At 48.1% G+C, this 72,089-nt stretch overlaps 1 protein-coding gene and 1 long non-coding RNA gene across 2 annotated transcripts; one reads left to right on the plus strand and one right to left on the minus strand.

Annotated features, from left to right (window-relative positions):
* The first annotated feature begins 29,396 nt into the window (after positions 1-29,396).
* On the plus strand, positions 29,397-30,306 carry LOC123067762 (NADPH-dependent aldehyde reductase-like protein, chloroplastic). The gene has a single exon (XM_044490420.1). It carries the CDS (start codon positions 29,397-29,399, stop codon positions 30,201-30,203), a length of 807 nt encoding a protein of 268 aa, XP_044346355.1. The 3' UTR covers positions 30,204-30,306.
* Positions 30,307-30,814: 508 nt separating this feature from the next.
* LOC123072024 (uncharacterized) lies at positions 30,815-33,922 on the minus strand. Its single transcript, XR_006434798.1, has 3 exons — positions 33,428-33,922; positions 32,620-32,744; positions 30,815-31,309 (listed from the first exon to the last, which is right to left on the minus strand). It is a non-coding gene; the product is annotated as an uncharacterized lncRNA (long non-coding RNA).
* Between the last annotated feature and the right edge of the window lie 38,167 nt (positions 33,923-72,089).

Raw genomic sequence — 72,089 nt, forward strand, 5'->3', positions numbered from 1 at the left:
TGTGTCTTCTTGACTTGGAGGGCACACCATGGCTTCATAGGTCTCCTGCCACTATACGGCTCCACCAGTCCAGCCCATACTTAATGGGCCGATGCCTCGAGGATCCCTTAGTCCACGACTCCCTCAGTAGCCCCCGAACTTTCCTCCAACGCCAAGACTTATGTCCGTCTTCTGCTCTGCTAATAGTATTCGGCTTCCAAGGTGAGTTCTTTGATTCGCTTCATTCATGTTTGGAGCCGAGGGGTGTCCAGAATCTAAAACAACAGTTTTATTACCAATGAAGGATAAAACCCATTCAAGTGTAAACAGTGCCTTCGTCTTCAACTTTTTCTCTTTCAATGAAGAGTTGCGTCGGACCATAACGTCGAGCGGTTAGTGTTTCTCGAAGCACGACTCGATTCTAACTCCGCATCTGTCATGTCTCATAAAGGTGGAGATCGGGCCCCACCTTTCGAGGGATATGATCAATGATTTCGATTCCCCTCCTGCACGTAGCGTTGCGGGCTTATCGGGAAGTGGAGAAGCCAACGATGTGGATAAAGGAATCCCAGACCCATCAACAACCTATAAATGGGGATCTACTAAAGCCAACATCCACACCTTCTTCCACCTCCCGCTCCCGCAGATCCTCAGAGCTCTAGCACCCCTTTTCCTTCGCTCCTTAGCGCATCCCACCCCGTCCCCTCCAGCCATGGTTGGCTCTGGTGCCAATGGAAAGTGGGACGCCTCCATTGTCACCGAAAATGACATCGTGAAGCTGAAATAGGTCGGCTATCTGACAGCCGATATTGCCCATCAGGCCCCTAAGGAGGGTCAGATCATCCCTACACCCAATCCGAATGAGAGGGTCGTTTTTCTCCCCCATTTCCTTCGGGGGCTTGGGCTTCCTTTACACCCCTTAGTAAGGGGGTTGATGTTCTTCTATGGGCTAGATTTCCATGACCTAGCCCCCAATTCCCTCCTCCATATTTTGACCTTCATAATCATCTACGAGGCCCTCCTCCGAGTTCACCCACACTTCGGCCTATGGCTGAAGGTATTCAATGTCAAGCCCAAGGTGGTTGGAGGGGTCATGCATACTGTGGCAGGGCCATGATTAGCAAACTAATGCGAGTCCAATGGCCAGAGGGCAAGTTCCTTGACACCATCAAGCTTTGACAAAAAGAGTGGTTCTATATAACCGAGCCAAGGGATGCCGCCTGGGGAGCAGCTCCCGCATTCAGATCCGGGGCCCCTACCAGACTGGTCTCGTGGACCACCAAGAGTCCGGACTAGGGGTTCGTCGCTCATGTGAAGGCGCTGCAAAAATGCATCATCAGCGTGATGGAGACCGGCACGAAGCTTATCGATGTGGTCCAGATCATGCTCAACCGCAAGGTCCTCCCTTGCCAGGCAAGGGCCAAGCCCCCATGTGGGAGCTTGAGTCCAAAGAACCGGCTACCATGCAGCACCTCTTTGGCACGACCCATGATAAAAAAAGGGCCTTGTTATTCAAACCTAAAGAGGAGTGGTTGACCGAGCGGAAAGACATCAGCCTCGACGCCGCGAATCCTCTGAGGGAGGTGAGAGGCGTTCATCCTTAACACGTATTCAGATATTTATACTTCATATGATTCAGTCTGAACCTCTATGCAGATTTTGTAGGGCTAGGTCACCAAGGCCAAGACGATCAGCGCCCCAGCGCTGCTACCCGAAGAGCCCCGATCGGAGCAACTAGAGAAGATGTTGGTTGTGGTGCCTTACTAGGAGCCCCACAAGAAGGGCAAGAAAAAAGAGGTACCATAAGCCAGGGAGGGCCACCGTCGTAAGGCTCGTCCGGATAATCGCTCCGGAGACGCTGCATCCCTGTCCTCACAGGATGGGGACGAGGAGGAAAGCGCCTCCTCACACTCTAGGAAGAGGGAGACGTCCGAGGACGTCGAGGAGGTTCAACCCACACAAGCCCTGAAGAGGTGGTGTCGGCCTAAGCTGGTACTGTCTAACAGCTCGGACGAGGAGTCCGAGGCATCTTAAGAGGTCCCAAAGAAGGGACCCAGATTGGCACCCAGGGTCAAGCCCCTGGCCGGCAGCTATGGAGCTGGTATTTTTAGCTATCCTTTTTTTGGTAATTTATTTTAGTCGAAGGCTAACCCCCCTCCCCCGCTGTGCAGTCCCCCACCCGAACGCCCCACCAAGCGGACTTTGGAGGGACGTCTCCACCCGCCGATCAAGCAGATAGTGGGATTATGGCGCACTCCACACCTCCTCTGGTCCCCGAAGAGGTCAAGGACGTGCGGTCCCAAAGGACTCGTCCTCCTTCGGACATAGAGGGGGAGGCCAACGCTGTAATGGCCGAGGTTAACACCTTGGTCACCAAACACCAGGAGGGAGCATCCCTCGTAGCTTACACGGGAAAGGCGTCCGGACCATCCGGACCCCAACCGTCGACCTCTCCCGAGCCCCCAAGGCCTTAGACGACACAGGCTCGTCTCAACAGGGAAGGGTTCGGGGAGCCAACGTTAGCACCGAACACCTCTACACTGGCGATGGCTGGCTGGCCAGACGTGCTGGAGGAGCTGGTGGACAACTCCACCATCATTGAAGGTCACCGCACTCTTATGAGTGCGGTTATGCAGGGCTTTCGGTCCGTCCAATCTGGACTGAATGACACTGTCCAAGGCCTTCTAACAGGCTTTGAGGTAAGGCAAGTAGTGTTCTTTCCTCATAATGCGGTTGTAATTGTTTGTTTGGGTAGGCCGTATACATAGTAGCCCCCGAGACTATGCAAGGACTTGAAGAAAGCTGCGGAGGATCAAATTCGATAGGCTGATTAATGATGTCGACATTTCTTTTGCTGATGCAGGCATCTTCCGTGGTCGCGGCTGCTAATGCCGCGGCGTGAGAAGCTCAACCTTTCTAATAAAGAGCTTGACCTTGTCAACAAACGACTTGACGAGGCGCAAGGTGAGCCCTGTGAGGAGGTGTGTATTTTCTTGATGCCAAATATTGACAAGCCAGACTGTGTGCTAATTCTTTTTTGTGATAATTCTGCAGCTGCTGCCACTGAGGTCAAGGGCTTGAGGGAGGCCCTGAAGAGAGCTGAGGTCGAGGCGGCCGCAAAGAAGACGGCTGCTGAGAAGGCGGAGGCCGAGCTTGAGAAGGCCAAGCTTGTTGCTGAGCATCACGAGGCTCGAGTGACCGAGGTCCAAGTGGAGCTTCAGGATACCGCCAAGAAGTTAGAGGCCATTGAGAAGGGACGGGAGGAGCAATCTTCCTGGCTATCCAAGGCGGAGAAGGAGCTCCAAGAGGCGAGGGATGACGCACAGGGTGTCTGGGAGGAGCTCTGCCAAGCCGCGCAAATTGTAAATGATAAGATATACTTACTGCAGAGTGTGTTCGGAGGCAATAGGTTCGCCCTGCTGACGCAGGTTTGGCACTCCGCAAGCGTCTTCGCTGAACTTCCGAAGAATGTGGCGGCCGTAGCGAGGAACTATGCCACCCTTGAGGAGGACTCCATGCAGCGACTCTTCTGGTCACAGTTTTTGGATTCCGAGTGTCCTCGCCTCCTTAGCGATCAAATGAAGCACCTCATGGAGATGCATTGGCTGTCCGAGCTGGCCGTGAAGGACCTCTGTGTCAGTCTGTGGCCTGCCGAGCCTCTTCTGGACACCTACTCCGGCCTTGTGCAGAAGCTGCGGGAGGCGCCGCTCCGGATTGACACCGTAAAGCGGTCAGTGTGCCTTGAGGGGGCGAGGCTTGCATTCATGAAGACCATGGTGCATTGGCCGCAGATCAATCCGATGGACATGGCCACTGGTCCTCCACCCAAGGGGAAGGAGCATCGCCGCCCTGAGCAGTACTTTGCACAGGTGATGAATGGCGCGTGGGCGATAGAGGTCGAGTGTTTGAAAGATGTAATATTTGAGTGATTGTGTTAAGTTTGTACCAGGTGGACCTTGTGCATTATAATGCACCCGCCGGCTTGTTTTATATTAGCATAATTTTAATTTTTACTCTTATTCGGCTGTATGTCAAATCTGAAAGCTATCGGTCATCTGCTTCAGCCCCTTGGTGAATGTCGCGAGGGGTGTTTTTGTCTCCGCACTATTACCCTTAGCCAATGTCTTGGTACCTGGAGGAAGTAGTGCGTGAGAAAACTAGGCAATCAGACTACTCAGTTTTACTAGTTTCACTTAGCCATAGGAGCTCGACGATGGGGACTAATGACTAGCCCCAGTGTATTGTGATGTGCTTGGGGCGGAACGCTTCCCCTTTTCCGATCACGTGGTTTGTGTTAAGATGAACCCTTCATGGGACCTGGTAAAATCGCCAACAATTTTTGGAGTCAAACCTCGTCCTCGGATCACTTATCAGTTCACGCTTACCATGACAGACATTTTTCAGCTTTTCTCCTCCTGACGTACTTGACCGGGTGAGCCAGAAGTACAATCACATGGGTTTCTCCCTTTGCCCTCTTAGCCGAACATGCGGAACATAAGGGGCAAGCACAGGAGCTGGGCAACCCAACTATTGACCTAAGACATGGTTCAAAACTTGATGCATATAGTGCAATATCCGGGATGCTGGACACTCAGCGGTAAGCGGTGCCGGACTTGGTGTGTCGAGCTGAATGAGAAATCAAGCTCTAGGTTATATAACCGAACGTGTTTTCATGCCGAGCTGTTCGAAGAGCGAGGGGAGAATCGGAAAGGAAATAGACAAGTCGCGAGATGCGGATATCCGAACACCATAAAGCGTGTTTTTATTATTTCGCATAGGCTCGAGACGTCTAACCGTACAATTCAAACTGCGAAGGCAGTACTTGTAAGAGAAAAAGAAAAGGAAATTTTAAAGAGTAAAGGTTGACGCAGGGCCTTGATGCGTGAGTTGAAGCCTTCACCGTGCCCTGCTGCACGTCTACACCTTTGCTTCTGATAGGTGGGGGTTGGGACCTTCGATGAGACCTTGATGGGCAGGACCCTCCGGTGAAGCTTTATGCTTGGGGGTATCCGAATTAGTCCCCGGGTCATCCGAAGATGAGTTAATTCCGAAGCTCGGCTTAACCGAACATGCACTTCGGATTTATTAATGTATGCCTCACGGCTGCCCATGGTATTTTGAGTGCAAAGTTGTGCTGAGGAGGAACGTGGAGCATGAAGAATGTGGGCATGCCATGGGGCGTGTATCCCTATTTGCGGTGAACGCATGTGGGCTCCCATAATGGGGAGTGATGACCCACAAGTATATGGGGTCAATTGTAGGCTTTTCGATAAGTAGGAGTGTCGAACCCGACGAGGAGCAGAAGAAAATGAAAAGTGGTTTTAAGCAAGATAATGTATGCAAGTGCTAAAATTGTAAGTAGCGGAGTAGTTTGATAGCAAGATAATTTGTAATGAGCAAGTAATGATAGTAGTAGCAAAAGTGCAGCAAGGTAGCCCAATCCTTTTGAGGCAAAGGACAGGCCAAAACGGTCTCTTATGATAAGCCAAGTGTTCTTGAGGGTACACGGGAATTTCAACTAGTCACTTTCATCAGGTTGGCTATATTCGTGTTCGGTACTTTGATAATTTGATATGTGGGTGGGCCGGTGCTTAGTTGTTGTTCTTACTTGAACAAACCTCCTACTTATGATTAACCCTCTCGCAAGCATCACTACGAGAAAAGTATTAAGATTAAATTCTAACCATAGCATTAAACTTTTGGATCCAATCGGTCCCTTATGGAATAGCGCATAAACTGGGTTTAAGCTTCTGTCACTCTCGCAACCCACCATCTAATAACTACTCCACAATGCATTCCCTTAGGCCCAAATATGGTGAAGTGTCATGTAGTCGAGGTTCACATGACACCGCTAAGAGAAGGACAACATACATATCATCCAAAATATAGAACACATATCAAGTTCACATGATTACTTGTAACATGATTTCTCCCGTCATCTCAAGAACGAAAGTAACTACCCACAAATGATAAACATGCTCAAGATTAGATGGGTATTAAATAGCATAATGGATCTGAACATATAATCTTCCACCAAATAAACCATATAATAATCAACTACAAGATGTAATCAACACTACTAGTCACCCACAAGCACTAATCTATAGTTTTGATACGAAGATTGAACACAAGAGGTGAACTAGGGTTTGAGAGGAGTTGGTGTTGTGAAGATGTTGATGAAGATATCCCTCCCCAAGATAGGAGAGTTGTTGGTGATGATGATGACGATGATTTCCCTCTCCGGGATGGAAGTTCCCCTGGCGGAATCGCTCCGCAGAGGGCAAAAGTGCTCCTGCCCAAGTTCTGCCTCGACGCCACGGCTCTTCGTCCCGAATGTCTCCCGCTCACTTTTTCCAGGTCAAAATGACTTATATACAAGAAGATGGGCACCAAAGGTGGGCCGAGAAGGGCAACACCTACCAGGGCGCGCTTGGGCCTCCTGGTGCGCCCAGGTGGGTTGTGCCCACCTGGTAGCCCCCTATGGTACTTATTTGCTCCAATATTTATTAAATATTCCATAAAAATTCCTCGGGAAGTTTCAGCTCATTTGGAGCTGTGAAGAATAGGTAGCTTGACGTAGCTTTTTTAGGTCCAGATTTCCAACTGTCGGAATTCTCCCCCTTGGTGCATACCTTGCATATTATGAGAGAAAAGGCATTAGAATTACTCCGAGAAACATTATTATACAATAAAACAACATAAATAACAGTGGGAAAACATGATGCAAAATGGACGTATCAGGGAGCGGGTCGAACCCGTTTACTACTGTCGCCGACCTTTACGGCGGGTCGGCAACCGAGCCCATATGGGCCAGTGTGGTGTTCGCCGCTAGGCCCGCAGTGTGATCTTTGGTACGAATCGAGCGTTTTGTGTTGCCGTTGATGGTTATGACGCTTGAGGGACCGGGCATCTTCAACATGAGGTACGCGTAATGCGGGACGACATTGGATTTGGTGAACGTTGTTCAGCCGAGGAGGGCATGATAGCCGCTGCGAAAAGGTGTAATGTCGAAGATTAGGTCCTCGCTTCAGAAGTTATCTAGAGATCCGGACACTACTTCAAGCGTCACGGTGCCTGTGCAGTAGACCTCCACTCCCGGAATGACCCCCTTAAAGGTGGTGTTACTGGGTTTGATCCTTGATGGATCGATCCCCATTTTCCTTACTGTATCTTTGTATATTAGATTGAGGTTGTTACCTCCGTCCATCAGGACTCTAGTGAGCTGGAATCCATTTTTATAGGGTCGAGCACTAAGGCTGTAGACCCTCCATGACATATGCTGGTCGGATGGTCCCTGCGATTGAACATGATCGTACAGGCTGACCATGGACTGAACTTCGGCGTACTAGCTTGATGGAATATATGTCCCATAGTGCTTGCTTCCTCTCCTTATTCGGTATGTGGGTTGCGCACATCATTGTTTACCGTCTTGACCTCGGAAGGGAAGGGTTTCTGGCCTCCACTATTTGGCATGCATGGCTCATCACCGTCCTTGCTTTGTGGGCTTTTGCTCGAGTCTTCGGTTGTGAGTTTGCTGGGATATTTAATCACCCAATAGTTTCAGTTGGTGTGGTTGGCGGGCTTCTCTGACGAGGCGTGGATCTAACCATGCCTGTCCAGAATTGTGTCCAGTCTGGAAGGGCCATCGCTGTTGCCTTTAGGGGCTTTCTTTCGGGGTACGGACTTCAGTTTTTGGAATCCGACATTTACTGTCGTATCCTCGACCTCGCCGTCAATGTGGCGATGTTTATTCTTGTTGCGTCGGGGCTTTCCATTTCTGTCTCAAACCTCGGAGGTACTGGATCTGTTTGGGTTGGTGCTTTTGCGAGAAAGCCAACTGTCTTCGCCTGCACAAAAGTGGGTCATTAGGGAAGTAAGGGCTGCCATAGTTCTTGGTTTGTCCTGGCCGAGCTGCCGTACCAGCCATTCATCCTAGACACTATGCTTGAAGGCAGCCAAGGCTTCGACATCCGAACAATCGATGATCTAGTTTTTCTTGGTCAGGAATCGGTTCCAAAATTGTCGGGCGGATTCTCCAGGTTGTTGTGTGATGTGATTTAGGTCGTCAGCATCCGGAGGCCGAACATAGGTGCCCTAAAAGTTTACTCGAAAAGCGTCCTCGAGCTCTTCCCAGCAGCGTATAGTGTCTTCGGGAAGGCTGTTCAACCAGTGTGAGCTGGACCTTTAAGCTTTAACAACAAATATATGATGGTGTGGAGGTCATCTCCTCGTGCCATGTGAATGTGGAGGAGGAAATCCTCTATCCATACGGCTGGATCTCTGGTTCCATCATAGGATTCAATATTCACGGGATTGAAGCCTTCTAGTAATTGGTGTTGCATTCCCTCTTTGAGAAGCACAGGGGGTGTGCGGCGCGCCGAACTCGTGCTACATCGCGTTGGAGGTCTTCGGCCCCCCGAATCTACTGCTGCTTCCGGATTCTATCATTTCGGTTTAGCCGATCGTAGTATCCTTCCTGGTAAGCCGGTGGGTCTTCTCTGGGTCCGTAAATGGACCTAGTGCGGCCTCCTATGGTGTGACGCCCCCAATTCAATCATACACTAATCACACATGCAAACATGTACGATCAAGATCAGGGACTCACGGGAAGATAACACAACACAAGTCTAAAAGTAAAATAAGTCATACCAGCATCATATTACAAGCTAGGGGCCTCTAGGGCTGGAATACAAGTGCTCGAACATAAACGAGTTAGCGGAAGCAACAATATATGAGTACAGATATAAGTTAAACAAGTTGCCATAAGATGGCTAGCACAAAGTGGGATACAGATCGAAAGAGGCACATGCCTCCTGCGTGGGATCCTTCTAAACTACTCCTGGTCATCGGCAACCTGAACGTAGTAGTAGGAACCCTCGGTGTGGTAGGGGTCGTCGTCGACAGTGGCGTCTGGCTCCTGGGCTCCAACATCTGGTTGCGACATCCAAGAAGAGGAGGAAAGGGGGAAAAGAGGGAGCAAAGCAACCGTGAGTACTCATCGAAAGTACTCGCAAGAAAGGATCTACACTACAAATGCATGGTATCTGTGTAAAGGGGCAATATCGATGAACTGAACTGCATAATGCTAGAATAAGAAGGGAATAGCTAGTCCTATCAAAGACTATGCTTCTGGCAGCCTCCATCTTGCAGCATGCAGAAGAGAGTAGATGGTAAGTTCACCAAGTATCATCGCATAGCATAATCCTACCCGGCGATCCTCCCCTCGTCGCCCTGTGGGAAAGCAATCACCCGGTTGTCTCTGGAACTTGTCTGGGTGTGTTTTATTTAATATGTAGTTCTAGTTGTCATAAGGTCGAGGTATAACTCTGGGTCATCCTTTTACCAAGGGACAAGACTATTTGAATAGATAAACTTCCCTGTAGGGGTGCACCACATTTCCCAACACGCTCGATCCCTCTGGCCGAACACACTTTCCTCGGTCATGCCCAACCTCAGAAGATCAACACATCACAGCCCTACCTAGGCACAACAGAGAGGTCAGGACGCCGGTCTAAATCCTAAGCGCGCAGGGGTCTGGGCCCATCACCCATTGCACACCTGCATGTTACGTGTGCGGCCGGAAGCAGACCTAGCCTCCCTAATACAACAGCAGACGTTCCAGTCCAATTCGGTGCGCGCCCCTCAGTTGCTGATGTCAAGAAGGCTTCGGCTGATACCACGATGTTGGGTCCCCATAACTGTTCCAGCGTAGTTGGTTAGTGCATATAGGCCAGTGACCAGACTCAAATCAAATACTAATATCTCGTTAAATGTGTTACTATGAAGTAACCGTGGATGCCGACCAGGGACCAGGCCCACCTCTCACCTAGGTGGTCTCAACCTGCCCTGTCGCTCCGCCACAAAGATCCACACAAAGGGCCGTCGGGACAAATCACCTTTCATCGGGACAAATGTCCTTTCAGCCCCCAATCTGTGAATCACTTGAGTGTACTCTACGAGCCGACCCGGCTTTAGTCACCACCTGAATATTATGTATGTATGTATATATGTATAGTATATACCCGTGATCACCTCCTAAGTGATCACGGCCCGATAGTTTAGCATGGCAGATGGACAAGAATGTAGGGCCACTGATGATAAACTAGCATCCTATACTAAACATTTAGGATTGTAGGTAAGGTATCAACAATTGTAGCAACAATGACAGGCTATGCAACGGAATAGGATTAACCGAAAGCAGTAACATGCTACACTACTCTAATGCAAGCAGTAGAGAGAAGGAATAGGCGATCATAGGTGATCAAGGGGGGGGCTTGCCTGGTTGCTCTGGCAACAAGGAGGGGTCGTCAACACCGTAGCCGACCATGGCAACAGAGCCGTCAGTCTCGGTGTCTAACGAGAGAAGAGGGGAAAGTAACAATAAATATAATGCAACCATATGCATGACGATGCATGACATGACAATGAGCAGTGCTAGGTGTGCCCTAACGTGGTAGTAGGCGATACAGGCGAAGGGGGGAAATATCCTGGAAAGTATCCCTGGTGTTTGACATTTTCATATAGATGAACCGGAGGTGAATTGTTGCACGCTCTCTATTCTAGGGACGTGTGGTTGAAAAATAGACCGGGTATTTAGATTCGTCTCATCGTTCTAAGAACCTCTCATGTACAAAGTATTTTCATCCGAGTTACTGTTTATTTTATATTAATTTTCTAAGTTTTAATCAATTTCCAAATTACTATTATTAAATTAATACGAAAATTAGTACTATTGCATCAACATGACATCAGCAGTCAACAGGGGTGTTGACTGGGTCAACTGACGTGTGGGGTCCGCATGTCATTGACTAAGACCAACTAATCAGGTATAATTAGACTAACTAAATGATTAGGTTTATGAATTACAATTAATTAGGATAACTAATTTACTTAATTAATTAATTAATTAAATTATTATTGTTCTGTTTATTATTTTTTATATTATTGTTTATATTATTTTTATTTATTTTTTAAGGCGTAATGGGCGCTCGACCCCATTTGTCATTGGGCCAGGGGGCGGGGCCCGACTGTCAAAGACCCCTGTGGCCATAGCGGGCACGAGCAAGCGGGAGAAGCGGGCAGTAGTGTGGGCATAGCCCGGCTGGCCCCAGGCGACGGCCGGGGCGGTGAGAGGGCAGCGGGCGCGGCCACAGGGAGGAGCAGCGGTGCTTGTGGAAGCGGGGCGCGAGCGGGCGGGCGGGCGCGGCTCGAGCAGCGAGTGGGGCGCAGGTGCCGGTGCGGGGAAGGCAGTAGCTGCTGCTGTGGGGCTGGCGTGAGGCTACGACACGACAGAGGAGCCGAAGGGGGCGGCAGGAGGAGAAGCAGGGGAGGCAAAGCGGGCACTATGACGACAGGTGAGCGGCCGCAGCGGGCAGTGGCGAGGCGCGCGGTTGGCGCGGGCGCAAATGTGTGTGGAGGCGGGCGCAGTAGGCGTGGCGGGGCGCGGCCAAGGCGTGCGCGGGGCAGTCAGGGCGCGAGGTGTGGGCGGAGGCCGCGGCCGATGCGCGGGCATGGCCATGGACGTCGCGGTGGAGCATGAGCGGGCGTGGGTAGGGGTCGCGGTGTGTGGGCGACGCGCGGGATGGTGCGTGCGTGTGCAGGACAGCGTGGGCGCGCAGTGACTGCACGGGGCAGAGGGAGTGCGAGGAGAGGGGGAAGCTCACGGGGGCAGTTGGGTAAATGACAGTGGGGCGTGGGGAGGATGACGGGACAAGGCAACGACAAAGAGGATGGCGAGGCAGAGGCGCGTCGAGCTCTGGGTGGTAGGGATCCGCGACAGGGGCGAGGTGGCGGTGACGGCATGGCTCCGATGAGGCCCGCGGGGCTCCACGCGGTGACGGCGGGTCGATCCCCCCGATCCAATTAGGGAGGTAGAGGAGGGGAGAGGTGGATCGATGGAGTGGGGCGAGTGGGGGTGTCGGTTCGGGTTTGGGGTGCGGGGGGGGGGGGGGGGGAGGGGATAATTGAGTGAGCGGGCGGAGGGGTTGGGGGCGGCCTGGGCCGGTTGGGCTGGGCCTGGTTAGCAGTTGGGCCGACTGGCCCAGTGGGGGGGTCTCTTTCTTTTTGATTGTTTGTTTTTGTTTAGTCTTTTCCCTTTTTCTTATTTTTCTTTTCTTCTTTAATTCATTTTAAATATTTATGCATTATGAAAAAGCGTGATTTCTTCACCATAATTACCTATGCAATAATTGGCACACTCCGAACATTTTAGTTCTAACGTTTGAAATTTTTTGATGTTTGTCAAAAATTCAAATTGGAATTAGAATCATTTTGAACTAACGTGAGATTAACAACAGTAACAGAGGAGACGTGGCATCATTACAAGAGTTTATTGTTGCTTAATTATCCGGGCGTTACAAATCTCCTCCACTACAAGAAATCTCGTCCCGAGATTTCGGAGGTAGAAGGAAATAGTGCGGGGTATTCATCACGCAAGCGATCCTCGCATTCCCAAGTGGCTTCATCTTCAGAGTGATGTGACCACTAGACCTTGAGGAACTTGATCGCCTTCTGACATGTGCGGCGTTCAGCTTGATCGAGAATGTGGACCAAATGTTCTTTATAGGAGAGGTCTTGTTGCAACTCAAGCACTTCATGATCCACTGCTCGGATTGGGTCCTTGAAGCAGTGGCGGAGTTGTGACACGTGGAATACATCATGAACTTGAGAAAGGTTCGGCAAAAGCTGCAGTTGGTATGCAACTTCTCCACGCCTTTCCAGAATAGTGAAAGGACCAATATAGCGAGGAGCTAGCTTGCCCTTCATCCCTAAGTGGTGAGCACCCTTCATTGCTGTGACTCGAAGATAAGCCTTCTCGCCAGGTTGGTAGACCATGTCTTTATGATGACGACCATACTGACTTTTCTGACGTGACCGAGCAGTCTTGAGATTCTTGCGAATAATGTGGACTTGTTCTTCGGCATGTTGGATAATATCCAGACCCAAGAGTGGACGTTCCCTAGTTTTTTACAAGTTCAGATGGGTTCGGCACTTTCGTCCATATAACACCTCGAAGGGGGCTATCTTCAGACTAGCTTGATAGCTATTATTATAAGAGAACTCAAAATACGGGAGAAATTCCTCCCATTTCTTGCCGAAGGAGATAACACAAGCTCTAAGCATGTCTTCGAGAACTTGGTTGATGCATTCAACTTGCTCTTGTGACTGAGGATGAAATGCAGTACTGAATGATAGATGAGTTCCCATTGCTTCTTGGAAACTTGCCCAGAATCTTGAAGTGAATAAGCTACCACGGCCTAAACTGATTACTAGTGGATTACTGTGATGTGAAACAATTCTGGACATGTAGAGGGTTGCCAGCTGACTAGTAGTGATAGTTTCTTTGACGCCAGAAAGTGTGCAACTTTAGAAAGCAAGTCAATGACGACAAGAATATCATCATTACCTTTCTGCGATTTTGGAAAACAAGTGACGAAGTCCATCTCGACATGGTCCCACTTCCACTCAGGAATAGAGATAGGTTGTAGAGTTCCAGAAGGCCTTTGATGTTCTGCTTTGGTATGACGGCAAACGTCACACTCAGCAACATAACAAGCAATGTATTGCTTCATATTAGACCACCAGAATCTTTGACGAATGTCTTGGTACATCTTGGTGCTACCAGGATGAATATACAGAGGTGTATCATGAACTTCTTTCATAACCTTCTAAGTCATATCCAGGTTATCTTTTGAAGGGACAACTAGGTGGCCTTTAAGGAACAAAGGGCCAGTATCATCAATAGTGAAGAATGAGGGCCTTCCTTCTTCGAGGTAGCGCTTAATCTTGCAGGCTTGAGAGTCATACTTCTACAGTGTCTTGATGCTTTCCAGGAGATTTGGTTTAGCAACCAGGGTATTGAGAGAACCCTGGGAAACAACATGGAGTTTCATTTTGCGGCACTCAGGAGGAGGGGGAGCGAGTGCACCAGGAGAACAATACGGAGGTTCAGCTTTCTGAACTATTCAACAAGCGAGGGCTGAACTTTGTGAACCTGGAGGTGGTTGCAATATGACTTGCGGCTCCAGGCATCAGCCATTACAATAGCCTTGCCTGGGGTATACTAAATACCCAAGTTAAAATCTGCTACAATCTACATCCATCTCTGCTGACGAAGGTTCAGGTCTGGCTGAGTAAACATATACTTCAGACTTTGGTGGTGAGTGAAGATCTCGCAACGATTACCGAGAAGGTAATGTCACCACTGTTTTAGTGCATGTATAATAGCAGCAAGCTCGAGGTCGTGAACTGTAGATTTCTCTTCGTGAGGGCGCAATTGATGAGAGGCATGAGCAGTCACTCTGCGCTCTTGCATTAGGACAGCGCCTAAGCCTTGACGTGAAGCATCGCAATAAATGACGAAGTCCTTCGTATCTGGAGGAGCAAGCACTAGGGCAGAGGTCAGCTTGTCTTTGAGTGCCTGGAAACTTTCCTGACACTTTTATGTCCATTGGAACTTGACGCCCTTATGCATTAGGCTAGTTAGAGGTCTAGCGATCTTGGAGAAGTTCACGACGAATCAACGGCAATAGCTGGCGAGTCTCAGAAAACTTCTAACTTGCTTGACATTCTTCGGAGGAGTCCAATCGAGAATAGCCTGAATTTGCTTGGGGTTGACAGAAATACCATCCTTGAAGATGTAATGCCTAAGATAGGTTACTTTAGGAAGCCAGAATTCACACTTGGAGAACTTGGCATAGAGTTGATGCTCTCGAAGGTTTTCTAGAACAAGACGAAGATATTTAGCATGTTCTTTTTTATTCTTGGATTATAAAAGGATATCATCCTGATAAACCATGACGAATTTGTCGAGGTATTCCATGAATATGTAGTTCATCAGACGGGAGAAAGTTGCTGGAGCATTGGTCAAGCCAAAAGACATGACGGTGTACTAGTAAGAACCATATCGAGTCACGAAGGCGGTCTTAGGGATATCCTCTTCACGAACACGGATCTGGTGCTAACCCAACCTCAAGTCGAGTTTGGAGAACACTGATGAACGAGCCATTTGATCATACAGATCATTGATCAGAGGAATAGGATATTTGTTCTGAATGGTAGCTTGGTTAATAGGACAGTAGTCTTGGAGCAATCGGTTTGTCCCATCCTTCTTCTTGACACAGAGAAGGTTCTCCCCAAGGAGAGCAACTTGGGCGAATGAAACCACTTCGAAGAGATTTGTCGATTTCCTCCTTAAGATCAATGAGTTCATGCGGCGGCATCTTGTAGGGTCATTTCACTATAGGAGTGCTACTTGGTTTTAAGTCAATGATGAATTCGACAACTCTAGCAAGGGGAATCCCTGGAAGTTCTTCAGGAAAGATGTCAAGGAATTTGCGCACGAAGGGAATGTTTTCAATGACCTCGAGTGGTGTAACATTTAATGCATTCAACGCATAAAGCCTTGCCTCGGCATGTTGAAGATGGATGGTCTTAGTGGTGCTAACTATAGAAGCAGTATGCGCTCTCAACCAAACCATTCCTAGAATGAGATCAATGCTACAGGACTTCAGTACGATGGGAGAGACAAGGAATTCCAGTCCTTCGATTTCTACGGGGAGATCGTTGCAAATCATGGAGGTTCGACATTGGCTCGTAGGGGCACTACTAGGAAAAGGGCTATAGATGGAAATGGCACTAATGGCGCACCAGACATGTGGTGCGCCATTAGTATATACTAATGGCGCACCACCTTCTGATGCGCCATTAGTGTTGAAACTACTAATGGCGCACCCTGCCTACGGTGCGCCATTATTACCAATTTTTTTTTTGAACTAGTGCGCCTGTCCAAACATACTAATGGCGCACCGTGTGTGTGGTGCGCCATTACTAGTTAAACTAGTAATGGCGCACCATGCCACGGTGCGCCATTAGTAACCTTGGCCACCACTTCCACCGAATGCACCCCCCCCCCCTGTGGATCGCCTTTTCAGTTTAAAAAAAAATAAAAGAAAATGATAAAAATGTCAAAAAAATAAAAGAAAATAAGTTTCCCATGTGATATGTGGCCTAGTTGTTGGGAAAATTTGCAAATATGAATTTTGACTTCATTTGCAAAATCTCGCGAGAATTTGTAAAAATGGGCATAACTTTTGCATACTAACTCGGATGAAAAAGTTTTTTATATGAAAAATCATCTACTCGAAAAGTTACATCCAAATTTAATCGGGGGAACCCCGTTAAACATTTTCAAAATCCTCAAAAACCTAACAGAAAAAAAGATACGGGGCTTTTAAGATCTAGAGAGGCAAAAAAAATCAAAAAAATTCAAACTTACTAATGGCGCACCTGCCCATGGTGCGCCATTAGTATCTTCCCTCCTTCAAAATTCAGAATAAGTCAAAAAAATAAAAAAATTACTAATGGCGCACCTGACCATGGTGCGCCATTAGTATCTTCCCGCCTTCAAGATTCAAAATAAATCAAAAAAATAAAAAAATTACTAATGGCGCACCTGACAATGGTGCGCCATTAGTATCTTCCCGCCTTCAAAATTCAAAATAAATCAAAAAAATAAAAAAAATTACTAATGGCGCACCTGCCCGCGGTGCGCCATTAGTATGTCGTATATATGGCTGGTCCTCTCCTCCTCTCTTCATTTCATATTCCCTTCTCTCCTCCTCTGCGGCGACCTCCTCCTACCTCCTTCCTCCTCCCTCCTCCCTCCTCCCCTCCCCTCCCCTCCCCTCCCCTCATGGTTTCTTCTCCCTCCTCTTCGGCGACCTCCTCCTCCCTCCTCCCCTCCCCTCCCCTCCCCTCCCCTCATGGTTTCTTCTCCCTCCTCTCCGGTGAGCTCCTCCTCCCTCCTCTCCCTCCTCCCTCCTCTCCGGTGAGGCAAAAAATCCCCTCCTCTCCGGTGAGCTCCTCATCCCTCCTCTCCGGTGAGCTCCTCCTCCCTCCTCTCCGGTGAGCTCCTCCTCCCTCCTCTCCGGTGAGCTCCTCCTCCCTCCTCTCCGGTGAGCTCCTCCTCCTCCTCTCCGGCGAACTCCTCTCCGGCAAAAGACCATGGCAACAAGATCCAAAAACAACAGGAACAAAATTTGAGAATATTGTCGTGCCAAAAAACAAGCAAAAAAACGAGCAAAAAAATGGGCAAAAAATCACGATCCAGATCTAGATTCTAAATGACGCATCACTAATGGCGCATCACAGGAAAGTGCGCCATTAGTATGCCGCGGTTACTAATGGCGCATTCAGTTGTGGTGCGCCATTAGTATCCAAAGCACCTGGCCCCTGGGAGACATACTAATGGCGCACCGTGGCCTATACTAATGGCGCACCAGTGGTGCGCCATTAGTATACCAGATACTAATGGCGCACCACTGGTGCGCCATTAGTAAAAATTACTAATGGCGTGCTGTTAGTGGCGCACCACAGATGCGCCATTAATGGCCATAATAGGTGCGCCATTAGTAGAGGTTTTTCTAGTAGTGGGGTGTGTACTAATAGCGAAGTATTCATGTCCTCACATTTAATGTCGTGCAAGCATGCAAAATATTCTGACATGAATGAATGCGATGCACCTGTATCAAATAAAAAGGATACTGGTACTGAATTTACGAGGAGTGTACCCATCACAGTAGCAGGCTGGTCTTCAGCTTCATTCAGATCAATGTGGTTCGCACGAATACGACCATAAGGCCTGTCATTGTTGTTGCGAGGTTGATTGTTTCCACGACGAGGTGCTAGAAGGGCCAGTTGATTCTGGTTCTGGTTGCATTCCCTAGGATGGTGACCTGGACGGCCACATCTGAAGCACAAACCATCATTGGGATTGGGTGTAGGAGCTCGTGGTGGTGCAAATGGAAGTCTTGGCTGCCTAGGTGGTGGACTAGGTGCGACATACGACTGCCTTGGAGCAGGGACAGCTGGTTGGTACATGCTGCTAGGAATCCAGATCTTATGCTTCTGCGAGGGCGGGCCTGAAGATTAGCCCGTGTCACAGTTGCGCCTGTGAGAGCTCTGGTGTTCCTGCAGACCAGTTTCGACATTGATGGCCTTGTTCACTAAGGTGGCAAAATCGGCAAAGTCATGCACTAGCAATGCGAGCTTGATGTCAGCTTGTAGTCCATCACAGAATTTCTCCTATCTGCGAGCATCAGTTGCAATCTCCTCTTCAGCATAGCGGGATAAGTCAAGAAACTCCCGCTGGTAAGCTTCTACAGTTTTGTTGCACTGGATGAGGTTGTGGAACTCACGCTTCTTCCGGTCCATGACTCCCTGAGGAATGAATCGGGCACAGAAAGCAGCTTGGAAGTCCGTCCAGGTGATGATTGTTACAGCTAGTAGAGTACGCCTGTGGCTGTCCCACCATTGAGCAGCAGGTCCCTTCAGGAAGAAGGAAGCAAAGGTGACATAACTAGCAGGGGATACATCAGCAGACTCCATCTGATACGTGATGTCACGGCGCCAGTCATCAGCATCCAAAGGCTAGGTTGAGCTGCGGTAGATGGTTGGGTTGAGGCGCATGAAATCCTGCAGAGTTACTGGGGTTGGCTGCTGGTTCATATTGGGGCGAGGAAACTGAGCCAACATATTATCCATGAACTGGCGGTTCAGCTCGAACTTTTGGATCATACCAGCCATGTACTCAGGTGGTGGTGGGGCGTCGCCACCACGACCACGACCACCTGGTCTAGCCATCTGCTACTATATAACAGGGGTAGTTCATCATTGAGAAATTTGAAAAGACAAGAATCATTCATGATGAAATATGCATAATGAAAGGAGCATGATATATACTACATAGTAGTCGTCATAACTTACAAAAGGGGTCGTGGTTAGAGATCGGTACACAGTGTTCAGTACACATAGTTCAGTACATAGACGAAAGACATCACAAGCGGCATGCAGGCCCACGACGATTGCATCTAGTACTAATAAGCAAGACTACATCAGTCCTAGGAGGAACTGTGGAGGAAGGAGTAGCCTGACAGCTGGTAGTGACGCGACGAAAAGTCCTCCACGTCAGTAGCCTGGGGTCCGCGGATACTTTGGCGCAGAACCCGACGCTCAGGTGGAAGAAGAGCACCAAATGCAGGAGTGTAGCCTTTCACATCTGGCCAACCGACACCATGAGCATCACGGTCCTGGCTGGGTAGATCGCAGAACGCGACATCTCTCCAGATCAGACAAAGGGGTGCGATAGTGTCAGGGCACTGTAAAGGTGCTGACGCGTGGTGTACAACTCGTGGTGAAGAGCTCGATTAGCTCTATCCAGCCCATCAGCATGCAGAACCAGGTTTTGATGGTGGAAGAGCTCTCTAGGAGACAGTGGTGTAGGCATCAGTGTAGTATCCCTCCGCACCAACGTCGGATGCGATAGCAATGTGCCTGAAAGGGGAAGTGTGCAATGCCCGATACTCTTCACAAAGACATGTCAAAGCAGCATAAGCAGCATCGTGGACTGCCATATCAATGGTCACTCCAACACCATGAGCGGTGTGCAGCACAATAGTGGAGTCATACTTCCGAGAATAGAGGTGGACGATGGCACGGTACTGCTCCTGGTTAAAGTCCTGGTACTGCTCATACACGGTGTACTCAGGGTGCCAGCGATAACCCAGATAGGTCATCATCTCATCTAGCACAACAGGTGATCCTGAGACACCAATGGTCGTCGTGTGGCGCACAACCTGCCTCGTGGATTCCATCTGAAAACAAAGATGTTTCGATGGAGTCAAATGACAGTGTGGGTATTAATCAAAATACTATTCTAAGGAATAAGTATGGCTTATCCATCTTTGGGGTGAATGTGGTCACTGGATCCTAATGTTAGAGTTGGTATATTCGTTTACCGAGTAGAAGAGAGTTCAGAGTCCCAAAGTAAAGATCGAGAAGTAAAAGATCCTAATACTACCCAATGGTAACGTGGGCCCCTAAGACACACAACCATGTTAGTAAAAGTTTTGTAGTGACTAGACTCGACTTCGGCCAAGGAGTGTGGAAGGGGGATTCCTACAGGCAGTCGACTCTGATACCAACTTGTGACGCCCCTGATTCAATCAAACACTAATCATGCATGCAAACGTGTACGATCAAGATTAGGGACTCATAGGAAGATATCACAACACAAGTCTAAAAGTAAAATAAGTCATACAAGCATCATATTACAAGCCAGGGGCATGGAGGGCTCGAATACAAGTGCTCGAACATAAGTGAGTCAGCAGAAGCAACAATATCTGAGTACAGACATAAGTTAAACAATTTGCCATAAGATGGCTAGCACAAACTGGGATACAGATCGAAAGAGGCGCATGCCTCCTGCCTGGGATCCTCCGAAACTACTCATGGTCGTCGGCGACCTGAACGTAGTAGAAGGCACCCTCGGTGTAGTAGGGGTCGTCGTGGACAGTGGCATCTGGCTCCTTGGCTCCAACATCTGGTGACATCCGAGAAGAAGAGGAAAGGGGTAAAAGAGGGAGCAAAGTAACCGTGAGTACTCATCCAAAGTACTCGCAAGCAAGGATCTACACTACAAATGCATGGGTATCTGTGTAAAGGGGCAATATCAGTGGACTGAACTACAGAATGCCAGAATAAGAGGGGTATAGCTAGTCCTATCGAAGTCTATGCTTCTGGCATCCTCCATCTTGCAGCATGCAGAAGAGAGTAGATGGTAAGTTAGCCAAGTATCATCACATAGCATAATCCTACCCGGTGACCCTCCTGTCGCCGCCCTGTGGGAAAGCGATCACCAGGTTGTCTCTGGAACTTGTCTGGGTGTGTTTTATTAAGTATGCAGTTCTAGTTGTCATAAGGTCGAGTTATAACTCTGGGCCGTCCTTTAACCGAGGGACACGGCTATTTGAATAGATAAACTTCCCTGCAGGGGTGCACCACATTTCCCAACACGCTCGATCCCTCTGGCTGGACACACTTTCCTCGGTCATGCCCAGCCTCGGAAGATCAACACGTCGCAGCCTACCTAGGCACAACAGAGAGGTTAGCATGCCGGTCTAAATCCCAAGCGCGCAGGGGTCTGGGCCCATCGCCCATTGCACACCTGCACATTGCGTGGGCGGCCAGAAGCATACATAGCCTCCCTAATACAAGAGGAGGCGTTCTAGTCCAATGCGGCACGCGCCGCTCAGTTGTTGACGTCAAGAAGGCTTCAACTGATACCACGACATCGAGTGCTCATAACTGTTCCCGCGTAGTTGGTTAGTGCATATAGGCTAGTGGCCAAACTCAGATCAAATACCAAGATCTCGTTAAACGTGTTATTATGAAGTAACCGCGGACGTCGACCAGGGACCAGTCCCACTTTCACCTAGGTGGTCTCAACCTGCCCTGTCGCTTCGCCACAAAGATCCACACAGAGGGCCGTCGGAACAAATGTCCTTTCATCCCCCATTCCGTGAATCACTCGCGGGTACTCTACCAGCCGACCCGACTTTAGTCCCCACCTGAATATTATGTATGTATGTATAGTATATACCTTTGATCACCTCCTGAGTGATCACGACCCGATAGTATAGCATGGCAGACGGACAAGAATGTAGGGCTACTGATGATAAACTAGCATCCTATAATAAACATTTAGGATTGCAGGTAAGGTATCAACAATTGTAGAAAAAATGACAGGCTATGCAACAGAATAGGATTAACCGAAAGCAGTAACATGCTACACTACTCTATTGCAAGTAGTTGAGAGAATGAATAGGCGATATCGGGTGATCAGGGGGGGCTTGCCTGGTTGCTCTGGAAAGATGGAGGGGTCATCAACACCATAGCCGACCGGGGTAGCAACGTCGTTAGTCTCGGTGTCTAACGAGAGAAGAGGGGGAAGAAACAATAAATATAATGCAAACATATGCATGACATGACAATGAGCAGTGCTAGATGTGCCCTAACGCGGAAGTAGGTGATACTAGCGAAGGGGGGAAACATCCAGGAAAGAGATCCCGGTGTTTGACATTTTCAGACAGATGCACCGGAGGTGGACTTTTGCACATTCTCTATGCTAGGGACATGTAGCTGACAAACAGACAGCATATTCGGATTCGTCTCGTCGTTTTGAGCAACTTTCATGTACAAAATATTTTCATCCGAGTTACGGTTTATTTTACATTACTTTTCTAAGTTTAATAAATTTCTAAATTACTATTATTAAATTAATACGAAAATTAGTACTATTCATCAGCATGACGTCAACATGACATCACCAGTCAACATGGGTCTTGACTGGGTCAACTGACGTGTGGGGTCAGCATGTCATTGAATAAGACTAACTAATCAGGTATAATTGGACTAACTAAATGATTAGGTTTATGAATTACAATTAATTAGGTTAATTAATTAATTAATTTAATTATTAGTTATTCTATGTATTATTATTATTATTTATTTTTCAATATATTTTTTAAAGCGTTCTGGGCGCTGGGCCCCATTTGTCATTGGGCTGGGGGTGGGGCGGGGCCCGGCTGTCAAAGGCCATTATGGCCATAACGGCCACGGGCAAATAGGCGAAGCGGGCAGCGGTGCGGGCGTAGCCCGGCCCTCCCCAGGCGACAGCAGGGTGGCGAGAGGGTCACCAGCGCGGCCACGGGGGGGGGGGGAGCAGCGGTGCCAGTGGAAGCGGGGCACAAGCGGACGACCGGGCACCTCTCGAGCAGGGAGCGGGGCGTAGCTGCCGGCGCGTAGGCGGGCGAGGAAGGCAGCAGCAGCTGCTGTGGGGCCGGCGCGAGGCTGTGTCGTGGCAGATGAGCGGCAGGGGGCGGCAGGAGGAGAAGCAGGCGAGGCAAAGCGGGCACGACGACGGCAAGTGCGCGGCCGCAGTAGGCAGTGGCGAGGCGCGTGGTATGCGCGGGCGCAAAGGTGCACGGAGGCAGGTGCGGTAGGCGGGGCGGGGCACAGCCAAGGCGTGCGCGGGGCAGTCAGGGCGCGAGGTGCGGGCGGTGGCCACGACCGATGCACGGGCGTGGCTGTGGACGTCGCGGTGGAGCGCGAGCAGGCGTGGGGAGGGGTCGCGGTGCACGGGCGGTGCGCGGGGTGGTGCGCGCGCGTGCGGGACAGCGCGGGCGCATGGTGATTGTGCGGGGTGGAGGGAGTGCGAGGAGAGGGGGAAGCTCACGGGGGCCATAGGGTAAAGGGCAGCGGGGCTTGGGGAGGACGACGGGGACGAGGCGAGGATGTAGAGGACGGCGAAGCGGAGGCGTGTCGAGCTCCAGGTGACGGGGGTGAGGTGGCGGCAACAGCGTGGCTCCGACGAGGCCCGCGGGGCTCCGGGCGGTGGTGGGTCGATCCCCCCGATCCAATCGGGGGGGCAGCGGAGGGGAGAGGTGGATCGAGGAAGTGGAGGAGTGGGGCGAGTGGGGGTGTCGGTTAGGGTTTGGGGTGCGGGGGGGGGGGGCTGGGCCAGTTGGGCCGGCCTGGCTAGCAGCGGGGCCAACTAGCCCAATGGGGGGTTCTCTTTCTTTTTTTGTTTGTTTTTCTTTAGTCTTTTCCCTTTTTCTTATTTTTCTCTTTTTTATTTCATTTTAAAGTATTTATGCATTTTCAAAAAGCGTGATTTCTTCACCATAATTACCTATGCAATAACTGGCACACTTCGAACATTTTAATTCTAACGTTTGAATTTTTTTGATGTTTGTCAAAAATTCAAATTTAAATTTGAATCGTTTTGAACTAACGCGAGATAAGCAATAGTAACATAGGTGACGTGGCATCATTAGAAGAGGTTTACTGTAGCTTAATTATCTGGGCGTTACATCGGGCGTCTAGGTCATGGCAAAGGTCGTACTCATAGGTGGGCCGCTGTTGATCCTTGCCATAACGGCGAGGTGGGGTGGCTGGGTGTTCGGCCGCGTCAGTTTTTCTATCCCGCCCTCTAGGGGGGAGGTCCGACTGTTTGGTGCTTATGTATAACGGGTGTGTGGGCTCTACGCCCTTGTCGTCGAACTGCAGCACGAGTCTTCGCTTGGGATAACTTTTGGTTGGCTATTCACGATCGTACCCTTCTTCAACCGCTAGGACTTTAGTCCATCGATCATTGAGGGTGTCATGTTCGGCCTTGATTTTGCGTTTCTGTTTCTTTAAGCTTCGGGCGGTGGCTAAAAGCCTCCGCCTGAATCGTTCCTACTCTTGAGGCTCTTCGGGGACGATGAAATCGTCATCCCCGAGACTGGCCTCCTCTTCGGAGAGTGGGAGGCAATTGCTATCCTGGGAGTCATTGTGGTTTTCTAGATTGGATGGGTCCTCCTGCCCCGCGAGGTCATCCCGATGATGTTCGTTGGTTGCGTCACCCGCGAGGTCGTCCGTGTTATTTACGGTGCCGTTTTCTGCGGAGTCCACGTTGCTCGCATGGCTTCGACATGGCTTTGATCGACGTCGCTGTTTTTGGCGTTTGGGCGGCTCAACTCTGGGCTTGCCTCGGTCCTGATCGGGAGTGCCGTCGCCGTCCTTTGGGGTATCCACCATGTAAATGTTGTAGGTGGATGTGGCTGACCAGCGGCCCGCGATGGGGAGGGGGGACCTCAGCATTAGTTGTGGCTATGTCCTCCTCGTCCATGTATTTGGCATTCTCCGAATTATAGCCTAGCAAATCGGTTGAATCATCGATAGTGGCTACCAAATGGGTGGTGGGTGGTATGAAAAATTCCCTATTGTACGCCTCAAAGGGTCGATGATTGAAGGCGGAGGGCAGGTCCTCATGGATGGTCATTTACTAAATATGATCTAGCACCTCGTTTACCATTGCGAGGGTCGCCGAGCTCGAGGGCTCTGGGCCGAACTCTGTTGTAATGGCGTGGGAGCGGTCAATGCCCTGGACGGTCCTTGATTTCCGCTGGTCGTGCTGAGCCCGGGGTGTGGAGCCGGATCATTGAAGGTGTCCGGGCCTTCACTGGAGGTCAGGGACAGGATTTGGTCTTTGCTTGTGGCTCCCCCGTCGTGGTTCGAGATCGAGCTGCTTTGGGCTGGGGATGACCCCTGGCCTTTGGCTGCCACTTTGTCGTAAGGGCTCATGGTTGGGCGAGCGTTGTGAAAGGAAGGTCCGACCGAGATTGACTCTTGGCCTCTGCCTCCTGATTCTACCTCGAAGGTCAAGGATAGGTCTTCCGTAGTCATGACGTGTCCGGACGAAGGAGGAGTCTGGCCCCTGCTCGAAGCGGAGCTCTCCTGGCTTGAAGCTGTCGAGGCTGATCTGACTATCGGATCAGAAAGGAACTCCAAAGTGGGCGTGGCGAGGGTACGGGAGGGGAAAGTGAATATGGTGAAAACCAGATCGCCCCGTGCTTTCGCAACATTTTCCAGACCACCGAATCGAATTCGGTGTCTGGGGACGAAGGCGTAGACCTGACCCAGACGACCAGTCGGGTCTATGTGCAGCACGATGCTGCCAAACGCTACGAGTTTTCCGTGGACAAAGAGGTCCCTTGATCCGATGCCTTCTCCTATGATCAGGCGAGCCATCGATCCTTTGGGCAACCCTACAACGGAACTCTCAATGAAAGCACCAAAGTCGGTGTCAAAACCGGCAGACTTCGGGGTAGGGGGTCCCGAGCTATGTATCTAGGATCGATAGGAACAAGGGACAATGAACACAGTGTTTACCCAGGTTCAAACCCTCTCGAAGAGGTAATACCCTATGTCCTGCTTGGTTGTACTGGATGTATAATATGGTTTACAGAGTAGATCTAACTCGAGATCCGTATGAGCTAAACACTAAGGCAATGAGGTGATTAATGTAGCTCCAGCCCTAAAGACTAAAAACCCACGGTTTATATAGACACCTGTAGGGTTAGGGTTACCGAAGATAAATTACAGTAAGAGTTTAAAGAGATCATGCGCCTTGTTGACTTGGAACGCACAACACGGCTTGATAGATCTCCTGTCACTATACGGCTCCACCAGTCCGGCCCATACTCGATGGGCCGACGCCTTGAGGACCCCTTAGTCCACAACTCCCTCAGCGGGTGAAGGTAAATGAGAGTTTGAATCCTACCTCATGCACCTATTTTTTGAATGTTAAAAAAGGAAAAGAAAATTAAATGGGCCGGGCCCAGGACAAAGTAAAAACAAGTAACAAGAAACATTGAAAGCAAAAATGGAGTAAAAACTAATGAAAAACTCGGACAAACAATAAAAGAGAAAAAGAGTCCAAGAGGCATAGAAAATAAGAAGAAAAGGAAGTATTACTAAACATATCAGATGAGCCGGCTGAGTTTTTTATTCTTTTGAACAGGAGAAGTGTCCCGAAGGACCCAGGTGTTGCATTAGATTATCTAAGAATACATCTTACAACTTGCCCATAGACCCATAAGGAAACAAAAATTACAACATGGTCCATGAACTACACGGAAAACCCCAACTAGAACATCTCAATTGCAATGTGGTCCATCTTCCACCAGGAAGCTTCAGTCCCGAACCGATCAGCATGCTGCCGGGGACGAAACCACTTGGGGTGCAAACATCGCCGCAGCGGCACCACAAGAAATCGCCGACGTTAGGTGTTGCGGACCTCAAACCAAAGCCATATTGCCTCCTTAATGGTTCCACGACCAGGAGGAACACAAGGAGCCGACGACCAAGAGATGATGCCGAAGCTCCAGGTGACCGCCATTCGGCCAGAAGATTCAACAGTGGTGAGATCGAAATCGGCAGCCGGCCGCTACGGCCCCTTCCTCTCAAGGAAGAAGAAAGCGATGACTGGTGCAATAGCCAGAAGCCCTTCTCCGACGAGATGCAACATCGGAATGACAAGCTTTGCTGGATCCCCTTGGCTATTGCCCAACTACCATCCCTATGGCCTAGAAAACACGGAAAGAAACCAGCCTCAGCTGGCCCACCACCTCGAGCTTATTTGCCAAGCTTACGCAGATTCGCCTCCTGCAGCCACTGTCAGCCATGGACGCTAGCTGAGTGACGAAGGGGGGCTCGTCTGAACGACACCCGAATGCGCCGGAAGGAAGCTCGAATCCAACATAAAGCCAAACAACCCAAACAGGGAAACTAGACTACGTCTACACCTATTTACTAGATGAACCCGCACTCTGCATCTACCTCTACATCGCCCGGCTACACCGCCGCCGACGAGGGTGGAGCGAGCCGGGGCGACATGTGTGACTCTCAACAAAGGTAGGAGCCGACAGAGTTGGTTGCTATGTTCGAAGGAAATAGAGATGTTTCGAGTTCGAGCTCACCACCCACGACAATTTTTGAAGGTTGAAAAAAAATAAAATGGGCCGAGCCCATGATGGCGGGGGGGGGGGGGGGGTGCACGCGCCAGTTTGTGTGTGTTTACGTACAGCTCGTACGTGCCACATATGGAGGTGTGTATACCTTCTGATTAAATGATCATATTGTCTTTGTATAGTTTGTGAGGGGGTGTATCGAAGCAAGACTCCTAGGCAAAAATTGAATACCACTACGTACGTTTAGGGATGGCAACGGGGCCCCATACCCGCCAAACCCGTGGGGATTTCATCTATTAGGAGGTGGGGATGGGCGAAAAACATCCCCACGGGGATATTTACCAAAATAATTTATTCTCCATAGGGTATAACAGGGATGGGGACGATATCCTATTCCCCAGACCCAATACCCATCGGGGACCCGGTTAGTAACCGTGACACTGCGGTCAATGTTAAAATATTCACAAATAAACTCGCGAAAAAAAAGCTCTGCAAAAAAACCTTAAACCTATCTCACACCCTCAGCTCAGCTGCCACTCACGGTGGACGCGGTCCGGGCCGGTCCGGTCCCTGACCGAGCCTCCCTTTGGACCGGCAGAAACTGGCCCGGATCGGACCGGACCGAGCGTACATGCGGTCCTGTTTCCTAGGACCGGACCGGCTGCGCCTCAGCTCGGTGCGGACCGAAGGGACCGACTGGACCGAGTACATTTTGTGCAAGGGAGTGCGCTGGGAGCCTTTTTAGAACTCTCTTGATAACAAATTTGAATGTATAGATCATTAGGTTGCAAAAGAGGTTCAAATGGACCAAAAATAAGCAAGTTTGGAAGAAAAACAACACAGGAAGGTGTCGAACTGAAGAAGACTGAGCAAATACCAACTGAAGAAAGTTCAGAGAGACTGAACAATTACCAACTGAAGCAAATTCAGAGAGAAGGAACAAAGACAAACTATCGGCGAGGACATGCAGGACTTCAGGTGCACGTGCAGCAGCTCCGTCCCCGCATCCTCCAGCTTCGTGCTCGACGGCGGCTAACAGGCGAGGAGGTGGTTGAAGACGGGCAGGTGGAGACGGCGACGGTCGACGACGGCGAGCAGGTGCAGCCGTGTAGACGTGACGCTCCCTCCTTGGCTCCTCCACTCCTCCTTCCATCGCGTACAGGTGTAGACGAGGAGGTGGTGGTCGACAATGGCAACGGCGGCGGCGCTCCCTCCCTTCTGCAGCCAGGAGGAAAGGGGATCGGGGAATTGGGGGAGAGGAGGCCTTTGCCCTAGTGCGTCGTCGTATCGGCGCTAGCGACTAATGCTGGGCCTTGAGCCATCGGTCCGCTCGGTCGGCCCGGTTAAAGACCGGACCGGACCGAAGTTTTTTCGGTCTGATTTTCGCGGCCCGGACCGAACAATTTCTGTAGCGGGCCTGGACCGTACGGTCCGGTCCGTAACGGGCCACGAGCGGGCCTAAAAGCTTGCTCGTGTCGTCCACCCTGAGCTGCCACCATGCCCAAGAAGTCAATACGACCTAGGTAGGCATTAGCAGGACAAGGACAACACCATGTATTTATGTTGATCATAGGGTGTTATATTATGTATATGAGTATTTGTTTATGGGGATGGGGACCCTAATGGGCCCCGTTCCCCAGTGGGCATGGGTATGAGGAAATTTTATCCCCAGTCATCTAAACGGGGATGGGGATGGGATGATAGGGAATAGATGGGATGAGGATGTTGTAGGTATCCCCATAGGGGATTGTCCCCATTGCCATCCCTACGTACGTTGAATAGACGATGTTGGTGGGATGGTATTTTGATGTTGGTGGGATGGTATTTTTGAAATTTCATTATAATCATTCATGCACAAATAACAATGATTCATCCCCCGCAAAAAAAAACAATGATTCAAAGAAAAGTCCCACTCAGGTGATATTTTACTTTACATAATATTTAGAGTGATTATTAAACTATCTTTTTTTTATCGCAAAAAAAAACTATCTTTTTTTGGGGTTAAAACTATATTTCTATAATTCCATATTTTCAGTAACTACGGCCGCGTTCAATAATGTATAGACGATTACATAGCATTTTGCGAGGGCCAACTTGCTAGTTTTATTTTCTGTTGAAGAAACACAAGTTGTAGTTTTTTTAGAGCGCTCTCTGCCCTATATATGTGCTTGCCCCTTGATACAATCATACGCATCGTCTTTATATCACGCTCATAAGCATTCCCTGTTCTTCTGCTTGTTTGGATCACGCTCGGTCATTGCGCTAGCTACAGGTTTCGCAGGAATGGCCGAGACCAACGGTAACGGCTCCCCGAGTAGTGTGACTACGCCACTGATGCTCCACGGGCGCGTGGCGATCGTGACAGGCGGCGCTGGCTGCATCGGCTCGGTCGTGTCGAAGCACCTCGCATCCCTAGGCGCGCGCGTGGCGATCGGCTACGTCGGGGACCCGAAGCCGGCGAAGGAGCTCGTGGGCGGCATCAACGCCGCGCACGGCGGCGGTCGGGCCATCGCAGTGAAGGCCGACGTGTCGGACGCAGCGCAGGTCAGGGCGCTGTTCGACGCGGCGGCGGCGGCGTTCGGCGGGAAGCTCCATGTCTTGGTGACAATGGCAGCGGTGCTAGACTGCTCGAACCCGATGCTGGCGGATATGAGCGAGGCGTCCTACGACGCCACGTTCGGCATCAACGCGCGGGGCACTTTCCTGTGCTGCCGGGAGGCGGCGAACCGGCTGGCGCGCGACGGGCGTGGCCGCATCGTCACGTTCTCGTCGTCGGCGGTCGGGTCACTGCGGCCCGGGTTCACGGCGTACGCTGCCAGCAAGGCGGCGGTGGAGGCGATGACGAGGATCCTGGCGCGGGAGCTGCGCGGCACGGGGATCACCGCCAACGCGGTGGCGCCGGGGCCCACGGCCTCGCCCTTGTTCTACAACGGCAAGACGCCTGAGGAGGCTGAACGGTACATCGCCGAGGCGCCACTGGGGCGTATCGGGTTGCCGGGGGACATCGCACCGCTCGTGGGCTTCCTCGCCAGCGACGCCGGCGGATGGGTCAACGCCCAGGTCCTGCGCTGCAACGGGGGCTCCATCTAGCCTCCGGACTGGAATAATGCGCACGAACGTAGTGCTACTTTTTTTTTTTTTGACAGAGGGATTGGCCCGTTGCAATCAGTCATTGATTTTTTCTTGGACATCACTAGGCATCAGACTATAGACAATCTGCATCTGTCAGACTAGTGGAAGGCCGTCCGATGAGGTGCATCCAGGTCGTCCGATCCTAATCAGGGCCACGCAAGATTTGTTGACTTATTTGTTAATTGATTGCTTCCTTCATAACTGCTCCTTCAATCCTCGCTAATCTCTCTATTATGGTAACTCCGAATATACAGCATGCACATGCACCGCTAGAATTAAGTTTGTTTTCAACTATTGCATCGCATAATTGCTTCCAGCGTCTCAACAATATGCTTCGATTACAACCAAATTTATTCAATCTAATAGTAGAAATTGTGTTTGAGCTAACAGAAATTTGTGCCGATTATGATAGATATTTATTTCCTACTAAACAGAGTTTGTTTCTGTCGACTAAAAAATTGGCTTCCATTGCAAGTTATTTTTGCTTCTCTTGGTGACAGTTACATTTATTTTTGCTAAGACATAAATTGTACGTTTTTAACAAAAAAAAGTTTGCTACCAGAGAGAAAGGAATTTGCTTCCATGCAACAAAAGCTTAATACAAATACAAAAAATTACATAAGAAAAATTGTTACAAGATCCACCCATAAGATGGCTGGGAAGCAAGGGTATATTTTCAAATGAAAAAATTACATACGAAAAACGGTTACAAGGCCCATGCATAAGATGCCTGGAAAGCAAGGGTATGAGTTCAGCAGCGCAATTGGGAACGCAAACACGAAATGTTGCCGAATAAATATTGATGCCACTATGACGGAAGCAAGGGACATTGTAGCCATCTAATAGCGCAACATGGCAGTATCCTGGTAGTGGTAGGTTGCAGAAGCTCGAACTCACGCACTACGTCAGCAAGCGCATCCTTAGGGAGGGCTTCGGTCGTTATCCGCCAAAGTCTCCACCACGTCCTCCGCCGCCATTCTATGGGGAGGTCCGTGCAAGGCTTTTGAGAAACCAATGGTGCATGGTTGACATCATGTGGCACAAAACATGCAGCTGAAGCTTCTCTGAGAATACCAGAGAATGTTTGAATTATCAAAACATGGCAGTGGAAGCACGAAATAATGAAATAAGCATGGCTTACACGAAGCAACAATTTGGTCTATCAGAACATACATGATAGGTAGTGGAAGCATGGAAAATTGAGAAGAAATAAAGCATTTCTATAGAAACATATGTGATACGTAAAAGTGGAAACCATAGCTTACACGGAGCAGCGATTTGATTGATCCAAACATACATAATAAGCAATGGAGGCATATAAAATTGAGATGAAGAGAGAACTTAATACTGTAGGAAACATATGCGACACAAAAGTAGGAACTATGACTTTACAGGAAGGAACGAGTTGGTCTGTCACAGCATACACTTTGTTGTGTTTTGATCAAAATGGTGCTGAAACCAAAAAGAACAATAGAAACACACAAAAAACACGGACTATGGAAGCAAACTACCTACACCAAAGAAACATACAAAATATAATATGGTGCATGGCATATTACAATAGTGATAACAATAAGAAAATAAGCAGGAAGCATGGAAGCATTCTAACAAAACAAAAGCAGCATCAGAAGTATAATTTGGAAGCCCCATCAGTACGAAGCAGGCAAAGAATTAAGTGAAGCCTGCGCAACATATATGTGATGAAACTAGGAAGAATGGGAGCACTGTTCAAACTAGAATACCTTGGAAATATAGAACAACAAGGGCACAAAGGTAGTCACACGGTTGTACTTATGCAACTTAGTGCTACCAACCATGAAGCACAATGCCAATGTTTAGGTTAATTACAATGATGTTGACTGATGGGAACAGTAGAAATATAACAAACTATATCGACCAAAGAAACATATGGGAGCATGACATATTGCAATGATGAAAATAATGGCAAGATAAAAAAATTTAAATGAAAAAGGTAGAATGGAAACAATATATCTGAAACTGGGTAAGCACATGAAGTACAATTTAGAAGTGTAGTAGGTAGAGAGCATGAAAAAAAAGTGATATCTCAATATGGATCATCTAAATTGGAAGTATAAAATATTGAAAATAAAAAACAACTAAGATTTGCACCATCTTGGGGATGAATGTTTCTGTCACCTACATTCTAAATTCACAAAATTTGGTTGAACTATGGAAGGTAATCAATTAGACAGAAGAGGTATATGTAGTCTAATTTGGAAGCATGAAAATAGTGCTATGTCAACATATCTATGGAAGCAAATCAATTAGACAGAAGAAATATGGTCAATTCAGTCAACGATCCATTCTATGAGACCCCCTGGAGCTAAGAATTTGCTAATATTAAGAAGATTACCCCATTTTTTGCAAATGAGGTATTTCCTTCTCGGTGGGAGACCCTTGACAATATCATGTAACCGACCAGCTGAATATCGACTCTGTAGCATGATCGACTCCTTTTTAGTCATTGTTGAGTGTCAGCTGAGAACACATGGAATACGGATTGTTAGCATTTCCATAAAAAAATTGTTTCGTAAGGAATGAAGTGATAGATTTGCTCTGTTGTGGAATTAGTTGTATGGAAGCAATACACTAGAAAATAACAGTATATATATGTTGACTGATGACACGAAGGATGACAGAAGCATGAAAATATGGACACTACAAATACGGTGCATGGTATTTTAATAAGCTTGGTCCCAGGATGGGGATGCATCTGTTAGTATTTTTGGCATGTAAGCATTTTTCTGGGAAAACAGTATCCAAAAGGGGACAATTACGAAGGAATTTTGTGTGATGGAATCATGGAATTTAGGGTGCATTTCGTGCAATTTAGGGTGCATTTTTACTCTTTGATGGAAGCATGGAAATTCAAACGGGGTAAACCTAACAAATTTAGCGCCAATATGGGGGGCACGTTTACTTGGATGTTGTGTTTACAGGAAGCATTGTAGGATGCATTGAAAAGGAAGTGTCGCAGCAATTCTAAAATAGATTTGAAGCATCGACGAGAATTGAAACAACTTAATAATCGAAACAATACTAGGCCGGCAATGAACAAAAATAACAATTTTCATCCATCTGAAGGATGCATTACACATCAAAATCTGTTGCAAAAATTACAAAATCCCCAAAATGTGGGGCACTCCATGAAGTGCACATACCTTTGATTCAGGGGTGGGGAGCTTCAAAATAGGGCCGCAATTTAGAAATCCAATGGCCAATACTCCGGCCGGCCGATCCAAATCGATGGGGATGCAGCCGATTCAGTAGATGGGATAGCCTAGCGACTGAGAAAACTCCGCAGAATCTGACAGGGTAGTGTCGGTGGAGTGGACTGTGTGGTAGCCATGCTGATCGGCGGGGAGGCTCGAGTGGGGAACAATGGGGCAGGAGGCTGGGTGCTGCGGTCCACCGATGTGAGGCGGATGGAGCGGGCTGGTGAGGTGGAGCTGCGAGGTCGCGGCGGTGACCGGGGTGGTCGCGGAGCGGAGAGGTGTCGCGGTGAGACGGCGGCGGAGCAGGGGATCTAGTGAGCGAGCTGGCGGCGAGGCGACTCAGGTGGGAAGCAGAGCTCTGGCATGGCTGGCGATTATAATGCTATATCGAGAGATTTGGGGAGATGATTGCGAGCGGGGGTATGCACAGATTGGGGCTTTCCTTATTTCTTTTTTTAACGCGACGAAATCTGGAGCATCTCCTTCACAACGAATCGACGGACGTGGATTGGTCTGGCGCTGGCGTCGCTTCAGACTATAGATCAGAAGTGTTTACCCTTTTTCTTTTTACCGAAACACCTTGCATTCCAAATTTATGATGGACCAACATTATCGGCGCTCACAGGGGTTACATCCAGCGGGAGATCTGGAGGCCAGAAAATGATTTTATTACTTGAAAGTGTTGCATCTTTGTTTAAACGTTCTCATCCTCCGAGCTCATTTACATCCTTGAAAAAGCAACTTTAGCAAAGTCATCGGATCAAATCGGATCGATTGGCATAATAATTGTTCGTGATTTTGATCGAAAAGGCCATTTTAGCAGAGTCGGGCCATCTAACCTCGAATCGCCATAATTTATGAAGCTTGTGGAACGAGAGCAAAGTTTTAACTTTGCTTTCCTCACATCACAACCGTATTTTGAAGTTGTGCGGCCTCCCAGGCACCACGGCGAGGAACCACCCGCCATTAATGCCATTCTCGCCCCCTTGGATCCTTGTGGCGGTCCGTTGGATGGCCACCACACGACAGCGTCTCCTGGGTTGTGCGTGAGCAGGTGGGGAGGTGCCTCGTGAGCAGCGGGGAGGCGTGCGAGCTCGACTGCGTTTTTCACCTGGAAGCATGCCCCTTGATGGTTGCCCACTGCTTGCGGTCTTTTCAACTACCCTCTTAATGGTGATCACGGTGACATATAAAAAGGCCGTTACGACCTCCCATCTCTCTCTCTCTCCCTCTCTCTCTCTAACACGCCTCCATTCCACCTATTCCTCTCCAAAACATGTTTCGAAAAAGCCAGTGGATCCCCTAGCTAGACCCATTCTTGGAGCAGCTGGAAGTGGGCCTTGCCGAGCTTGCGAGGGATGAAAGGAAAATGGAGCGGGGGATATTGTACCGTGTGGCCGCCTCTGCCTCGCCACGGACGCATGGCCGGCCTGGGACGGGAGTGCTCCAAGGCCATCTTCCTGGTCAACGAGGCCGGTACATCGCCAACTATCTATTTTTCAAAACATTTTTGCTGTTGTTTGTCTTCTAATTTGCATAACTTGAATGAAACTATCCCAAATTAGCGATGTTTTCAGCAGAACTACCTTGTGGTTATTTTTGCACAAAAATAAAGTGCTCGACATGAGACGGCGATTTTTGAAGAATTATTTCAGAATATTTAAGGATTCATGGAGCGAAGATGGACTGGAGGGGGGCCACCAGAGCGTGGTACGACCCAGTGGCGCCCCCTAGGGCGCACCATGTGGGCATTTGGGCTCACCAGTTACAGCCTTGCGGTTATTCCACTGGCAAAAATTCACATATATACCAGAAAAAACCTAGAAAAATCAAGGAAGCTTTTCGCGATATGGAGAAACCACCACCACCTCCTGTTCTTCCTCTAAAGATCTGATCTGTAGTCTGTTTCTGGCTCCGGAGATAGAAATTCATCATCATCGTCATCACCAACCCTTCACCAACAACAATACTATGATGCTTCTATTTATGTGTGAGTAATTCCCTTGTAGACACATGGCGCTAGGTGAGATTTGGATGAGATTTCTTATGTAATCGATGTCATATTTGATAGGGCTTGATGCCTAGTATCCACTATTTTCTGAGATTGTTGTTGCTATGACCTTGCAATGCTTAATGCTTGTCACTAGGGCCCGGGTGTCATGATTCCATATATGAACTCTCTATGTTTTCATGGATAAATTTGTGTTCTTGATCATGTAGGCAAGTTGTATGCACCTTTATCATTCAGAATCCTAGACCCCAAACTGACAATAATTCAGATATCAATAGGGTTAACATTACCTGGAGGATTACATGTGTTTTCTATGTGTTAATGCTTTGTTTCAGGTCTCTATTAAAAGGAGCGCATTATTTACCCTTAGTTTTCATTAGGACAAAATATGTTGTGCAAATTCTTATCGCAAGCACATAGAACTATATATGAAATGCATGCCTAATATGATTCGTGAATTGGAGCTAGTCTGTTGTTGATCTAGGTTATGACCTTTGCACACTAAATATCATATGAACAAACACATCGCTTGCTCCATGCCTACACTTTCTGCTACTGTTGCTTTCGTTACAATTACTATCGCTGCATTTTGTTATTACTCTACAATCATGTTACTGTTGCTACCACTTTGTTACTATTGCTATCATATTACTGTGGTACTAATAAATTGCAGCAAGTAAGTTACCTATTTAGTGTGGTTGAATTGGCAACTCGACTGTTAAGATTTGAAAATATTCTTTGGTCACCCTTGTGTTGAATCAATAAATTTGGATATACCTTCCTTGAAAACTGTAGTGATCCCCTATACTTAGGGGTCATCAGCGGCCTGCAATGTCATTGTCGCCGCTGAGGCTTGGCCGCCCTGGGACATGGCCATCGAGGCGGTTCTTGCGGGCATCGACGCTCACATTTCGTCATCCCCATTTGACCCGACCCTGATCACGATGCCTAGGGCCATGGCGATGGTGGTTGTGGCCGCAAGTAGCCCGCACAGACAAATCTTGTTGCCACAACTATTAGCTAATTAGTTTGTAGTTTAACTATGTATTAGGTGTTGTATCAATGTAAGCTGCACTATGACTAATTTTTCGCGCAAATTATTATGAAAGGAGTCAAATTTAGTGAAATATGTTTGAATTTCTAATTATCAAAAAATAATCTTTGTTATTAATGACAAACATGACCTACTTTGTCTCGGTAACCTCAGTATCTATATGGTGTTGCCCCATATCCGATATAAAGGCTGCCTGACAACTTTGCTAGAGTTGCTCTTAGGCTAGTCATAGTGGAGAGTAACTTAGGGGTTGTTTGGTTTGTGACTAATTTTGTCAAATGTTGCCACACCTAAAGTTAGGCAAGTTTGACTAACTTAGGTGAGTGTTTGGTTCAAGCCACACCTTACGCAAGTCACACTTGAACCCCACATGGCATATACACAAAAAATGTGGCAAGATTCACTTAGGCTTGCCAACTTGTGGCTTTTATTTTGATGAACTAATCTTAGACAAGCTTGGCAAAAAAATGTGATAAAGTGTGGCAATGCTAGGCCTAGAACCGAACAACCCCTTAATTAGACTAGTAACATGCATATGTTACTAGTCTATGTTACTATCTTGATAGTGGGTAGTGTCTATATGTGGTACTAACATAGATGCCTTCATTTATTAGTTTTGTAGACTCATTTTGCATTGGGAAGCTCTATGTGATGGTAAAATATTATGTTACTCTATTTGCCTCTCTCATCATTAATTACTTGCCGCCACATTATTTTTGTGATTCATTTTGTATTGGGAAGCGCTATATGATGATAACATATAATGTTATAATATGACCAACCTTATACAACCCGGTGACACATATAACCAGACCTTACAATAAGCATTAATGTCACCTTCCTTAGCTAGGATATGAGTGACACCGTTAGCGGAACGTGGCACTAGGCGACCCTGAACTTTTCTCTAGTTTTGGAGCATACCTTTAACATCTTCCACCAAAGATCCATATTGGCATATCTATTCTCTTTGCAAAGTAATTCTGTGCGGTACCGGTACCTTTTTTCGAGCAAAGTACAGACGCAAATGCTCATATAAACGCGTATATACTCATCCTTATGAACGCACACACACACCTTATTTCTATAAGCACTTCCGAAAGATTGAGCCTGCATATCATCTTGAAATTTACGAAGTCATCGTAGGCGGCTCGTCGTCGACGTGAACTTCTCCTCCCACTGAATGCGCATCACCGGAAATCCTGAAATAAATACAGAAATAAATGTGAACAACAAAATTTAAACCCTGATGGGTTGGGATATCACAGTTCATCTAATCATCCAACCACAGGTTGGTTCACGTGCAGTACCGATACCTGTTGGTAAATCTGGCAGTGCACACGAGTTTAAAGGATCGTACTAATTTATGGCCACGATCATGTATATTCCTTGTATTTATTTGTCAGTTGGCCGTATTACAATCTAGTCAAACCATCATCTGATCCTACCATGAGCCCCTCCACACATCTTTCTCTCTCTATCTCTCCTCTACATGCCCGCATGGCAGAAAATGTCCGATCCCCTCTCTCCCCTCCTACACAATAAATCCAGTCTTTTATTCTAACATGGGAAAGTTAAATCATGCATATCTTTTAATTTTTTTTAAAACTTATTTAATACTTGAACTCCTAGCGCCGAGCCCTTTAGAACAAGATCAATCTTAGATACATGCCAAACACATTTAAATTTCAAAATTACTCATTCCATATGTGCAACAGTTTCCCCTAGAAAGATGTGAAACCAACCTGTTTTACTAGAAACCTATTTAACCCAAATATAAAGTTGAACCGTCAACTTGTCACACTGATTATTTAGAATTGATTCATAGTTTACTTCAAAAGAGTGAAATATGTTGTTATAAAATCTTTTTTGAAATGAGTGTAATATGTTATTATGACATCTTTTGTGAAATAAGTAAAAAGTGAAGTGTAGGTTCGAATTGTGAAATAGTAACAATAGATGTGTAATTGTAATGTATCATTGTGATTATTTTGAATTTTGTAACAATTTATTTCAAAAAACTTAAAAGATTTTTTAAAAATGTGCAATTGAAATAGATGTGTTTTTTTGTGAAAAACCCGACTGAATGTGGAATGAAGGTTCTGAATTGTGAAATAGTAACCACAGAAAGTGAAATTATAATATATCAATGTGAAAATAAATAATTGAAAATGTGAAACATTTAATTTCAAGAGGGTGAGATATGTTATTTGAAAAATATTGAATTGAAATAGATGTATTTTTGTGAAACAAGCTGGAAACTGAAATGTAGGTTCTGAATTGTGAAATGCTTACTACAGAAAGTGAAATGTAATGTATCATTGTGAAACCGGTTATTTTTGAATGTGTAATAATTTATTCATTAGAGTGAAAGATTATTTAAAAATATGTTATTGAAATAGATGTGCTTTTTGTGAAAAAACCTGCAGAGTGTGAAATGTAGGTTCTGAATTATGTAATAGTAACCACATAAAGTGAAATTATAATGTATTAATGAGAAGCTGATTATTTGAAATGTTTAAGAATTTCTATAAGGAGAGTGAGATATGTTATTTAAAATATGTGCAATTAAAACATATGTTACTTTTGTGAGAAAGCCAGTGGAAATTGAAATGTAGGCTTTGTACTATAAAATAGTAAACACAGAAAGTCAAATTATAATAGAAATGTGAAACAGTTTAATTCAAAAAAGGGTGAAATATGTTATTTAAAACAAGTGTAATTGAAATAGATGTTCTTTAGAACAAGCCAGTGAAAAGTGAAATTTCCATTTTGAATTGTCAAATAATAACCACGTAAAGTGTAATTGTAATGTATCATTGTGAATTGATTATTCTGTTATGTGAAATATCTGTTTGAATTTAATTATGGTTGAAAAAAAATCCAAGATTGATCTCATTTTAAAGGTTTTGACGCAAAGAGTTCAAATATTAAAAAATTAAAATAAATATATAGTTTATAAGATATGGATGTATTAAATTAGCTTGCTGCATAGGGCAAGTGTTCTCGGCGGTAGAACCAGCCTCCAGAATCTTTGCCCCATCCTTCGCATGATTTCTAGCAAGAGCACACCTGTCCAGACCAGTCAAGTAACCAATTGATCAACTCTCACGTTGAAAATTTACTACCTCGGCCCTGTTCCCCTTCGTATTTTGCATCAAATTCGATCATACATTCAACTAGAAAAATAATAAAGCGTGTCATAAAAAAAACATGGTTAAATTTGTATTTGAAAATAGTTTTTAATAATATTATTTTTGCTATGTATAATTTATATTTTGTTACTTAATCCTCGTCAAAATATGACACTTAAAATGAGGGACTAAGAGCATCTCTAGGAGACCCCTTAAACTCGCGAACTGCAAAATTGGGAATACGGGTTGGAAAAAGTGTATTTTAAGGGTTCATTTTAGCTGCGGCCGAACAGATACTGGAAAACAAACTGTAAAACTGGAATAAAGAGCTCCTTCCTCCAGTCCGGCTGCTGCCGCCTCTTTCCCCAGCCGGCCGCGCCGGCCACGCCGGTTGTGTCCAACCCTGTTGGTCGCGCCCCATCGCCCCCAGGCCATGCCGCGTTGCTCGTCGGCCGTGCCCCGTCGCCCGTCAGCAGCTTCCCGCCCCTGTCGTCCGCACCCCATCACCGCGCCAGCCTCGCCGGCCATGCCCCGTCGCCTCCGTCGTCCGCGCCCAGCCTTGCCGGCCATGCCCCGCCGCCTCGGTCGTCCGCGTCTTGCTCTATTGCCAGCCGAGTCGTGCCCCCTTTGCCTGCCGCACCGGGAGGCTACCGGCGGCCAGGCTGAGATCATGGGAGGCCACGGCTATGTCGAGCTCGTCCAATTCAAACAGGTGGCGATCGATTGCGGCGCCTAGCAGCCTTTTCCGGTGAGCTGTGATGAATTCCGGTGAGTTTAGGGCTGATTCCGGCAAACTCCGCGGCGGCTTGTTCGCTCCGACGAGGTCTGACCGATATACGGGCCCCCCTAGATTCGGCCTTCCAACCTCCAAAGATAAGGGTTTCGGGGGTGCATTTGCGTGGCCCTTAAAAAAATTTACGGGTTGGACCACTTTTACGGTTTCTGTTCTAGACAGTTTTTTCGCCCAAAACTGTAAAACGCAAAAAATTTACGGGTTTGACCACTTATGCGGGGTCTGCTGGAGATGCTCTAATAAACCAGGCTAGAGTTAGGGCATATTCAACGTCGATTCTCAAATAGTCCGCATACGTGTGGCCCACATTGTCCGGAACATGGAAGTCATCCAACAACGCGGTCCGGACGTACTTTCTCCCGCAAAGAGAAGACAAACGTGAGGGATTTGTGGGCATCCGGACGCCCCTCAAGCCCGCTTTTGAACACATTGTCCCACCCAAGCCCCCACCCGCCCTTTGCGCGATTTCCATCTCACGTCGCGCGCCGCAATCATGTCGGCCCAGAGCATGCAGCGGTCGGCATTGATGCCGCAAATTGACCGGACGGGAAGGCGGCGTAGACGGATGCGATCTCTCGGGCGTCGTCGATTCGATGCAGACTGTCGGGGATCTGGTACGACATATGCCAAGGGATGTCTTATCATGGTGGGAGCTAGTAAGACATCGCCGGTGCCTGGAAACGAGATAAGGCGTAAACATGTACGCTGACGCATCTTACCCAGGTTTGGGGCTCTCCTAGGAGATAACACCCCTAGTCCTGCTCTGCGGGGTCTCCGCATGATCACTAGATGAATAAGAAGCTACAAGCTTGCTCCTCGAGCTGTTTGGCTAGAGAAGGAAGAAGGGCTATGCTAGCTCTACTCCTCTCTCTATATGTGTGTGTTCTCTAAGAAGCTGAACCATTTGCATGGGTGCCCTGGGGGGTTTATATAGGCCTACCCCTAGGGGTATAATGGTAATTCGGTCGGTTGTATGCCCGTGCCGTCAATGTCTCTGGTCGCCGGCTTCTCCGCCGGCTACTGGGGCCCGCCGTCTGGTGGGTCCCGCCGGCTGCTCATCAATGTAGCCCTGCCTCTAATGACGAGGGCTTGGTCGGGGAGAGCATGGCTACAGTACTGCCGCCTAGCGTGCGCTCACTGTAGCCACACCCCATCTTATCTGGTTAATGGCGCACAAAATCCAAGGAAAGGGGAGGGCCGGTGGCTGGAAGTCGGGCTCCCCCTATGCTGACTGGTCAGGTCTTGCCGCCTTCTGGCATCTCACGAACAAGTAGGGCCCGCCGCCTGCCGGCCGTACCGATAGCCCGTCGTGGGAGCATGGGTTCCTCTGCCATGGATGATGTCATGGGCAGCGTGGCAACAGTGCTGCACCGGGCTAGGGATGGCCACCCGGTACGCTACACTGTGGTCACGTTCGTTCCTGGATTCAGGGGTGACAGGCTGCACTGTAGCCATGCACCATCTCATTGTTGTTATGTGGGTGCAAACTTTGAGGGCGTGAGGGTGGGGTGCCTGCTAGCAGTCGGCCGCTCTGGTGGCCGCCTGCTAGGAGTCGTCCTACATTAGGGTCGCTCCTTGGGCCTCGCCGCCTTCTAGTAGCCGACCACAGGAAGGCGGTCCCTCGTCTTTGATGCTTGAGGGGCGCAGCCAACCCCCATGTCTTGAAATATCATGGGGAGCTGATAGGGCTACCCATGGTCATTTACTCCGACAGTAGTCCCCGAAGCTGGTGGGGCGTCGCGGCTGAAAAGGCGAGAAGCCTCAGCAGCTTCCTACTCCGAGGAGCCGACAGCTAGGAGTTGGGCGCGATCAAGCATGCCGCCTGGTGATTTCGAAAAGCAGAGGTGGGAGCCAGGTGGCACGTTCGTCGGGCGCCAGGCCAGCCGCCCGCTGACCACGCGCCATGCGACGCCAGCCTGCCGGACCAGCCTGCCAGCCCAAGCGCGTGACGGGACATCGTCGCAGGCTGGGGCCCACCACTACCAGGCCTCGGCACGCGCGCGGATCGGCTGTGGCCGAGGTGGATGGTTGGGATTCCGGGACGCAGTTAATGTGTGCCGTTACTACGTGGTAAACGCGGGGTCGTGGGGTCGTGGGCGCAGTTAATCCCACGATTCCCATGTTTCGCCCCCTCAGCTCCGTCGCCAGGGGCTATAAGTAGGGGGAGGAGGGAAGTGGCAGACGCACACGCGCCCTCCTCTCCCTTCTCCATTTCCCTCTTCCTCTCTCTGCCGCGGCCGCAGCTCGCCGTTGCCAAGCCCATCCCCCCCCCCCCCCCCCCCCGCAGCATCGCTGCTCCGCCATAGGCTTGCGCGTTTGTCGTTGCGCCGTGGTTTCGTCAGGCTTCAAGTTCTCATGGCGCGCGAGCGGGCAAGCGCCGGCGCCTGGGATGGCTCCAACATCCACGAGGATCACCTTGAATTCCTCCACCAAACACGGAGGCTACCGGGCGAGGGGTACGTACAGGTACGCACTCCGCCCGAGAGGTAGATCTCACCGGCGCCGGAGGACGGCAAACGCGTCGTCTTCCGGTCGCATTTCCTTTGCGGCATCGGCCTGCCAGCGAGCGGCTTCTTCCGCTCCTTCCTTCAGTTCGACCGACTCCAGCCGCACCTCCTCACGCTGAACACGATGGTGCTGCTATCCGCCTTTGTTACTCTCTGCGAGGGTTATCTCGGCATTCTCCCCACCCTCGAGCTCTGGGGGGAGTTCTTCTACACCAAGCTCGGCACTGCCGCCAAGGGGGAGGCGGCTCAGTGCGGAGCCTTCGTCGCAGTGCGACGACTAGGCGTAGGGAACTGCTTCCCGGCCATCAGCTTGACATAGTCGGTCAAGCTATGGCAAAAATCTTATTTCTACGTCAAGAACGCCCAGCCGACAGCGAACTTTGTCACCCTGCCGGCTTATGTAGCCGGCCCGCCAGTTGAGCCCCATACTAATTGGGTATTTCGATCGAAGACGCTGTCGGCCACCTCCTCTGCTGCCATTGCCCGACTTAAGGTGATGTTCGAGGCAGAGGGCCTCAATGGGTCGGACTTGTTGACCACCTTCATGGTGCGCCAAGTGCTCCCTCTTTAAGGCCGATCTCACATGATCAGCCAGATGAGTGGGCATAAAGACCCGTGCCGGGTGTGCACCAGGGAGATGCCAGGTGCGGAGGTGGCCCGGCTGGTGAACTACATGTCGAACTGCGAATTCTCGGAGGCGGAGTGGCAGTTCGGCAAGCAGTCGTACTCCCGCGCACACCCACCGCCCGTGGTGAGTCCTCAACTCTTTTTTCTCTTCATATGCTAGGTTCTTATTTGTCACCTGATCAGTCGGTCATGATGCAGATCTTCACAACCTAGTCGTTAGCTAACGCCCTGGAGCAAGGCCACGAGTACCTGCCCGACCGGTCGGTGAGTGACGCGGACGACCCCGACTTGGGGGCGGCCGCCCTGGAAGAAGACGACGCCACGGGTGGTGGTGGTGGCGGAGCAGGCGGCTCCGGAAGTGGAGGCGGCCTCGACGATTGCCCAGACGACGATGAGGAGGAGTTGAGCCACGCCGTCCACAGGTCGCTAAGAAAGCGGGCATGAGCTTATCACATGTGCCGACTGCGCCAGGCCGCGCACCAAAACACCGAGCTGGCTCGTTGCTATTCAGCAGCTGCCGGAAGAAACCCAAGAACTCGGCGGCAGCGATCAGGCGGGAGGAGGCTGCCGCGAAGGTGGACCGGTTTCAGAAGACCGTGAAGCAGCCCCTGATGGTGTCTGCGTAAGTGTTTGATTCCTCTCGCGTCCCCTCTCCTTTTTTCTTGCAACTTCTTTCTGAATTCCTTTTTATTTTCCTTGAATAGGGCCTCGCTCTCTCTTGAGTGGCCCGACTCTGCCTCCATGATCGGGACGGCGAAGGGCTCCGCCAACACCCGCCGCATGGACCCGCGCGACGTGCTCCACGCGGCGACGGAGAAGAACGCGCAGGAAGCTCGCGAAGAGCGGGCGAAGGTGGAGCGGTAGAGGGCGGAGGCGGCCAAGGCGGCCTAAGAGGAGGCGGATGCGGCCGCTAAGGCCCAGGACGATGACGCGGCCAAGGCCCAAGCGGACGGTGAGGGAGTCCTGGATTAAGGGGTCCTCGGACAGCCAGACTATAATTTGGCCGGACTGTTGGACTATGAAGATACAAGATGGAAGACTACGTCCCGTGTCCGCATGGGACTCTCCTTTGCGTGGAAGGCAAGCTTGGCAATTCGGATATGTAGATCTCCTTCCCTGTAATCGACTCTGTGTAACCCGAGCCCCCTCCGGTGTCTATATAAACCGGAGGGTTTAGTCCGTATGACGACAACAGTCATAATCATAGGCTAGCTTCTAGGGTTTAGCCTCTACGATCTCGTGGTAGATTGATACGTCCATTTTGTATCATGCTTTTATATCAATATTTATTGCATTATGGGCTGTTAATGCACAATATATCTCAATACTTATGGCTATTCTCTCTTATTTAACAAGGTTTACCATGAAGAGGGGGAATGCCGGCAGCTGGAATTCTGGCTAGAAAAGGAGCAAACATTGGAAACCTATTCTGCACTGCTCCAAAAATCCTGAAACTCCATGAAACTTATTTTTGGAATTAATAAGAATTCTTGAGCAGAAGAAACACCTCAGGGGGCCCACACCCTGGCCAAGAGGGTGGGGGGCACGCCCACCCCTACTGGGCGCGCCCCCTGTCTCCTTGGCCCCTTGGTGGCCCTCGGGTGTCCATCTTCTGCTATATGAAGGCTTTTACCCTGGAAAAAATCATGGGCAAGCTTACGAGACGAAACTCCGCCGCCACGAGGCGGAACCTTGGCGGAATCAATCTAGGGCTCCAGCGGAGCTGTTCTGCCGGGTACACTTCCCTTCGGGAGGGGGAAATCATCACCATCGTCATCACCAACGATCCTCTCATCGGGAGGGGGTCAATCTCCATCAACATCTTCATCAGCACCATCTCCTCTAAAAACCCTAGTTCATCTCTTGTATCCAATCTTGTATCCAAACCACAAATTGGTACCTGTTGGTTGCTAGTAGTGTTGATTACTCCTTGTAGTTGATGCTAATTGGTTTACTTGGTGGAAGATCATATGTTCAGATCCTTAATGCATATTATTACTCCTCTGATTATGCTTTGTGAGTAGTTACGTTTGTTCCTAAGGACATGGGTGAAGTCTTGCTATTAGTAGTCATGTGAATTTGGTATTCGTTCGATATTTTGATGAGATGTATGTTATCTTTCCTCTAGTGGTGTTATGTGAACGTCGAGTACATGACAATTCACCACTAGTTGGGCCTAGAGGAAGGAATTGGGAAGTAATATGTAGATGATGGGTTGCTAGAGTGACAGAAGCTTAAACCCTAGTTTATGTGTTGCTTCGTTAGGGGCTGATTTGGATCCATCTGTTTAATGTTGTGGTTAGGTTTACCTTAATACTTCTTTTTGTAGTTGCGGATGCTTGCAATAGGGGTTAATAATAAGTGGGATGCTTGTCTAAGTAAGGGCAGTACCCAAGCACCGGTCCACCCACATATCAAATTATCAAAGTACCGAACGCGAATCATATGAGCGTGATGAAAACTAGCTTGACGATAATTCCCATGTGTCCTCAGGAGATCTTTTCTCATTATAAGAAATTGTCCAGGCTTATCCTTTGCTACAAAAAGGATTGGGCCACCTTGCTGCACTTTATCTACTTTCATTGCTTGTTACTCGTTACAATTCATCTTATCACGAAACTATCTGTTACCTACAATTTCAGTGCTTGCAGAGAAAACCTTATTGAAAACCGCTTATCATTTCCTCCTACTCCTCATTGGGTTCGACACTCTTACTTATTGAAAGGACTATAATAGATCCCCTACACTTTTGGGTCATCAAGACTCTTTTCTGGCACCGTTGCCGAGGAGTGTAGCGCTTTTGGTGAGTGGAACTTGGTAAGGAAACATTTATATAGTGTGCTGAAATTTTCTGTTACTTGTCACTATGGAAACTAATCCTTTGAGGGGCTTGTTCGGGGTATCTTCACCCCGACCATAAGAGCAAAGAGTTGCTCCTCAACCTACTGAACTTATTGAAAATATTTACTTTGAGATTCCTTCGGGTATGATAGAGAAACTGCTAGCTAATTCATTTGCAGGAGATGGAACATTGCATCCCGATTTACACCTTATCTTTGTGGATGAAGTTTGTGGATGATTTAAGCTTGCAGGTATTCCTGATGATGTTGTCAAAAGGAAGGTCTTCCCTTTATCTTTGAAGGGAGATGCATTGACATTGTATAGGCTATGTGATGATACGGGATCTTGGAATTATAAACGATTGAAGTTGGAATTTCACCAGAAGTTCTATCCTATGCATCTTGTTCATCGTGATCGTGATTTCATATATAATTTCTGGCCTTGCGAAAGAGAAAGCATCGCTCAAGCTTGGGGGAGGATTAAGTCAATGTTATATTCATGCCCCAATCATGAGCTCTCCAGAGAAATGATTATGAAAAAAATTTATGCTCGACTTTCTCTCAATGATCGCAACATGCTCGATACTTCCTGTGCGGGTTCCTATATGCTGAAGACTATTGAATTCAAATGGGACTTATTGGAAAGAATTAAACTCAACTCTGAAGATTGGGGTTCCGATGATGGTAAGGAGTCAGGTATGACACCTAAGTTTGATTGTGTTAAATCTTTTATGGATACCGATGCTTTTCGTGGATTTAGCACTAAATATGGACTTGACTCTGAGATAGTAGCTTCTTTTTGCGAATCTTTTGCTACTCACGTTGATCTCCCTAAGGAGAAGTGGTTTAAATATAATCCTCCCATTGAAGTAAAAGTAGTTGCACCTATTACAGTTGAAGAAAAGACTGTCACTTATAGTGATTCTATTGTTCCTACTACTTATGTTGAGAAACCTCCTTTTCCTGTTAGGATAAAGGATCATGCTAAAACTTCGACTGTTGTTCGTAAGAGTAGTACGAGGACTTATTCACCTCCTGAGCAAATCAAAGTTGAACCTAGTATTGCTATGGTTAAAGATCTCTTGGATGATGATTTAGATGGGCATGTTATTTATTTCTGTGGTGAGACTGCTAATATTGCTAGACCCGATACTAAGATACATAGACCTGTTGTAGGCATGTATGTCATTTCTGTTAAAATAGGAGATCATTGTTATCATGGCTTATGTGATATTGGTGCTAGTGCTAGTGCAATACCCTATGATTTATACAAAGAAATTATGCACAACATTGCACCCATTGAATTGGAAGGTATTGATGTTACTATCAAGCTTGCCAATAGAGATACTATTTCACCAGTTGGGATTGTTAGAGAGGTTGAAGTTTTGTGTGGGAAGGTTAAATATCCCGCTGATTTTCTTGTTCTTAGTTCCCCACAAGATGACTTTTGTCCCATTATATTTGGTAGACCCTTCTTGAACACTGTTAATGCTAAGATTGATTGCAAAAAGGATATTGTTGAAATTGGCTTAGGGGATATGAAACATGAGTTTAGTTTTGCTAAGTTTCGTAGACAACCTCGTGATAGAGAATCACCTAGTAAGGATGAGATTGTTGGTCTTGCTTCTATTGTTGTGCCTCCTACCGATCCATTAGAACAATATTTGCTTGACCATGAAAATGATATGTTTATGAAGGAAAGAAGGAAAATAGATGAAGTGTTCCTGAAACAGGAACCTTTGATAAAACACAACCTTCCCGTTGAAATTCTTGGGGATCCCCCTCCACCCAAGGGTGATCCCGTGTTTGAACTTAAACCATTACCTGGTAATCTTAAGTATGCTTATCTTGATGAAAAGAAAATATATCATGTTATTATTAGTGCTAACCTTTCAGAGCAAGAAGAAGAAATATTATTGAAAACTCTGAAGAAGCACCGTGCTGCTATTGGATATACTCTGGATGAACTTAAGGGCATTAGTCCCACGTTATGCCAACACAAAATAAATGTGGAGAAAGATGCCAAACCAGTTAGAGATCCTCAACGACGACTAAATCCCAAAATGAAAGAAGTGGTAAGAAAGGAGATACTAAAGCTCCTTGAGGTAGGTATAATTTATCCCGTTGCTGATAGTGATTGGGTAAGCCCTGTCCATTGTGTTCCTAAAAAGGAAGGTATTACCGTCGTTCCTAATGATAAAGATGAATTAATCCCGCAAAGAATCATTATAGGCTATAGGATGGTAATTGATTTTCGTAAATTAAATAAAGCTACTAAGAAAGATCATAACCCTTTACCTTTTATTGATCAATTGCTAGAAAGGCTATCTAAACACACACATTTCTGCTTTCTAGATGGTTATTCTGGTTTCTCTCAAATACCTGTGTCGATGGGGATCAATCAAAAACTACTTTTACTTGCCCTTTCGGTACTTTTGGTTTATGTAATGCACCTGCTACCTTTCAAAGATGCATGATGGCTATATTCTCTGACTTTTGTCAAAAGATTTGTGAGGTATTCATGGATGATTTCTCCGTTTATGGATCCTCTTTTTATGATTGCTTGAGCAACCTTGATCGAGTTTTACAGAGATGTGAAGACACTAGCCTCATGTTGAATTGGGAAAAGTGCCACTTTATGGTTAATGAAGGCATTGTCTTGGGGCATAAGATTTCCGACAGAGGTATTGAAGTTGACAAAGCTAAAGTTGATGCTATTGAAAAGATGCCATGTCCCAAGGACATAAAAGGTATAAGAAGTTTCCTTGGTCATGCCGGGGTTTATAGGAGGTTCATTAAGGACTTTTCTAAAATCTCTAGGCCTCTGACTAATTTATTGCAAAAAGATATTCCTTTTGTCTTTGATGATGATTGTGTAGAAGCATTTGAAATACTTAAGAAAGCTTTGATCACTGCACCTATTGTTCAACCACCAGATTGGAATTTGCCTTTTGAAATCATGTGTGATGCTAGTGATTATGTTGTAGGTGTTGTTCTAGGGCAAAGAGTTGATAAGAAATTGAATGTTATCCAGTATGCTAGTAAGACTCTTGATACTGCCTAGAGAAATTATGCTACTACTGAAAAAGAATTCTTAGCAGTTGTGTTTGCATGTGATAAGTTTAGACCTTATATTGTTGATTCCAAAGTTACTATTCACACTAATCATGCTGCTATTAAATATCTTATGGAAAAGAAATATGCTAAGCCTAGACTCATTAGATGGGTTCTCTTGCTCCAAGAATTTGATTTGCATATTATTGATAGAAAGGGAGTTGAGAACCCCGTTGCAGACAACTTGTCTAGGTTAGAGAATGTCCTTGATGACCCACTGCCTATTGATGATAGCTTTCCTGATGAACAATTAGCGGTCATTAATGCTTCTCGTACTGCTCCTTGGTATGATGATTATGCTAATTACATTGTTGCTAAATTTATACCACCTAGTTTCACATACCAGCAAAAGAAAAAGTTATTTTATGATTTAAGACATTACTTCTGGGATGACCCACACCTTTATAGGGAAGGAGTAGATGGTGTTATTAGACGTTGTGTACCTGAGCATGAACAGGAACAGATACTATGCAAGTGTCACTCTGAATCATATGGAGGACACCACGCTGGAGATAGAACTGCACATAAGGTATTGCAATCCTGTTTTTATTGGCCGACTCTCTTCAAAGATGCTCGTAAGTTTGTCTTATCTTGTGATGAATGTCAAAGAATTGGTAATATTAGTAGACGTCAAGAAATGCCTATGAATTATTCTCTTGTTATTGAACCGTTTGATGTTTGGGGTTTTGATTATATGGGACCTTTTCCTGCCTCTAATGGTTACACACATATTTTAGTTGTTGTTGGTTACGTTACTAAGTGGGTAGAAGCTATTCCAACTAGTGCTGATCATAACACTTCTATTAAAATGCTTAAAGAAGTTATCTTTCTGAGGTTTGGAGTCCCTAGATATCTTATGACTGATGGTGGTTCACATTTCATTCATGGTGCTTTCCGTAAGATGCTTGTTAAGTATGATGTTAATCATAGAATCGCATCTCCTTATCATCCACAGTCTAGTGGTCAAGTAGAGTTGAGCAATAGAGAGCTCAAATTAATTTTGCAAAAGACTATGAATAGATCTAGAAAGAATTGGTCCAAAAAACTTGATGATGCATTATGGGCCTATAGAACTGCTTACAAAAATCCTATGGGCATGTCTCCGTATAAGATGGTCTATGGAAAAGCATGTCACTTACCTCTAGAACTTGAACATAAAGCATATTGGGCTATTAAAGAGCTCAACTATGACTTCAAACTTGCCGGTGAGAAGAGGTTATTTGATATTAGGTCACTTGATGAATGGAGAACCCAAGCCTATGAGAATGCCAAGCTATTCAAAGAAAAAGTCAAACGCTAGCATGACAAAATTATACAAAAGCGTGAGTTTAACGTAGGTGATTATGTGTTATTATTCAACTATCGTTTAAGATTTTTTGCAGGAAAACTTCTCTCTAAATGGGAAGGTCCTTACGTTATCGAGGAGGTCTATCGTTCTAGTGCCATAAAAATTAACAACTTCGAAGGCACAAGTCCAAGGGTGGTGAATGGTCAAAGAGTTAAACATTATATTTCAGGTAATCCTATCAATGTTGAAACTAATATTATTGAAACAGTAACCCCGGAGGAATACATAAGGGACACTTTCCAGAACGTTCCAGACTCCGAAAAGGAATAGGTATGTGGTACGGTAAGCAAACCGACTCCAAAACAATTCTAATGGCAATTTTCATCAGTTTTGGAATATTTAAGAATTTTAGGAAGAAAGAAGTAGTACGGGAAGGACACAAGGCCTCCACGAGGGTGGAGGGTGCGCCCACCCTTATTGGGCGCGCCCCCTGTCTCGTGGCCACCTCGTGTGCCTACCGGGCTCCGTTTTCTTGCATGTTACGTATTTTGGTCGGTAAACAATCATTATATAAACTCCCGAAGGTTTTGACCACCGTATCACGCAAATATCCTCTGTTTTCATTTTGGGCTGTTTTTCTGACAAATCTAGAGCACCATGGCATCACCCTCCTTCAACAATGAAGACAAGGATGCTTGGCTATTGAAGGTAAAGCTGAAAAGAGAAGAACTGGAAGAGATCAACAAGGATGAAGGGATCAAGAAGGCCATGGCGGTTCAAGCTCCGGCAGTGAAAGAAGAAGACATCCCTCAACCCTTACCTAACCTCTTTACTCCAACTGAGATCGAAGCTTTCAAGATGATTGAGTTAGCTCACATACAGAATAAGTATTTCATGAAGGAGAATATTTTGTTGAAGGATCATATCACCGGACTCAAGGGCATTATCCGCCAGTTGGAGGAGCATTTACGCTCGATGTGCGATTATCCACCATCATCATCACCACCTCCATCACCTCCGAGGACATAATTACATGGGTATGGGCACTCCCCTTGGCAACTGCCAAGCTTGGGGGAGGTGCCCCGGTATCGTATCACCATCACACTCTTATCTTTACTGTTTTATTTAGTTTGATCCTTTTAGTAGTATCTTGATCTAGTAAATTGAAGTTTTGATATCAAGTAGTTTTGAGTTTTGCTTTGTGATCTCTTTATGTAATCGAGTCCGTCAGCTATCTATAATAAAGATTATTGTTGAGTCAAGGGCTTTGCTATCTTGCTATGATCTTGGGAAAGTAGAAAGAATAAAAGAGTTCATATTTATCTTATGGATAGTAATGACTTCACACATAGAAAGTATGATGCATAAAAGTTGTTGAGAGTTGATAAACGTAGTTTTGGTCATCGTTGCAATTAATAGGAAGTAATAAGGAAAGAGAGATTCACATGCAAATATATTATCATGGACATCTTTTATGATTGGGAGCACTCATTAAGTATGACATGCCAAAAGAGTTGATGTTGGACAAGGAAGACAACATAATGGTTTGTGTTTTCTCACATCTCAGTTAAAGTATATTGTCATTGACCTTCCAAACATGTTGAGCTTGCCTTTCCCTCTCATGCTAGCCAAATTCCTTGCACCAAGTAGAGATACTACTTGTGCTTCCAAATATCCTTAAACCCAGTTTTGCCATGAGAGTTCACCAGACCTACCTATGGATTGAGTAAGATCCTTCAAGTAAGTTGTCATGTTGCAGGCAATAAAAATTGCTATCTAAATATGTATTACTTATTAGTGCAGAGAAAATCAGCTTTATACGATCTTTATATGGAAGCAATAAAAGCGACAGACTGCATAATAAAGGTCCATATACAAGTGGCAATATAAAGTGACGTTCTTTTGCATTAAGATTTTGTGCATCCAACCCTAAAAGCACATGACAACCTCTGCTTCCCTCCGCGAAGGGCCTATCGTTTACTTTATGTTTTTACTTTATTTCTTGAGTCAAGGTGATCTTCACCTTTCCCTTTTTCATTTTATCCTTTGGCAAGCTCCTCGTGTTTGAAAGATCATGATATATATATCCAATTGGGTGTAAGTTAGCATGGACTACTATTGTTGACATCAACTAAAGGTGAATACGTTGGGAGGCAACACAAGAAGCCCCTATCTTTCTCGGTCTCCGGCTGAAACTCCATAACCACAAGTATTGTGTGAGTGTTATCAATTATAGAAGACTACATGATAGTTGAGTATGTGGACTTGCTGAAAAGCTCTATTCTTGACTCTTTTTGATGTTATGATAAATTGCAATTGCTTCAATGACTGAGATTTTAGTTTGCTAGCTCTCAATGAAGTTTTTGAGCCATACTTGACATTGTGAATTGATTGTTACTTGAGCATAGGAAGTCATATGATTAAATTTATATATGTTGCTGTTATAAGAATGATCATGATGCCCTCATATCCATATTTTATTTTTATCGACACCTCTGTCCCTAAACATGTGGACATATTTTTGATATCGGCTTCCGCTTGAGGACAAGCGAGGTCTAAGCTTGGGGGAGTTGATACGTCCATTTTGCATCATGCTTTTATATCAATATTTATTGCATTATGGGTTGTTACTACACAATATATCTCAATACTTATGGCTATTCTCTCTTATTTGACAAGGTCTACCATGAAGAGGGGGAATGCCGGCAGCTGGAATTCTGGCTGGAAAAGGAGAAAACATTGGAAACCTATTTTGCACTGCTCCAAAAATCCTGAAACTCCACGAAACTTATTTTTGGAATTAATAAGAATTATTGAGCGGAAGAAACACCTCAGGGGGCCCGCACCCTAGCCAGGAGGGTGGGGGCGCGCCCACCCCTACTAGGTGTGTCCCCTGTCTCCTGGGCCCCCTGGTGGCCCTCTGTTTCCACCTTATGCTATATGAAGGCTTTTACCCTAGAAAAAATCACGGGCAAGCTCACGAGACGAAACTCCGCCACCACGAGGTGGAACCTTGGCGGAACCAATCTAGGGCTCCAGGAAGCTGTTCTGCCGGGGACACTTCCCTCCGGGAGGGGGAAATCATCACCATCATCATCACCAACGATCCTCTCATCAGGAAGGGGTCAATATCCATCAACATCTTCACCAGCACCATCTCCTCTCAAAACCCTAGTTCATCTCTTGTATCCAATCTTGTATCCAAACCACAAATTGGTACCTGTGGGTTGCTAGCAGTGTTGATTACTCCTTGTAGTTGATGCTAATTGGTTTACTTGGTGGAAGATCATATGTTCACATCCTTAATGCATATTATTACTCCTCTGATTATGAACATGATTATGCTTTGTGAGTAGTTACATTTGTTCCTGAGGACATGGGTGAAGTATTGCTATTAGTAGTCATGTGAATTTGCTATTCATTCGATATTTTGTTAAGATGTATGTTGTCTTTCCTCTAGTGGTGTTTTGTGAACGTCGACTACATGACACTTCACCATTATTTGGGCCTAGAGGAAGGCATTGGGAAGTAATAAGTAGATGATGGGTTGCTAGAGTGACAGAAGTTTAAACCCTAGTTTATGCGTTGCTTCGTTAGGGGCTGATTTGGATCCATCTGTTTAATGTTGTGGTTAGGTTTACCTTAATACTTCTTTTGTAGTTGCGGATGCTTGCAATAGGGGTTAATCATAAGTGGGATGCTTGTCCAAGTAAGGGTAGTACCCAAGCACCGGTCCACCCACATATCAAATTATCAAAGTACCGAACGCGAATCATATGAGCGTGATGAAAACTAGCTTGACGATAATTCCCATGTGTCCTCGGGAGCTCTTTTCTCATTATAAGGAATTGTCCTGGCTTATCCTTTGCTACAAAAAGGATTGGGCCACCTTGCTGCACTTTATTTACTTTCATTGCTTGTTACCCGTTGCAATTCATCTTATCACAAAACTATCTGTTACCTACAATTTCAGTGCTTGCAGAGAAAACCTTACTGAAAACCGATTATCATTTCCTTCAGCTCCTCGTTGGGTTCGACACTCTTACTTATCGAAAGGAGTACAATAGATCCCCTACGCTTGTGGGTCATCATAGATCAACTGTTGTAATACTCATATCATCAAGATCAATCAAGCAGGAAGTAGGGTATTACCTCCATAGAGAGGGCCCAAACCTGGGTAAAACATCGTGTCCCCTGACTCATGTTACCATTAGCCTTAGACGCACAGTTTGGGACCCCTACCCGAGATCCGTCGGTTTTGACACCGACATTGGTGCTTTCATTGAGAGTTCCACTGTGTCATCGCGATATTGCTCGATGGCTCCTTCAATCATCTTCAACGACCCAGTCCAGGGGGAGGTTTTTCTTCCCAGACAGATCTTCATATTCGGCGACCTCATACTGCGGGCCAACTCGGTTGGCCACCCGGAGCAGATTGATAGCTACGCCCCTGGCCATCAGGTCAGGTTTGGAAGCCTGAACTATACTGCCGATATCTGCAAAGACTTGATCTTCGACGGATTCGAGCCAATGACAGGTACGCCGAACCGTCGCGATGAGCATGAGTTAGATCTGCCACAATGTTCGGGAGTTCACACCTGCAGCGGCCCCAGGAATCAACCTGGAGCAGATCGCGCCCTCCGAGGACGGGTGGATAGACCCCTCCATGGAGGCCGCACACTCATCAGCGTCGGAGCCGAACACTGAAGCCACCTCCTATGAGGATGGTGTTCTCGGACCCTCGGACTCATCTCCGGCTATAGGATCCCAACCGCGTACATCCGTTCCTATTGAATCTGATTGGGAACCGGTCATGAAGTTCACCTCCGCGGATATTTTTCAGCACTCGCCCTTGGGTGACGTGCTAAATTCGTTAAAGTATCTCTACTTGTCAGGAGACTCCTAGGCGAACTATGTTCGGCTCGAGTGGGAAGCAGACAACGAAGAAATTCGTTCCCCACCCACCACCCACTTCATAGCCACTTTCGATGACTTAACCGACGTGCTTGACTTCAACTCCGTGGACATCGATGGTATGGACGATGATGCAGGAGAAGAACAGGAACCACCGTCTATAGGGCGCTGGACTGCCACCTCATCATATGATATATATATATATATATATGGTGGATGCCCCCAAAGAAAGCAATGGCGAGGAGGCAACAGAAGATAACCCCTTGGAGAAGCAATCTAGGCATTGGCATCATAGGCGCCGCTCCAAACCCCGCCATAGCAAAAATAGTGATACCGGCACAAGAGATGATAACAATCCGAATGGTGCCGAAGACGAAAACAATTTGAGAAGTCTGAGCAAGGGAATGGGCAAGCTAGCCCTAAAGAATAGGCAACAGATGGAGAATCAGAGGATGATAATTACATGCCTCTCTCCGAAGACGAGGTGAGCCTTGTCGACGAAGAATTCATCGTGCCTGAGGATCCTGTCGAGCAGGAGCGCTTCAAACACCAGCTTATAGACACTGCAAAAAGCCTGAAGAAAAAGCACCAACAACTTCAAGCTGATCAAGGTCTGCTAACTGATAAATGGACCGAGGTCCTGGCTGCCGAGGAATACAGACTCGAGCGCCCGACCAAAAGTTACCCAAAGCGCAGGTTGCTACCTCAACTCGAGGAGGAGGCATTAAAGCTCACACTACCAGCGCATGATGCGGCTCCCCGGCCACCTCGTGGCCGAGACAAAGCGGCATACCAGCCCGAAATCCAGACCTCACCCCGTCGCCAATGAAACGATAATACTAAGGCCCGGGGCTACATGAAGGACCTGCGAGAATTATTGGAAAAAAAAAGCAGGACAATCAAGATCGATCTACGGATCACGGGGGCGCCCCACAACACGTGACGATGACCGTCACGCTGGATACAATAAACCAAATTCCGGCCGGGCCGAATACAACAAACCAGATTCATCTAAACTACGTCGGGATGTAGCCCGACATAGAGGCGCCGCACACCCCCTATGCTTCACTGATGAAGTTATGGATAATGAATTCCCAAAAGGGTTTAAACCCGTAAACATTGAATCATATGATGGCACAACAGAACCCGCGGTATGGATTGAGGATTTTCTCCTACACATTCACATGGCCCACAGCGATGACTTACATGCCATAAAGTACCTACCACTTAAGCTCAAAGGACCGGCTCGGCATTGGCTGAATAGCCTGCCAACAATTCCATTGGCAGTTGGGAGGATCTGGAAGATGCATTCCTTGATAATTTCCAGGGCACTTACATGCGACCATCCAATGCTGATGACTTAGGTCACATAACCCAACAACCTAGAGAGTCAGCCAGGAAATTCTGGACTCGGTTCCTAACCAAAAAGAACCAAATTATCAACTGTCCGGATGCTGAAGCCTTAGCAGCCTTCAAGCATAACATCCGTGACGAATGGCTCGCCTGACACCTTGGCCAAGAGCAGCCAACATCCATGGCAGCCCTCATGACACTCATGACCCACTTTTGCACAGGCGAGGACAGCTAGCTGGCTCGTAGCAACATCACACCCAAAAACTTTGGCGATTCAGACGCCAGAGATAGCAACGGCAAGACACGACGCAATAGATACTAGCGTCGCAGCAATGGCTACAACGCCGAAGACATGGTAGTCAATGCCGGATTCAGAGGCTCCAAATCCGGACAACGGAAAAATCCATTTAAAAGAAACAATCTGGGCTCATCCAGTCTGGACCGCATACTTGATCGCTCATGTCAAATTCATGGCACCCCCGACAAACCAGCCAACCACACCAATAGAGAATGCTGGGTGTTTAAACAAGCCGGCAAGTTGAATGTCGAAAACAAGGAAAAGGGGCTGCATAGATGATGAGGAGCCCCGGCCGCCGAACATAGAAGGACAAAAGAAATTCCCTCCTTAGGTGAAAATAGTGAATATGTTATATGAACCCATATTCCCAAGCGGGAACGAAAGCGTGCACTAAGGGATGTCTATGTGATAGAGCCAGTGCCCCAAAATTCAACCCATGGTCCTCTTGCCCGATCACTTTCTATTGCAGGGACCACCCTACCAGTATCCGTCATGGCGGTTCGGCCGCATTGGTCCTTGACCCCATCATCGACAGATTCCATCTCACATGAGTCCTCATGGACGGTGGCAGCAGCCTGAACCTGCTCTATCAGGATATAGTGCGCAAAATGGGCATTGACCCCTCGAGGATCAAACCCGCAAAAACCACCTTCAAAGGTGTCATACCCGGTGTGGAGGCCTGTTGCACAGGCTCAATCACACTGGAAGTGGTCTTCAGATCTCCGGACAATTTCCAAAGCGAGGAGCTAATCTTCGACATCGTCCCCTTCCGCAGTGGCTATCACGCACTAGTCGGACGAACCGCATTTGCCAGATTCAATGCGGTACCGCATTATGCATCCTCAAGCTCAAAATGCCAGGACCTCGTGGGGTTATAATAGTTAATGGAAACACAGAGCGCTTGCTCCGTACGGAGGAGCACACTGTGGCCCTCACGGCGGAAGTACAAAGCAGCCTTCTTAGGCAAACAACCCATTCGGCAATAAAGAACCCGAACACCATCAAGCGAGTCCGGAGTACCCCGCAACAGGATAATCCGGCATGTTCAGAGCTCGACTAGCAATTCGGCCTCCGTCCTAGTCCCAGACAAGCGGCGAAATCTGCACCGCACATACATAATTACGCACTTAAAATACCATGGGCATAGGCGGAGGAACGACTATGACACGGTCCACAACGCGGTTAGACCGCCCCAGGACCCACGCACCTTTTTTCTTCTAGGTCCTCATCTTTGGGAGGCTCCTCTGATAGACAGACTATCGGACACATTATGGGACGGACACACCAAGAATCCGAGAAGCTAGGGCGTCCAAGGGAATCCTCAGGTGGTCTCTGATAATGATCGTTATACCTATTTTACATACCCGCATACAGCCCGCTCCTGGTCAGGATGTGTCAAATAGTCCTATTTTGCTTACCGCACTACTTGATTATGTACGCTTTGATGTATCATTTGAATAACAAGGGAAAATAGTGTACAGAGTCAGCTTACTAATACGTTTATTTTCCTCTACTACTTATTTATTATACCCGTGCATTTACGCACAACTAGTTTGCTAGGGGCTTCAGTGTACCCCATAACATGGCAAGTCAAGTCCGGACACTTTCGACAGTGCGGCACCCCGAATTTATAGCATTATATGCATCAGCTTCGAATCATGTCTTGGGTCAATAGTTGGGTTTGCCCGGCTCCTATGTTTTGGTACCTTATGTTCTGCTATATCGGCTAAGGTAGCACAGGGAGAACTACAACGATTGTGTCCTGGTTCTTCCGAACGAGCACCTCAGTAGAGAAAGCAAAAAAATGATTGTCATGATAAGGCGAGAGCTGGTCGCTGTTCGAGAGTTCTTAAATCCTTAAAGATTTTTTCCACTTCACGTGAGGAATCGGCCTCGTCCGATTTAGGCGTGTATAGCGCCCCAAGTCTGGCCTTCCGGATACTAGGGGCTTCGCCAAAATTTAAAATTGTAGACTTCTATGGCCAAGTGAGAGCGATAAAGCTGTATAGTCTGATTGCCTTGTTCGCTGCGTTAAACACCTCCTTAAAAGGACCAAAAATTTGGATAAAGAGTGTTTATATTTATCCCGAACACCCCAGTACTAGTTACATGGGGGCAGAAGCCAACGACTGGCAACTCTCAAGATTTTATAAACGGCCGCATAGAAGGTAATATTTTGAATTAACAAGCGCCATATAGTGCACATGAACTCGTTTTTATATTACAAGATGACATGAGTACATTCATTCAAATATTACATCCTTGGTATATTCATCCGCCACAAGGCGGGCACCCTTAATGACATTGTCATAGTATTGTTCGGGGTGGCGATGCTCCTTGCCCTTCGGCGGCCCCTCTGTCACCAGCTTCTTGGTGTCCATCTTCCCCCAGTGCACTTCCGCACGGGCCAAAGTCCTGCATGCACCCTCAATGCAGACGGACCGCTTAATGACTTCAAGCCGCGAACAGGCATTCACCATCCGCTTGACAAGGCCAAAGTAGCTGTTGGGTAGGGGCTCTCTAGGCCACAGCTGGACTGTGTAGTCCTTCATGGCCAGTTCGGCCGCCTTGTGAAGTTCGACCAGTTGCTTCAACTGGTCGCTCAAGGGCATCGGATGTTCGGCCCCAATATACTGGGACCAAAATAGCTTATCCGTCGAGCTCCCTTCCTCAGCCCGGTAGAACTCTGCGGCATCAGAGATGCTGTGCGGTAGATCTGCGAATGCTCCTGGAGAGCTCTGAATTCGGGTAAGTAAAAGGAAAGTATCCTTCACATGCCTGCTTTGCATAATGAAATCCTTATCCGCAGCTATCTGCTTGGCCGCCTCAATTTCCTGGAGGGCCTTCTGGGCTTCGACCTTGGCGTCTTGCGTGCTCTGACGGGTCTTCGCAAGCTCCAACTCTTGCATCTTGGAGTCGCGCTCCAAGGACTCGAATTTTTTGACAAAATCCTAGAGCTCTTGCTGGACCTCATCAACCCGAGCCTCTTGTTTTTCGCACTCGCTGCGCTCCTTGGCTGCTTTGTTTTCGGCCTCGGACAGTGCCTTCTTAAGGGCCGCCACTTGAGTCGTGGCCCCTAGTAAAATTCATCGAGCTTCTATTAGCACCAACAATCTTTTCCTTTATATAACATTCAGGCGGGGTATTACTTACCTTTGTTCTCCTCGAGCTGCCTCTTCACGAGCCCAAGCTCTTCTTCGGCCCGCCCTAGATTCTGCCTCAGTCCGGAGACCTCCGCTGTGGCGGCGGTGGCGGCCAGCGGCGACGCCTGCTTATTCGCATAGACATAATATGATTAGACTCCTGGGAATAATATTTGATTCTCTGTTCGGACTTTCTTTTCGAACACCAAATAGAGTATCATGGGCTACTGTCTATACTGTGATACTTTCCCACAATTTAAATTACTTGCCTCAAAGCCTGTCAGGAGGCTGGCGTAGGCTTCGGTTAATCCGCTTTTGGCGGACTGAACCTTCGCAATCACCGTACTCATAAGAGTACGGTGTTCTTCATCAAGGGAAGCGCTCTGAAGCGCTTCCACCAAGTTATTCGATGCCTCTGGATGGACAGAGGTCATCAGCACAGGCGGCTCACCCCCCTTGGCAAGGGGCTGCCTGCCTGAATCCGGAACCACTGGAGGTTCCGGCGCAGTATCCGGCTGGGGGCCAAGCTTGTTGCGGCCCCCCTCATTAGAATCCATGTGTATCTTCCCCCCCATGAGCCCGACATCGGGGGTCTCGTCTTGAGGCGTCTCCAGGACTACCTCCCCCTGGTCTGGTATCCTATGAGATAACACCTCAGTGTCATCCGTGACCCGGGGAGTGAAAGCCGTCGGGAGCGAATAGCTATTCATCTCTGACGAGCTCAAGGACCCATCCGAGGAGGATAAGTCGATGTGGGCTTTGGACGGACTACACAAACATATTTTGACATAATAAGAAACCATAAAGCTAAAACAGTATTATGGTATCCGGATACTTTCGACTTCGCCAGGGGCTTGGCCCTGGGTAGCCACTCCTCCTCGCTGCAGGCGGCCCTTGTGGAGTGGTCCGGAGGGAGGGACCTTCCCTTCTTGGACCCTTCGGCCTCCCCGGAAGGGGCAGCCTTCCTTTTTTGCTCCCCCTCAGTTTGGGGGAGGGGGTTTTCCTCTTCCTCCTCCTCGTTGTCGTTGGAGGAGTGCGCCTCGGTGCCTTCAGACGATGAGTCCGAGACCACCTTGTGCTGGAGACTTTTTCTGGTCCCCATGGCCTTCTTCTTGGCCTTCTTCTCCGGCACCTCATAGGGTGCCGGAACTAGCATCTCCGTCAGGAGAGCAGTTGCTGGACAGTCGATCCGCTCCGCTGTCGCTACGTAGTCCAGTTCAATCAGTATGATGGCTTAGGTTCCTCCCACAAACATACTGAGGAGGATACACCTCGTGAAAGATAGAGAACTTATCGGATTGGCGGGGCGCCTTGCACTGAGCCCGCAGTCCTTGGTAGTGGGAGGAGGAACTTCGGCAGCCTTGAACAACACCTTCCAGACGTCTTTATGTGTCGTGTCGAAGAGCTCTCGCAGCGTCTGGTGTTTGGCCGAATCGAACTCCCACATGTTGAATGCCCGTCTTTGGCACAGGAGGATCCGGCGGAAAAGCATGACCTGGACCACATTGACAAGTTTGATATTCTTGCCTATCATATTTTTGATGCAGTTTTGGAGTCCAGTCAGCTCCGCTGGCGCACCCCAGGCTAAGCCCTTTCTTTTCCAACAGGTAAGCCGCATGGGGATGCTGAACCTAAACTCGGGGGCCGCCGCCCAGTTGGAGTCGCGCGTCTCGGTGATGTAGAACCACCCCGATTGCCATCCCTTCACGATCTCCACATAGGAGCCTTCAAGCCAGGTGACGTTGGGCATCTTGCCCACCATGGCGCCTCCGCACTCCGCTTGCTGGCCGACCACTATCTTCGGCTTCACGTTGAAGATCTTCAGCCACAGGCCGAAGTGGGGCTTGATGCGGAGGAAAGCCTCGCACACGACGATGAACGCCGAGATGTTGAGGATGACATTAGGGGCCAGATCATGAAAATCTAGCCCATAGTAGAACATGAGCCCTCGGACAAATGGGTGGAGGGGGAATCCCAGTCCGCGGACAAAGTGGGGGAGGAACACAACCCTCTCGTGGGGTTCCGGAGTCGGAACGATTTGCCCCGTGTCCGGGAGCCGGTGCGCGATGTCAGCCGCCAAGTATCCGGCCTCCCGGTGCTTCGTAATGTCCTCCTCTGTGACGGAGGAGGCCATCCACTTGCCTCCCGCTCCGGACATGTTTGGAATGGCTGTATGGAGAAGGTGAGAACTGGGCGCTAGAGCTCGAGCGTGCGATAATGGATGAACAAGGGAAGGAGAAGGCGTGGGTGAAAGAGGAGAATCCCTATCTCCTTATAAAGGCGGTAGAAACTATGTGCCTCCCCACTTGCCCGATCGCTTATTCCCCAAGCGCCACGATTGATGGCACGGTCGGGTTACCCATGCCCGTATTGATGAGAATCCCGCGATAAGGGGACATGATTTCTTCTTCAACAAGACGTGTCAAGGAAACCGCCTAGCATTATGTGCAGTAACTGGTTATGAAAAATGGTTCAAATAAAGACCGGGCCGTGGTGTGACGTCACGCTATGAAAAGCTGTCAGCGGATTAGATTTGTGGAAAATTGTGCTCTCTACGGTGGTATGTGGAATTTGTTTTGCAGAGTCGGACACGATTCTCGTGTTCAAAATCTTCTATGGAGTATTCGGAGAAGGAACCCGCCTTGCAATGCCGAAGGCAATCTGCGCGCCGGACTCATCGTCATTGAAGCCTGGTTCAGGGGCTAATGAGGGAGTCTTGGATTAAGAGGTCCTCGGACAGCCGGACTATATACTTTGGCCGGACTGTTGGACTATGAAGATAGAAGATGGAAGACTTCGTCCCGTGTCCGGATGGGACTCTCCTTTGCGTGGAAGGCAAGCTTGGCAATTTAGATATGTAGATCTCCTTCCTTGTAACCGACTCTGTGTAACCCTAGCCCCCTCCTGTGTCTATATAAACTAGAGGGTTTAGTCCGTAGGACGACAACAATCATAATCATAGGCTAGCTTCTAGGGTTTAGCCTCTACGATCTCATGGTAGATCAACTCTTGTAATACCTATATCATCAAGATCAATCAAGCAGGAAGTAGGGTATTACCTCCATTAAGAGGGCCCAAACCTAGTTAAAACATCATGTCCCCTCCCTCCTGTTACCATTAGCCTTAGACGCACAGTTCGGGACCGCCTACCCGAGATCCGCCAATTTTGACACTGATAGACGCCACGACCAAGATCCAGGTGGACGCGGCCGCCAAGGCGCAAGCGGAAGAGGCCGCACGTAGCCGGACTCCACGACTTGTCATCCTCCTGCGCGCCATGCTACCCGCACCCGAGATCCCGGCACCGACTAGAGGAGCCGGCAACGACCAACCGGTCATGGAGACGGGAGGGGGCGACATCATCATCCTGGGGGCGGAGCTGCCCCAGCCAGCGCCGATTGCTGAGGCCCAAAGCAACCTGCCTAACACACCGCTTGCGCTGCCGGTTGGTGGCGAGCTGGTGGTGGGGGTGACCCCCGTGGTCCGCACTCCAGCACGCCGCCGTGTGGTGAAGGCGGCTTCGGCCGCAAATGTGGAGGCCACCAGTGCTGCTCCGCCGGAGTGGACGCCTGGGGGCGGAACGGCTGTTCTGAACACGGTCGTGCAGGACGTCCGGGTCCGGCTCCAGGCTCAGGCCACCGCTCTCTAGCATTATATGCAGGAGTTCCTGGCAACGCGAGCGGCCATCCGGGTATGTTTCTTGTTTTCGATTCTTGTAATCTTTCGTGGGGGCCTGTCACCGCACCTACTCAGTATAGTCCCCGAGTTTCGGGCCGGCTGCTGAGCAGGCAGCCTGGAACTTTCAAGTAGGATCGAGTGCTGACTTGTTTTCTCTTCTGTTGTATACGTTGCAGGATTATCACAACATCCACACGACCGCCTTCAACTCCCAGGTCCAGGAGCTGGCCTAGCGAACCGCTGATCTGACCGAGAGCCGAGTAAGCACTCCGCCTTCTCTGTCTCGCGGGGCGCGTCAGCGTACCCGCCGGGTGTAGTCCTCGTGATTCGGGGCGACTGCTGAGAAGTCGGGCCGGATCTCCCCGGCAACTTCTTGCCTTCTTTGTTGGTTCCTAATCGTCTTTTCTTTTTTGTCTTTGCAGAAGCCAACGCCAGCTTGCAGCAGCAGTTGGGCGAAGCCCAAACCGCGCTGCGCCAAGGAGGAGGAGTGCAGCAAGGTGGCCCGGGAGCACGACCGTCTGGTCAAGGAGCTGGCTGACCAAGTGGATCGTCACAAGGCGGCACTCTAGAAGGCGAAGGACAATGAGGCCAGTCTCCAGGCTGAGTTCAAGACTTAGTGCCCGAACTAGGCCGATATGGAGAGGGCGCTGAACGACGGCTATGGCCGGATCAAGGACATGGTCGATGATGAGTTGTCTTCTTCTTTCTTTCATCTGTCGATTGTTATATGATCCGGCTTCCGGCTTCATACTTATTTTTCCTTCTTTCACGGAGTACTTCCCTGGTTACGTCGTTGCCGTCAGCCAAGCCGTCGAAGCTCGCCGCGATGAGCGAAGGCAGGCTGGTATGGAGATCGCGCCCAACGCCCCTCGGTCGCTCGACGAGTACCTTCTTGCCATCCAGGCTCATCTCCAGCCGGCTCATTGGATGGTCCACCGGCTACAGCGTGTCGGAGCCCAGGTGATCTCCGCCCTCTGGCCAGACGTCCAAGCTTCGTGCACCCCCAGTGGGACTGCCGACTGGTTGGATGTGGCTATTGGCCGCTTCGAGGCATGGAAGGGCTCCTTGGCCCAGGCAGGCGCACGGCGGGCCTTGGAGTTCGTCAAGGCTTGGTATCCCAGGCTAGATCTAGCCCACTTGGACACGCTCCGGCTGGAAGCTAACGCAGAGTTGGTGGTGGTGAGGCATGATATCATTCAACGCACCGCTACGATCGCCGACTACACTGAGACCGGCTGCTTCATCCCGAGCTGGACGAGGAGGGTGCTGAGGTGTCGCCGAACTGGTTCGGGCTGAACCCAGATAATGGCGAGGACTCGGGGAAGGAGATCGCCTCCAGTGACGAAGGCGAGGATGAGGAGGGCGAGGATGGTGAAGACGCCGCGTCGGAGGACGGAGCGGACGGCCAGCCGCAGCTCGACCGTGCCTCGAGCAATGAGCCGCGTGCGAGCGCATCGACTGCTGCTGGAGACGACCAAGCCGAGACTCGCCAGCCGGCCATTCCACCAGCTGGCGCCACCGACTCCACCAGCCTGCCGGACCCGCCTACTGCTCCTTTGGCCTAGGAGGCCAATTTTTATCTTAACTTTCCTGCTTTGTAGTCATTTGAACAAGATTGTTATATTCTCGTAGTTCCACCCACTAGGGGTGTATTCAAACTTGTTGAATTCCGGCTTGAAAGCCTTGCTATGTAAATATTATCTCGCACGTGTTGTGCTTGCGCGAAATTACAACTTGTCTTGCTTTCTGTTCTTTTGGCCTTTTCCTTTGCCGCCCTCCCTTGGCTGCCGCCATGCCAGCCAGGCGGCCGCTCTGCGGACTGTGGCTAGGTCAAGTACTTGGTCATTTGGGAGGACAAGTACTTTGGCCATTTAGAACGTAGCAAAGTAAGTAAGAAACCGGCCGACCGGCTGCCCAGCAGCCGGTCGGTGAGGCGAGGAGCCAGCCTATCTTATGTAAATGCTTTTGCCCTTAGCCATTTTTCATGTCGGCATCATTTTCTACCTGTAACTTTTGCCAGCAGGACGGTCGCTCTGCGAGCTGCGGCTTGTGGCAAGAGAGGGCTTAGATGCCAGCACATTACTTGTCAGACTGCAGGTAGGACTGACATAATACAAGGCGGCAAGCCTCTAGGCCGACTAGTCAAACCCGGTGCCAGGCGGAAGAATGTAATAACACACTCATAGGCATAAAACCTATCATATAGATAAAAAGGGTAGTCCCCAAGTGCTCCTCGGGGGACCCGATGTCTTGCACTTAATACAGAAGGTAGCGTGGTACATACTGCATCAACTGTAAAATCTTCGAAGGACGTTTGCATTCCATGGGTGTTCTGATTCCTTGCCAGAGTCGTCCCTCTTGCGTGCCCTAGGATTTTGTGCATCGATCAGGTAGTAGGAGTCGTTGACCAAGGATTTGCTGATGATGAAGGGGCCTTCCTAAGGGGCCGAGAGCTTGTGCTGGCCGGCTGTTCGCTGGCTCAACCGGAGCACAAGGTCGACCTCTTGGAAGGATTTTGGCTTGACCTTCCGATTGTGGTAGCGGCACAGGCTCTGCTGGTAGATGGTGGACCAGCTGAGTACCAACAGCCGGCCCTCTTCCAGCAGATCGACACTGTCTTTTCATGCTTCCTTCGCCTCCTCTTCCGTGTACATGGTGATGCGAGGTGAGTCGAACTCGATGTCGGTTGGGATGCCAACCTTGGCCCCGTACACAACGATGAAAGGAGTGAAGCCGGTTGACTTGTTCGGGGTGGTGCACAGGCTCCAGAGGACGGCCGGCAGCTCATCGATCCAGCAGTCGGCCGAGCGCTCCAGTGGCTCGACCAGTCGGGGCTTGATGGCGGAGAGGATGAGTCCATTTTCTCACTCGACTTGGCCGTTTGACTACGGATGGGCAACGGACACTAAGTCTAGTCGGATGCCCTGTGTCGCGCAGAGACGGACCAATGCTCCTTTGGCAAATTTTGTGCCATTGTCGGTGATGATGCTGTGTGGTATGCCATATCAGACGGTGATATCTGCGATGAAGGTCACAGCAGTCGGCCCATTCAACTTCTTGATTGGCTTTGCTTCAATCCACTTGGTGAATTTGTCCATGGCAACAAGCAGATGAGTCATGCTGCCGCATGCTGCCTTGAATGGGCCCACCATGTCCAGCCCCCAGACGGCAAAGGGCCATGTTTGAGGGATGGTCTTGAGTGCAGAAGTTGGCAGATGTTGCTTGGAGCTGAATTTCTAGCACCCCTTGCAATGCTTGACCAAGTCCTTGACGTCTTCCAAAGTAGTCGACCAGAAGAAACCGTGGCAGAAAGCCTTGGCAACAAGTGATCTTGAGGCCGCGTGGTGGCCGCATTTGCCTTGGTGGATATCTTTGAGGATTGTATTGCCTTTTTCTAGTTATACACATCGCTGGAATACTCCAGTCACGCTACGCCTAACAAGCTCTCTGTTTACTATCGTGTAGGCTCCTACCCGGCGCTGCAATTGCCGGGCCGAGATCTCATCAGCCGGCAACTCTCTGTTCACCAGAAAGTAGAGAATGGGCTGTGCCCATCACTACTAGGGAAAAGCCTAGCAGCAGCGCGGGTTTTAGGCCTATCAGTAGCGCGGGCAGGAGCGCTACTGATAAGGCGCTACAGCTAATGCTTAGCAATAGCGCGCCTAGATCCACGCTACTGCTAAATTGACTTAGTAGTAGCGCTTCGTCAGAACAGCGCTACTGGTAATTAGTAGTAGCGCTTCTCCTTTCCCGCGCTACTACTATTATTTAGTATTTTATTTCTTTTTCATTTCATGTTGTATTCATACACCTTTACACAAGTTTTCATACAACAGGAATTTAGAGATTGTTTTTACATCATAATGAGTTATTACATCACGGGGTGAAAGAACCGTGGACTAGTTTCAAGTGGATGTCCATCCACTTGAAACTAATCCGCGGTTCTTTCACCCAATGATATAATAATATCATCATCATCATATCATTAACAACTTATCATCATAATACATCATTGTCATATAACACCTCCTCAAGATCATCGTTTTCATCAATGACATCACATAGCAAATTGGTCACTAGTCATAATCACAAGTACTCCTCATTATCAACACATTACCACATAATAAACATATTGTAGCTCATAGTACCTATTACATTCGATTAAGACCTACTACATTTTCTAAGGTTAAATACCAAAAAACAAGATAGCCCCTGACTCTCCATTATGGAGAATGGAGATTAGCCTGTCTCCAATTCTTGCCTTTTGTTGAATGTTACTTCCAAGAACCTCCTTGCAAATGTCCATACATTTCTTCCATTGTTTGATGAACATGTGTTCACGGGTTTTAGAAATCCGATATGCACAGGTGAGCTCCGTAGATTTACCTGGCAGTATGTTCAGAACTGAGAGGCGACCATGCAGAGACATCAGATGAGGCACACAATCCATCGGGAGTTTCTGTTGAAAAACATAATAATAACTTCGTAGTTAGCAGTGATGTACTAGTTTTAGAAGTATGCAAAAGATGTACGGATGTCGTAATAGTAAAACAATCTTACCAGGGTATCTCCAGAGAAGTTACCATGGTTCAACACATGCACTAGTGGCACGTATTCACCATAATTTGGAGGAGTTCGATAATAGTTATTGTAATTCTCAAGAAGAGTACAAAATGCGATCAGATGATTTTTCTCCTTATACGTTAATTCGGGGCCATCGGTGTAGTGGGTTTTATCTACCATCTTCCGCACAATCTTTTAAGAATCAAAATAAGCTGTCAATGGAAATAAGCTATCAACTATTTTGAAATAAACAATATAAATTAGTTAATAACTATGTTTGAGAAACTCACATAGCGGTACAATCGGAAGCGTATCAACAAGGACCCAAATGTCCATATTGTCTTGCTCGATGTCAGGATCACCAAGATCCATGGTGATAATCATACCCTCATAAACACCATACATTTTGCAAAGTGCTTCCCAATTTTGGCAACCAAAATGGGTTACGCTCTGAGCATTGCACATATTTACTTCAAAATCCATATCATGATGGGTCCTTAGGTGTATTTTCTTTGTTTCGAAATTTTCATGGTCTTCAAAACCCATCCTCTCCAAGACATAGCGTCTTGCATGGCATGGGATAAGCTAGTCAAATTGTAAAATATGAAAATTAGACGTTGAAATAGTTGAAGTCATGCTTAATTATGAAAAAAACACTTGTCGTTGTTGCGTACCGTTTCACAATCGAAGATCTCCTCGAGCTTAATGCTGAAGCGCCGATCTTCGTCCAGCTGAACGAACCTGTCGCACATACCTCAATCATCGTGGCACCAGCTACACTCCCCTGGGAGACTGTCGCCGTCCGAGTACGGCATTTCCTATGTTCATAATTCAAAGATTAAACTTGTACATATTCTAGCACAAGTCATGCCAGAATTCACGAAAAAATCCGGCATGACCTTTGCTAAAAAGGGACATATCGAGCGCCTGAAATTTGCCAGAACGGAAATTAATCAACACTCCGGCAAAACATAGGCCACTCGAAGATGTAAACTGAACATGAACGGCCACTTGGGCAACCACATATCCTATTTGGGCAACAACACAAGATATACAAGGATATTTGGCTGGTCTCACCTCGATGTCGGAGTGGGTCAGTGACTGGGACGACGGCGGGGATGTCGGAGGGGGTCGGTGACGGGGACGACGGTGGTCACCTGAAACCATATAAGTTATCACTAATACATCCCGAATAATTGCTTAAACTAAAAAATAACAACAAATATGACATGTTCAACTAGTTTTATTAATTCAACTAGTTCTTACTAAATATAAACTTACTATAAATAGAAAAAAACTAGTTCTTTCTAAAAAAAAGTAGTTCAACTAGTTATATTAACTATCTTACTAAAAATACATTAGTTCTATTAATTAAACTAGTTCAACTAGTTTATTAATTTACTTACTAAACTAGTTCAACTACAACTAAAGTAGTTCAACTACAACTACTATTAATCATACTGCCCTAGTTAACTAGTACCATCACTACTAGTAATTAACATCTACTACTACTAAAAATCTAGTACTAACTAAGCAACATCTAGTACTAGCTATGAACCCTAAATTAACATCTACAACTACTAAATCTAGTACTAACTAGTGGCAGGGGGTGGGGGCGACGGAGAGGTAGCTAGGGGCGGTGACATCGAGGGCGGTGGGAGGAGGGCTGCCGGCAGAGGAGGGAGGAGGGGCGGCCGCAAGCGGAGGGAGGAGGGCGGCGGAGGAGGAGGGAGGGGCGGCCGCAGGCGGAGGGAGGATGTGCGAGGAGGAGGGAGGAGGAAAAGAAGGAGGGGAGTACCTCAGCGGCGGACGGACGAAGGCGGCGGCGGCGGCGACGCACGACGGCGATTATCGGCACGGGGGCGAGAGTGAGAGTGTGAGTGAGGGCCGGTCATGCGCGTGGGGATAAGGTAGGGATAGTTGTAGAGCATTTGCCAAAACACGCTACAGCTAATCTGAATAGCAGTAGTGCTTTGCATATAAACCGCTACTGCTTGGTGTAACTATACAAAAAATACGTCAATGCAAAAATACATTGGTCATCAATGATCTTTTTGTGTACAATCTGAATTGTCAATATGAGTCCTCTCCGGTAGGAACCGGAGAGGACTCATATTGCGGCCACAAATTTTACACATAAAGTTCAGTGAAGAGCAACTGGTTGTGGTAGTTTCAGAAATAACATATTTAAGGTGGTAAACACCCTGTTCACGGAGTGAGGTGGGACTAAACTTGTGGGCCGATCTTAGCAGTAGCGTTTTTCCTAGAAGCACGCTGCTGCTAACTTCTATAGTAGTAGTGCTGTTCAATATAGTGCGCTACTGCTATAACTAGCGGGGGGGCGAGGTCATGGCAATTATTGCAGTAGCACGGTTTGTGGTGGACGCGCTACTGCTATTTTCCTGTCAGCAGCGCGTTTCGGTAACACGCGCTGCTGCTAAATAGCAGTAGCGTGGTATTTTGGGGAGCGCTGCCGGTAAGATTCTGTGTATAGGCTTTTCCCTAGTAGTGCATGATGGAGCTGCGGCTTCTTCTACTGTCAGTACGGCCACTGCAACTAGGGCGGTTGTGTTGGGAGGTGGCGGGTTTGAGTCGGCCACCGCTTGCTGTGTTGTTGAAGTCCCCGGGCCGACTGCTGTAGTCCCCGGGCCGGGTTCTGAAGTCCCCGGGCCGGGTGCGGCAGCAGCAGTCCCCGAGCCGCCTGCCAAAGTCCCCGAGCCGACTGCTGATGTCCCCAAGTCAGATCCGACTGTTCCGGGGGCAGCCGGCATGAAGATACAATCTGATTCCGGCGAAGGCTTGATAGACGGCTTGAGGAGGCGCTGAAGGGAGACGCCGGCTGGTATGGCTTGCCGGGTGGAGCCGATTCGTGCCAGGGCATCTGCTTTCTCGTTATCGGCCCGTGGCACGTGAAGGAACTCACACCCTTCGAAATACCCACTGAGTTGCTGGACGAGGAAGCGACAGCTTGCCATGTTTGCATCCTTGGCGTCCCAGTCGCCAGATGACTGTTGGACCACCAAGTCCGAGTCACCGTAGCATAGGATCCGGCGGATGCCGAGTTCTTTGGCCAGCCGGAGCGCGTCTTCAAGCGCCTCATACTCGGCCACATTATTGGAGGCGGTAAAGTGGATTTGCAATGTGTATCTGAGCTTGTCGCCTTTGGGAGAGGTAAGGACGATGCCGGCTCCCAGACTGGTGTGCATCTTGGAGCCATCAAAGTGCACCCGCCAATGGGTGGAATCCGGCGCTAGCGGCAGGTACTGGGTCTCGGCCCAGTCGATGTGGAAGTTG

Source organism: Triticum aestivum, chromosome 3B, assembly GCF_018294505.1.
Source record: "Triticum aestivum cultivar Chinese Spring chromosome 3B, IWGSC CS RefSeq v2.1, whole genome shotgun sequence".
Taxonomy (NCBI): domain Eukaryota; kingdom Viridiplantae; phylum Streptophyta; class Magnoliopsida; order Poales; family Poaceae; genus Triticum; species Triticum aestivum.

Bases quoted from the DNA above. Each gene is read 5' to 3' on its own strand.
- LOC123067762 (XM_044490420.1), top strand. From the start codon at position 29,397: ATGGCCGAGACCAACGGTAACGGCTCCCCGAGTAGTGTGACTACGCCA.